Source organism: Lathyrus oleraceus, chromosome 4, assembly GCF_024323335.1.
Source record: "Lathyrus oleraceus cultivar Zhongwan6 chromosome 4, CAAS_Psat_ZW6_1.0, whole genome shotgun sequence".
Classification (NCBI taxonomy): Eukaryota; Viridiplantae; Streptophyta; class Magnoliopsida; order Fabales; family Fabaceae; genus Lathyrus; species Lathyrus oleraceus.
In genome coordinates, this window is record NC_066582.1 from 364976632 (window position 1) to 365048720 (window position 72089).

The 72089-nt window shown below is 39.0% G+C and overlaps 2 long non-coding RNA genes across 8 annotated transcripts; one reads left to right on the plus strand and one right to left on the minus strand.

Moving 5' to 3' along the window:
* Positions 1-27715: 27715 nt before the first annotated feature.
* LOC127075475 (uncharacterized) lies at positions 27716-42922 on the minus strand. Its single transcript, XR_007786461.1, has 2 exons — positions 42222-42922; positions 27716-27882 (listed from the first exon to the last, which is right to left on the minus strand). It is a non-coding gene; the product is annotated as an uncharacterized LOC127075475 (long non-coding RNA).
* Positions 27876-30498, plus strand: LOC127075474 (uncharacterized). Of its 7 annotated transcripts, none has more exons than XR_007786458.1 (5): positions 27876-28748; positions 28845-28968; positions 29056-29456; positions 29566-29654; positions 29740-30498. It is a non-coding gene; the product is annotated as an uncharacterized LOC127075474 (long non-coding RNA). The 7 variants fall into 7 exon arrangements; XR_007786459.1 differs by having other exon boundaries at positions 29056-29378; positions 29457-29654; XR_007786460.1 differs by having other exon boundaries at positions 27876-28339; positions 28413-28748; positions 29056-29654.
* Positions 42923-72089: the final 29167 nt, after the last annotated feature.

Consider the following 72089-nt stretch of genomic DNA (forward strand, 5'->3'; position numbering starts at 1 on the left):
TTCTTTATTACAGGGAAAATGACTTTTATTACAGCAAATCGAGTCAGTTGCATCAAATAAAAAGGTATAAACACAATTATATGATATTTATGCATAGAAAATGTTAATTCTTGATCTTATACTTCACCTAACTAATTTTATGATATTTTAGGTTCATGCTATTGATATTGAACAAAAAGAGGTTGTTGCTAAGAAGACTGCAGCTAGCAAAAAAAACATACATCTCAAAGATGCTTTTGCTACTTAGTTTTATTTCTTTTTAAGTTATGAATTGGTTGTATATTTAGAATCTTTAGAAGTTAAACGATTATATATCAGTGGATTGTTGTATATGTATGGATTGTTGTATATAAGGCTTGTTGAATGCAATGTGTGAAAAAGGGCTTCAAATTATACAGTTTTAGGTGTACTGCTTCAATATACAGGTTGTCTAAAATAAATAAATAAATATAGCGCTTTTTAAAAAAAAAATTAAATAACCACCCACTTTAGAGGGCGCTTTCCAAAATAAGCGCCCTCTAAACCCTTTAAATTTCCTCTTTAGAGGGCGCTTTCCAGTAAAAGCGCCCTCTAAACCCTTAAAAGTTTCCACTTTAGAGGGCGCTTTCTTTAAAAAGCGCCCTCTAAAGTGGCCCTTAAAGGGCTTAAAGAGCCATTTTAGAGAGCGCTTTCACCAGGAAAAAAAGCGTTGTCTTTACTTATGCCAGCGCCAGATTAGAGGGCGCTTTAAAGCGCTGTTATAGGCCAAAAAAAAGCGCCCTCTTTTCCCTTATTTGGCGTAGTGCCCTTCTCCTTCAGTGGTATCAGAGCCACTTACGAAACCATGCATCTGATAGTTATTTATTTTCTGTATTTTCTGTATTAATACGATTAAAAGACAGAATGAATCAAAGAATAAACGAGTAATTAAATTGAAATCGATCAAGTTATATATACGATATAACTAATCCTGATGCAAAATACGGTATATATGATATATTGTTTCTGTTTTGTTTATTCAAACACTTAATGGTTATTTTCCTATGAGCGATCAATGGTCGTTTGCTTCCTGATCCGACATTAGTATGGTGAAGCAATGATGTATTGATCAATCATACTAAATCAACAATCGAGATGTGTTTGACAGTCTGAAATTGGTGCATTAGGGTTAATGACGGCACAAGGGTTGTGTTGTCAAAGAGTTATGCATTAGGGTTAATAACGACACAAGGGTTTTGTTGTCAAAGAGTTATGCGATTAGGGTTGTGACTGCCCCTACAACCCCGCAAGGGGCGCTGCCCCCTTGACCCCCTTCCGCTGATCGGTCAGCGGAACCATCGTCCGCTGACCGGAGCGGAACACCCGTTCCCGCTGACCGGGCAGCGGACCCCCGGCTAACTCTGCGTAGTGTGATCGGTCGCCGAAATTTAATTTGGTTTTAATTAATTAAAAGAATTAAAATTAATAATAATAATGTGTTTATTATTATTGTCTTGTGGTGATCGGTTATGGCCTTAGTTTTCCTTTATTTTGTTTTGGGTTTTTAAAATACGACCTGCGTGTCGTGCCTCTCTTTTAATCTCATAATGTAACTTCTTTTCTCATCTCACTCCCTCGTATGTAAAACGAGTTTCTTTTATGTAATGTAATGTTATGAAGAAAGAGAAGAATTCAATATCAAATGAGGACAACCTTGAAGATCTTGCTTGGAGAAGCTTAGATCATTATTAGGTTAGCTTAGGTTCTCTCATTGGCTTGGGAGAACAATTGCGCTAGGGGCCATAACTGCTTCATTATGTATGTATGTTGATGCATGTGAATGTATGTTGATTCATGTGAGAGACGATTTATATGATAAATAAGCCGGTGAGATCAGAATAATTGCAAATTCCCTCAAATTAAATATTAAGTTTATGCTTTCCAAGTTTTAACACTCATCAAGACTAGTATCGGATAATGTAGGTTTCGCCTACGCGAGGTGCATGTTCTATATTACTAAGGTGCTATGGGATAACTGTAATATCCAATTGTTAAAATAATGGGTCAAACTTAACTAAACAAATTATAATAAGAATATATATGTTTAGAAGCAAGAGTTGGAAATGATCCATGTGATGGATTGGAATAAGGAGTTATTCACCCAACTAAAATATTCGAGAGTTGTATTAGATACAATTGGAAGGAGTTCCTACCTAAATAACTTAGTTTTGTGTAATCCGCCTACGCGGACTTAAAACAAAGTGAAATATGGAACTCGACCCACTAGAAAATCTTCCAACGGGATTTTCTGAATCAAATGGTGAGGGTCATTTGTTTTGAGTAAAATAGTGGGAGCATATTTAATTAAAGGCCTAATTAAATATGTTATTGATACTTATATTTTCATTATTTTCATGTAGATTACCATGACAACAAACACCTCTAACAACATTTTGCGATCAATCCTTGACAAGGAAAAATTGTCTGGGACAAGTTTTCTGGATTGGCACTGAAATCTGAGGATTGTCCTCAAACATGATAGAAAGTTGTATGTCTTGGAGAAACCTGTTCCTGAAAAGGATCCTCCTAGTTCTGCACCTAAGGCATAAAGAGATGCTTATAAGAAGCATGTTGATGATGCCAATGAAACTGCTTGTCTCATGCTAGCTACCATGAACTCAGAGTTGCAAAAGCAACATGAGAACATGGCAGCGTTCGATATGATCGAACATCTCAAGATGCTCTATAAAGAGCAAGCAAGGCATGAAAGGTTTGAAGTTTTCAAAAGCCCTTTTTCAAGGAAAGTTAGCTGAGGGAGCCCCTGTAGGTTCCCATGTGCTCAAGATGATTGGGTATGTGGAAAACCTTGAGAGGTTGGGTTTTCCCCTCGGAAAGGAACTTGCGACTGATTTAATCTTGCAATCGTTGCCAGATAGATTCAGTCAATTTGTCCTAAATTTCAATATGAATGATATGGACAAATCTCTTCCTGAACTGCTAGCCATGTTAAGAACTGTTGAGCAGAATCTGAAGTCAAAAGGGAAGTCCATTCTGATGATCGAAAATGGAAAGAGACAGAATAAAAGGCCCACCAAGCAGGGTGATAAAGGGAAAGGCGAGGAAGTTGCCAAACCTAAACCCACTATTGTTGCTTTGAAGCCTAGTGGAGGCATAGCAAAAGAAGGCACCTGCTTCCATTGCGGTAAGACCGGACACTGGAAGAGACACTGCCCAAAATACCTGGAAGATAAGAAGAATGGAGTAGAGACTTCAACTTCAGGTATTTTTGTTATTGATATTAATATATCTACTTCTGCATCATGGGTATTAGATACTGGATGCGGTTCTCACATTTGTACCAATGTACAGGGACTAAAAAGGAGTAGAGATTTGGCAAGAGGTGAAGTTGACCTACGAGTTAGCAATGGAGCAAAGGTTGATGCTTTAGCCATAGGAACTTATGTATTGACTTTACCTAGTGGCTTAATAATTCAGTTAGAGAACTGTTATTATGTACTTGCAATTAGCAGGAATATTATTTCCATTTCTTGTTTGGACAAATTTGGTTTTTCATTTATAATAAAGAACAATTGTTGCTCAATTTATTTGAATGATATATTCTATGTTACTGCACAAATGAACAATGGACTATATGTCCTTGATCTTGAAATGCCTATTTATAACACTAATACTAAAAGGATGAAACCTAATGAGTTAAATCCAACTTACCTTTGGCATTGACGATTAGGCCACATAAATGAGAAACACATTTCCAAACTCCATAAAGATGGACTATTGGACTCTTGTGATTTTGAATCATATGAGACATGCAGATCTTGTTTAATTGGAAAGATGACAAAGTCTCCATTCAAAGGAAAAGGTAAAAGAGCTAATGATCTTTTGGCCCTCATACATACTGATGTATGTGGACCACTGAACATACCAGCCAGAGGAGGTTTTCAGTACTTCATCATATTTACTGATGATTTCAGTAGATATGGGTATGTGTATTTAATGAAACACAAATCAGAGTCCTTTGAAAAGTTCAAGGAATTCAAGAATGAAGTACAAAACCAACTAGGTAAGAATATTAAAACTCTTCGATCAGATCGAGGTGGTGAGTATTTAAGCCTAGAGTTCGATGACCATCTGAAAGAGTATGGGATCATATCCCAACTTACTCCTCCTGGAACACCCCAATGGAATGGTGTATCTGAGAGAATAAATCGAACCCTGTTAGACATGGTCCGATCCATGATGAGTCACGCCGATCTTTCAAACTCCTTTTGGGGACATGCACTATTGACAGCAGCTTACACACTTAACCGTGTTCCATCCAAAAAGGTTGAGAAGACACCATATGAGATATGGAGTGGTAAGAAACCACATATGTCTTACATGAAGATTTGGGGTTGCGAATTTTATGTGAAACGACAAATTTCAACTAAGCTTGAGCCCAAATCTAACAAATGCTTATTTGTGGGGTATCCTAAAGAAACAAGAGGGTATTACTTCTACAATCCTTCTGAGGGCAAAGTGTTTGTTGCTCGAACTGGAGTTTTCCTAGAAAAGGATTTTATTTCCAAAGGAATCAGTGGGAGGAAAATAGATCTTGAAGAAATTAAAGAATCACAAAGCATTGATACACCTATGGAGGAATTAGAGCAGGAAACACAAGTAGTTGTGGAAGAGCAACCTGCTCAAGTAGAACAAAACCAACGTAGGTCAAGCAGGATACGTCACCAACCTGAGAGATATGGATATCTCATAACTGATCAAGGTGATGTATTACTCATGGATCAAGATGAGCCTGTGACCTACCAAGAGGCCATAACTGGTCCCGAGTCTGAGAAGTGGCTAGAAGCCATGAAATCTGAAATGGATTCCATGTACACAAACCAAGTTTGGACCTTGGTAGAGCCTCCTGTAGGAGTTCACCCTATAGGATGCAAGTGGGTCTTCTAAAAGAAGACTGACATGGATGGTAAGGTACATACCTATAAGGTAAGACTGGTTGCAAAAGGATATAAACAAATTCATGGGGTTGACTATGATGAAACCTTTTCACCAGTTGCAATGCTTAAATCTGTTCGGATTTTACTTGTTATCGCTCCATATCATGATTATGAAATATGGAAGATGGATGTCTGTCGCATTACGCGAAAAATCGGCGGGAAAACAAAACAGCAGAGCCGCCACCGTGCATTATTTATCCCAAAGGAGGGAAAGGAAACGCTCGAAGTAAACCTGGAAAAGACATGGTCTCGCGACCAGAGAGAGATGGGATCGGGAGTCGGTTATGCGAAGGGAAGGTATTAGCACCCCTACGCATCCGTCGTACTCGACGGGATCCACGCACAAAAGGAAGGATAAAGGTTGCTAGAAACTGCTCAAACAAACATCAAACAAGGCTGGAAAGAGACACAGAAAGACAAGAGAAACTAACTTAACTAACTCGGCAGGATATCGCATCCTGGGCCTACGTAGTCTGTCAGGCACAGACATCAGAGTCGACGTAGTTCGGGACAGGGGGAAACGTGCTCGCTAGGATGTCACATCCTATGCATACGTATCTTCTCGGACTAAAGAAGAATCACAACACTCGTAGCTCGGCTAACGCACGCCAAACAAGACCACACAGGAAACCGACTGCCAATCGCTGGACTTATGTCAGACTCCACACAAAACAGGCAAACATGGAAACCGAATGCCAATCGCTGGACTTACATCAGACTCCGGACCAACAAACACACACACAGGAAACCGACTGTCAATCGCTGGACTTACGTCAGACTCCAACCAGAAAAGGAGAAACAACTCACACAAAAAAAACAAAAGGGCGCCCGGAGAGATCAGCTCATCTCCTGCCTACGTACCTCATCTGGTATGAGGATCAGGGCGACGTAGTTCCCCTACGCAGGGAAAGAACTTCTAACCTAACCAGAGACTGGGAAATGACAAACTAGAAGGGAGACTAACTCGAGTCTAATAGTTATCATGTAAATTCACCATGGTCCTAGGTTGAAGTTTCTACCTAACTTGCACAGGGAGTAAGCTATCTTAAACAGCACAAACAGTCATACAGAAGCACAAATCAAGCACACACACTATATACAAACAGAGGGGCTCAAACAAGGCTAGGCTTTAGTCAAGGGGTCATGTCAACCTCGACAAACAAGCCACTGTGACAGGGTGATGTTAGCTCTTAACCCTAACATTGAGAGTTAGGGTGAAGCAGATGAAATGGGAAGTGAGGGTAAGACCTCACAGCTCTTATCCCCGGCCTGGGAGAGCTTGACTCAAATAGAAGGTGTGGGAGTTCAGAAAGTAGGAACTCTTCTATCCACATATGACTGACTCAACATAGATCTTGGGCTATTATCCACAATGCATCAACGCAAGGTGTGTGAGCAAAGAGATGACACACTGAATAGCAGAAGATGGGTTGCACATCTCTTTTATCTGCCAATTGCCTTATCAAAGGTCTTTTCCTGCTTGGCACAAAAATAAACAAACACAAGCATCGCCTCTTAAGGAGGGCTTCAGACATGTGCCTGCCCAAGTAACAGGACAGGTCTTCCAGACTACATGAAGTCAGTGAGTTATACCTCAAATGGTTAAGCAACCAAGCAAAGCAAAAGCAAGTTCACAATGAACTTAAGCAACTAAATGTACCTGAAAACAATCTAACTCAATCAGTATACAAGTCAAAAAGTCAAACAGACAGTCAATAGCCAACAGTCAACAGTACACAGTCAAACAAGCAATGCAACAATGTGCAAGGCACAAGCTCAACTCAAATGAGCTAACATCAACCTACAAAACAAGTCAAGATTATTCAACATCAACCAAATAATCCAACTCAAGCAAATGAATCAATCCTCCTATGGCCATGTGCTTCTTAACCTGAAAACAAAGCTCAAACATAAGCACAAACCACTAGGACAAGGCCTAGGGTCAAAGGGGGAGAAATAATTCAAAACAGAACATGAAAATTGACATGAACCAACTTAAGCCAACTGAGAACACAATCCAAAAGGTCTCATGTCAATAGCATCAACCAAATTCATTTCATAAACCAATCATGGCAAGGCATGCAAGTTGAAAGCACATTGAGGCAACAGAATGAACAAATGCACATTAATTCCAAAATGGTTCAATTAATCCCAAGAAAATTCATGGCTAAATAGAACACATAACATGATCAACACACAAAAGATTAGGGCAATTGGACAAGATTAAGCTTGGTAATCAAATTCCATAAAGCAAGGCAGGCACAAACAAGCTCAAATGAGGCACCAAATGTTACATCAACTTAGCACAAGTCTAAAACAGAATTGGTACATGATAAAGACCTCAAACCAAAGCCACAATAAACTTTAATATGTCTAGAATCAATGTGCAAAATTTCACATTCATAGGATACACAACCAGCATTTCACAAATCATGGAAGTTCAAGACTATTCAAAAGAGCACAAATGGCAATCCAGAAAGAAAAATCTCAAACAAATCAGAAATGAATCCAAAATCTCTAAGAAAATTCATGATCAGTCACAACATCCAGAAGAAGCATCATACAAAAAATCACATCATTTGGCATTTATTTGGCATGGCAAAGAAAATCATCAATTTTAGCAAGCAATGGTGTGACACACATTGTCACACCTACATTCGAAGGATCATAACTCAGCAAACACAAATGATAAAATTGCAAACTCAACACCAAAATATTCAGAAAGATGTCTAGTTTACGCATACCAAATTTCATAATCATTGGATTAAATCTCATCATTTCACAAAGCATATGGCAAGCAAGGTCCAAAAAGCACATGTATATACAAACCCTAAGCCAAAACATTTTTCAACCGTGCACAATTTCTGGAAAAATAGCCAAAAAATACTAGACATGATGAGGAACAAGATGCAAAAATCCACGCGTTAATTGGATAATTATTCATTGAGTTATGATTTTTGGAAGGGAAAGAAAAATTAAACATGAATGATGAAGCATGTTCATGAATGGATGGAATAAGGAAATAAAATGCAAAGCAATTTGGATTTGTGCTGAGCCAAGAATCGAACTGTGCGCCATTTTGAATTGAGGCACGTTTCCTAATGAAACGCACCGTTTCATTTAAGTCTATGTGGCAGTGCAAAGCGCTCCCAGCCAATCAATATGCCAAGCCAGCAACACGTGGTCCAGTACATGTCTACTAACATAAAAACGCATGCAAACACGCCAGGCACGGATCAAACAAACTTCTGGACAGAAAACCCTAACAAGTTCATACGTGTTCTTCATGATTTTTCCAGGTCAAGAACAAAAATGCCAGAAATGCAAAACGATTATATCATCATGTTCATCTTTCCACACATAACACGAATCCAGGCTTGGTTTAACATGAATCAACATATATCCAGCAAATCGAACACAAGAAGTTTCACATGTCAAACTTAGATCTAGCATAACTAACACAATACTTCATGAAAATCAATGATCTAAAGCTCAGCATGCTCAGCATTGCAGGATCTACAACATGCATATAACAATTTCATGGATTATGAGAATCGAATTCTGACCTTAATGAAGATGCAGAAGTGGAATCGCTCGAATCAGACCATGCTAAGTTCAAACAGATGCTCCTCAATGCTCATATGAATGAATGGAAGGAGAATGATAGCTTAATCGTTCTTGATTTGGCCAGAAACTCCAACTGCCATGGATGAGTTTGAACTTCAACAGCTTCGAATCTTGATGAAACTTGATGGATCTTGCTTCAATCTACCTCCACAATGCTTATGGATCATGAACCAATCGAGAACAAGGCAATGTATGTAGAGAAAATTGAAGAAAAAGTGAGAGAACAAAGTGAAGAAAATTTTCAGATCTGAGAATTATGATGTGTTCATCATGAATTCTGTTATGCTTTGCCTTTTATATGATGCCTTAATCATGTTGCTAATCACAATTAAGCCAAGGCAAGTGTTATTAGTGAGAAAGAGGTGTTGATTCAAATTTGCAAATGCACCTTATGCATGAGATTACAATGTAACAGTACACGTTTTTTGTTTCCAATTCACTTGAAATGCTATTTGGAGCCAAATGCAAGTGGAAAATGTATGGACAATGCATAATTTTTGAATTTGAAATTTTCCCTCCAAAATTCAAATGAAAAGTCAAATATTTTTGTGATGGAAATTCATGGCTTATGATGCATGATTTTGATAGTGCATGTCAAGAGAGAAATGTACAAAAAAGAACCACTTCAATTGGCCTTATGGTTTAAAAGTTATGCATCCTTGAAGTTCAAATTCACTTGGCCATGATTGATACATATCTTCTCAACCATACATGAGAAATTCATGTTCTTGGACTTTTTGGAAAGGGGAGAGCAAGATCTTTAACTTTCATGTTGGACAAAGTTTCATTTGTAGCTTGCTTGATGATGTAATCTTGAGGAGAAAACCTTTCCATTTTTGGCAATTTCAAATTACAAGTCACTTACTATTTTTGGAAACTTTTCATCTGACCTCAAATTCTTCATTGTTGATGTTTGAAATGTCAAATGAGACTTGTATGGACATGAATGAGGCCTCTCTAACCATCTCCCACCTCCAAATCCATGGTTGAGTTGACAGTTGACTTCTGGTTAACTTTCTAGGGTTTCAGAGGAATTGATCTTGACTGTTGAGCTTTGAACATCCAACCTTTGGCCAAACCCCTTCAAAATGATCCCTAGGTCATATGAACTCATTGAATCAACCCTAGGGCTTTGCTTCAATAGGAATTGCACTTTCTTGCTTGCACAATTGGATCTCTTGACCAGTCTGACTGATGTCATGCAATGAACTATGTAATGAACAATGCAATGTTAATGACCTAAAATGAAAATGTATGTACAAATGGGAGGTGCAAATTTGAGTTGCTACAACTGCCCCTATTCAATCAACTGGGAACCCGAATGGATGAGAGCAATGGCTGTCAGACTTTCAGGGTACACAGGGATTGAATACCAAAGAACCGTAGAAATTTCCAATCTGCGGGGATCCAAGAAAAATCACCAATGGCCACTTCCACCGGGATCTGATACTTACCACTGGGGGTTTTGATTTTTTTCAGAAAAAAGGAACCACATCCAGACGTCGAAGGACGATGAATGGGAATAGAAATCACAACTAGACGCCAACGGACGACTAGGAAAAACTCGACGTTTATCGAAACCAACGGAGAGGTAACCAGACATTAATGAATGACTAGGAAAGAAAGGGATACAACCAGACGTCAACGGACGACTAGGAAAAACTCGACGTTTATCGAAACCAACGGAGAGGTAACCAGACATCAACGGATGAATGGGAATAGAAATCCCAACTAGACGTCATCGGACAACTAGGAAAAACTCGACGTTTATCGAAACCAACGGAGAGGTAACCAGACATCAACGGACGAATGGAAAAGAAATACATCTAGATGTCATCGGACAACTAGGAAAAACTCGACGTTTATCGAAACCAACGGAGATGTACACCAGACATCAACGGATGAATGGGAAGACTCGACCAGACGTCAACGGACGAACGGGAGAAGCTCGACGTTTATCGACACCAACGGAGAAGGAGAAGCTCGACGTTTATCGACACCAACGGAGAAGGAGAAGCTCGACGTTTATCGACACCAACGGAGAAGGAGAAGCTCGACGTTTATCGACACCAACGGAGAAGGAGAAGCTCGACGTTTATCGACACCAACGGAGAAGGAGAATAGACATCAACGGATGACCTGTGGGAAAGATACAAATAGATATCAACGGATAACTAGGAAAAACACGACGTTTATCAAAACCAACGGAGAGGTAACCCTACTGGGGAAGATACAACTAAATGTCAACGGACAACTAGGAAAAACTCGACGTTTATCGAAACCAACGGAGAGGTAACCCTACTGGGGAAGATACAACTAGATGTCAACGGACAACTAGGAAAAACTCGACGTTTATCGAAACCAACGGAGAGGTGACCAGACATCAACAGATGAATGGGAAGACTCGACCAGACGTCAACGGACGCAAGGGAGAAACTCGACGTTTATCGACACCAACGGAGAAGGAGAAGCTCGACGTTTATCGACACCAACAGAGAAGGAGAAGCTCGACGTTTATCGACACCAACGGAGAAGGAGAAGCTCGACGTTTATCGACACCAACGGAGAAGGAGAAGCTCGACGTTTATCGACACCAACGGAGAAGGAGAACAAACATCAATGGATGACCTGTGGGGATAATACAACTAGATGTCAACGGACAACTAGGAAAAACTCGACGTTTATCGACACCAACGGAGAGGAGAAACTGGGGAAGGGCACAACTACACGTCAACGGACGCATAGGAAAAACTCAGCGTTTATCGAAACCAACGGAGAGGTGGCTCACTAGGGATCAAGGTCACGACAGAGAGCAGACAGGAAGGAACACCGAGGATACCGGGTTGTAGGCATAAAACAGGTGACCGACCAAAGTGTGAATTGGTTTGTGTTCCAAAACACTCATCATCCTGAAGAGGGCTAGAAAAGCAATCTTGTTAGAGGATGGACATTCGATTCCACAAGGAATACGAATCTTACTCAGTTGGGAAACAAACAAAGAGTTCAGCCAAAGAGTGCATGAGATATATTATCTATAGCCGTCAAAACATAGATAATACACTCGTATGGAAGATTATCCATAACCGGGTTGTAGGTTGTTAAAGGATAAATCAACCGAAAACGTGAATTGGTGTGTGTTCCAAAACACTCAACATCCTGAAGAGAGCGAAAGCAAACTTGTTAAAGGATGGACATTCGATTCCACAAGGAATACGAATCTTACTCAACTGGGAAGGACAACACTTCGACCAAAGAGTGCATGAGATATATTATCTATAGCCGTCAAAACATAGATAATACACTCACATGGAAGATTATCCATAACCGGGTTGTAGGTTGATAAATGGACAAATCGACCGAAAACGTGAATTGGTTTGTGTTCCAAAACACTCAACATCCTGAAGAGAGCGAAAGCAAACTTGTTAAAGGATGGACATTCGATTCCACAAGGAATACGAATCTTACTCGACTGGGAAGGACAAGACTTCGACCAAAGAGCGCATGAGATATATTATCTATAGCCGTCAAAACGTAGATAATACACTCGCATGGAAGATTATCCATAACCGGGTTGTAGGTTGTTAAATGGATAAATCAACCGAAAAGAAAGGTATCGGGATACCAGGACTAGGTATGTAAAGATGACCAATCAAAAGGGGAAACAACAAACATTACCGGCAAACGGTGAATGAAAGAGGACCCGCTGAGGATAAAATTGCTTACTCTGAGCAATTACCCACGAGGAAGGGGAAGACCCGCTGGGGATAAAGTTTCTTAATCAAAGAAAATATCCGAAAGGGGAAAGGAATATCAATACCGAAAACTGGATAATGATAACCACAAAGAGGGGATTACATCTACCAGTTAGTAGGTAGAAAACCACAGAAAAGTAACCGTCATCGACCAGGATGAGCACAAAGGGTTAACTCCACAAAAGGGAGAACATGGAGTTTACATCTACCGGTTAGTAGGTAGAAATCCACAAAGATAGGACTTACAACTACCGGTTAGTAGGTAGATGCCAACAAATTCCGCTGAGGATAAGATGAACGAGTGTCGGTTAGTGAGCAACTATTCATTTATACCACAGGGAGGCACAAGAGACAGCCACAAGGAAGCCAGTTTAGGATCGATCCAAAAAGGCATACTGAATCAAGACTCATCCTAATGAGGAAAGAACTCAATAGGGAAAACCCATCCTGTTATGTGTGCAGGGAGGGAACGGAAACAACCGTCATCCACGAGGATATAACTCAGTGGGGAGTGCAGAAGGAATTGACAGACACTTTCTACTTAAGGGGTCGACTCTATATGGAGAGATCAGACACACCCATATCTGCTAGGGGAGGATCTACTGGGGAGATCTGTATCACCAATTAGCAGGAGACAACCATCAACAGATACAGGGCAACAGATGCAACATGAGTACCTGAATGTTATGATTATGCATGTATGCATTATGCATGATGAATGTATGATGAATGCTGACGAACAGACATGTTCAACACACATAGGTCCAGGAATCAACCATCTGGTGCTACTCTTCCAGAGGGAAGTCCAAAATCACCAAAGAGCAAAGAAAACCTGCTGGAGACTGGGACATCAGGGGACAACATCATCCTGCAGGGGAGGAAGGCCACAAAGATTTCCGGAGGAATCATCAATCACAACCGGATGAAAGAGTTCAATAGCACAGGCAGATACGCCACAACAACAACTCATGCTGGAGATCAGAGATACCAAGAAGCAACCAGATCTCTGATGAGGATAGATAGGCATTGATAAAGATCATCATGCCAACAAATCCGCTGAGGGATCTATCCGAGGGAATGCCGGATTACTGGGATGTCGGTCCACCAAATACTGAATCTTCCGAAGACAAGCACCCATGCCGGGGAGAGGAGAAGACTGCTCTACTGGAGAGACGAAAGTTGAAGTCTTCAATAAACACTCAGCTTGGGAACTGGGCCACAAAAGTGTTCCAACAACAAACTTGCTGGGGATGCCCCACAATAGGGCTCAAACAGAACTCTACTGGGGATGCCCCACAATAGGGTTAACAGGGACTTGGAGGAAGAATGTTGCACTGCCGGGGACATGAAGATGAACAACTTCAACCAACACTGCACTGAGTAACCTCGCTGAGGAGAAACCATAAGAGGTTCTACAGGAAAAAGATACAGTTATGCTCGAGATACGAACAAATGTCTTACCTGTTGGTAATCATACCACCCTTGGGAGAGCACTGCGGATCTCCTAAGTATCCTTCCATCATTGTGAATGTTCACTTTGTTTAAGAACAATTTTGTGAAAAATTTGTTTATTTTGAAAACAATGATACTTTATCAATTAAAACATGCAAAACATTTGTTGAGTTGAAACAAATAAGAGTGCAAATAATTGGATAAAAGCTCAAATTGATGTGATGGAATGGTAGTCTGCAAATGCCGGACTCCATAGATCTGTACAAGTTTGAAATCGGTGATATATACTGGAGAAGGCTACATTGAACATAATGACCTTTTCTCTATCATTCCGAATTTCGATGTATTCGGAGCTTCAGTCGACGGCGAATCGAGAATTCCTGACAGATGACAGATGTAGAACACAGTCTTGTCAGGATGCAGTTACTTGCCAAATCCCTAATTTTTGCCTAGATTGCCCCAGTGTGAGGTGCTCAATCTAGCGGGATGCAAATTCTTTTTTCAATGTCTCTAACTTTTGCCTGGATCGCCCTTTCGGGTTTTCAATCCACCGAGACGCTCCTTTTTGCCTAAGTCGCCCTTTGGGGTGTTCGACTTAGCGAGCTATTCTGCTTTTTTTTTTAGGCGAAGTATTTCTTGACTGCATCGGAATTCACAAGACGAGTGAACTTCTTCATCCATTGTTGTAAGTGTCAAAGCACCGCCTGAAAAGGCTCTCTTGACAATCATATGGACATTCATAGCTTGGGGTTCACTTGCCCCTGGAATCGGGCGCGAAAGACAAGACTTTCTTGAGCACAAGGTCACCTTCTCGGAACAAACGAGGCTTGACCTTCTTATCGCATGCTTCCTTCACTCTCTACTGATATAACTGACCATGACACATGGCAGTTAATCTCTTCTTTTCGATCGGATTCACTTGGTCGTAACGACTCTGAATCCATTCAGCATCAGTCAACTTGAGACTTCGAGGGTGCCATTTCTCTTTTGTTTCTTTCTTTCTTTTTCTTTCTTTTGATTTTTTTTTTTTTGATTTTGCACCCTCCTCTCTTTCTTTTTTTCTCTTTTTTCTTTTTTTGTAATGCCCCAGTTGGCTGTCCTGCTGATTCTCGAGATGCAGCTGAGTGATCTTCTTTTCTTGCTCAAGAAGTCGGGAAATCTCGTCAGGAATCCCTTCAACATCATCTTCTTCCGCTTCGAATACAGGGAATTCAAAATTGGGAGATGACGTCGGATCATTATGTTCAATGGGTTTAAGAAACAACCTGCATAATAATTTGAATACAAAAGCTTTTTGGAAAGCAAACAAGAGAATCGTTATGCAGATGAAAAGATTGCTTTTATTCTTGTTTTTAGGGTTTTTTGTGATCACCAATTTCATGCAAAAAGCGAAAAGGGAAAACAAATGGAAAAACAAATGTTTAACATGCTTTTATTTGAATGAAAATATCATTGCACAAAATGTTGCCAACAATGTCATCACTTCTCCTTTTGGCATGGGAGAAGGGTTTTTAAACAAAGTGATTATTACTCTGACTTATGAACAACTGTAGGAACGCCCACAGTGACCCAAATGCGATAGATCCCACCAGGGATGACAAATGTCAGTATCCTTCGCATCAGCAGCTTCTGCTTTTGAACAACCCTTTTCGTTGAATGCCTCAGAAGAAAAGCCAACGCCAGCCCGGGGCTTGTTATCTTCAAGCTCGATTAACATTGGGACCTAAGTCCTCAAAGCTAAGAATCCCTGATCTCATAAGGTCCATCACCTTATTCTTCAACTGAAAGTAGCTTTCTACATCATGACCAGGAGCACCCGAATGATACACACAATGCTGATCAGGCTTATACCACCACCGAGGGTTGACAGGTATAGCCGGCGGGTCTCTGGGAGTAATCAAGTTCCGCTCTATCAAAGAGGGATACAACTCTGTGTACGACATAGGAATCGGATCAAAAATGATCTTCTTCCTCTCATTACTTGTACTGGCTTGATTACCATTGTGAGGCTGGTAAGCCTGCTGTTGAGGACGATGTTGTTGTTGCTGATATTGCTGAGTTGGCCTTCTCTGCTGTTGGGGTTGAGTTGCTAGAATAGTCACAGTAGCAACTTGGCGATATTGTCCTCTGTTCACATTCCTCCGACGGTGCACAGCATTTGTTTCACTCTCTCCCCTTTTGGGTGCCCCAGAGAATGTCTTTTTAGAATTTGAAGAACTTGAAGAGCCAGGATCTTGTATCTTTCCTGCTTTAATGAGACTCTCAGTCCTCTCCCCACTGACAACAACATCAGAAAAGCTACTGAACGGGCAACTCTCCATGCGATCCATGAACACACCCTGCAAGGTCCCGATGAACATGTCAGTCAGCTCTCTCTCCAACATCGGAAGTCGTACTCTTACGGCCAACCCACGCCACCTCTGGGCATACTCTTTGAAGTTTTCAGTTCTCACGACTTCATCATCATCACTGAGGAGAGTGAACATATCCTCCTGCCGGTCAACCAACGGAGCAGGATGGCGAATAGGAGCACGGGTTGCTCTGACATTAGCAGTCTCTGGAGCAAGAGGCTGTCCATTGATTCTAATACCCTTCAACTCATCACCCACATCGTAGTCATTAACAGGAGCAGCAGTAACATTCTCATGAACAGGTACACCCACTGGTGACGCTCGGTTGGACTGCGGAATCACGGTTTCCTTTCTCTGGGCTAAGGCACGCAGCTCCTCTTGCCCCTGAACAACCCCTTGCATCATTGTCATAAACTGGGCCATGTTTGCCCTCATCTCGGCCAATTCTGCCTGAACCTGGTCCATACTCCTCTGTTGATTCAGTCTGGTTGAGTAGCGATGCGGTGTCTGATCAGCTATCCTGTCTCAGTCAGGAACCAAAGTGAGAAGTCTCTCCCAAGCATGTCTGTAATGCAAGGATGATATGTGCATGATATGCATGATATGGGTACTATATTTTATCATGAATGATCCTGATAAAGGATATGCACATGCGAGTTAACTTTTTCTTTATTCATGCATTATTATTTTTGGAAAATAAACATGTTATGATGCAAATGATGCGAACATGACTGGCTGGCTGTGAATCTCAAGGCACAGGATCAGAGCTTCGGCCTGAACTCGGAACCACAAATCATCTGAAACCCAAAGTCATTTGAACCCATAGTCATCTGAGCAAGTACCCTCAAATTGAGCCCAGGGATCCGAAATAAACGGAACCCTCTGATCAATACCAGGGTCAAACCTCCGGCGTCCAGAAATAAAGATTCATAAATCCGGCTGAACCAAAGTCACCATCACCGAATCACTGGCCGAAACCTATACTTGCAAGAATCAAACCCTCCCCTCACAGGTGAATTCTAACAGGGTCATCCTAAGGCGGACGATGGTCTCGACAATCGGGAAAAGATACTCAACGGGTTTGCCCTTTCGGGTGTGCCGTTGTAGCTCTCTTAAGATCATCTAGATCAAAGATCCGGGAAAGAACGGTCACCGAAGTCAATAGCCCAATAGAGATAATCCGACCTAAGCGGAATAACTCCACCCGGAAGGACTCTCTCAAATGAACCTCGTCCGGCTGTGGTGACACGTCTCCTCATCATGTCGTACAACATGTGAAGAAACATGAGACCACGCTAATCTTAGGTGTATACTCGGGCCTGGGTTTTAGCCCCACTCAGAACACCCACCCCAAACTCAGAGGAACCAGCCTGTACAGAAGACAGCACAATGATAGTATGATGCATGCAAACATTTATGCAAATATATATACAACATAATAATCATAAATGCCATAAATGAAACAACAAAAGCAACCTAACCCTATCCTAGAGAACGCTAGGACTGACTCGCTTAGGGAAGATGGACCAGCAAGAGGTCAACTTCTCTGATCTCCCCAGCAGAGTCGCCAGCTGTCGCATTACGCGAAAAACCGGCGGGAAAACAAAACAACAGAGCCGCCACCGTGTGTTATTTATCCCAAAGGAGGGAAAGGAAACGCTCGAAGTAAACCTGGAAAAGACATCGTCTCGCGACCAGAGAGAGATGGGATCGGGAGTCGGTTATGCGAAGGGAAGGTATTAGCACCCCTACGCATCCGTCGTACTCGACGGGATCCACGCACAAAAGGAAGGATAAAGGTTGCTAGAAACTGCTCAAACAAACATTACACAAGGCTGGAAAGAGACACAGAAAGACAAGAGAAACTAACTCAACTAACTCGGCAGGATATCGCATCCTGGGCCTACGTAGTCTGTCAGGCACAAACATCAGAGTCGACGTAGTTTGGGACAGGGGGAAACGTGCTCGCTAGGATGTCGCATCCTATGCATACATATCTTCTCGGACTAAAGAAGAATCAGAGCACTCGTAGCTCGGCTAACGCACGCCAAACAAAACCACACAGGAAACCGACTGCCAATCGCTGGACTTATGTCAGACTCCACATAAAACAGGAAAACATGGAAACCGAATGCCAATCGCTGGACTTACATCAGACTCCGGACCAACAAACACACACACAGGAAACCGACTGCCAATCGCTGGACTTACGTCAGACTCCAACCAGAAAAGGAGAAACAACTCACACAAACAAAACAAAAGGGCGCCCGGAGAGATCAGCTCATCTCCTGCCTACGTACCTCATCTGGTATGAGGATCAGGGCGACGTAGTTCCCCTACGCAGGGAAAGAACTTCTAACCTAACTAGAGACTGGGAAATGACAAACTAGAAGGGAGACTAACTCGAGCCTAATAGTTATCATGTAAATTCACCATGGTCCTAGGTTGATGTTTCTACCTAACTTGCACAGGGAGCAAGCTATCTTAAACAGCACAAACAGTCATACAGAAGCACAAAGTAAGCACACACACGATATACAAACAGAGGGGCTCAAACAAGGCTAGGCTTTAGTCAAGGGGTCATGTCAACCTCGACAAACAAGCCACTGTAACAGGGTGATGTTAGCTCTTAACCCTAACATTGAGAGTTAGGGTGAAGCAGATGAAATGGGAAGTAAGGGTAAGACCTCACAGCTCTTATCCCCGGCCTGGGAGAGCTTGACTCAAATAGAAGGTGTGGGAGTTCAGAAAGTAGGAACTCTTCTATCCACATATGACTGACTCAACATAGATCTTAGGCTATTATCCACAATGCATCAACACAAGGTGTGTGAGCAAAGGGATGACACACTGAATAGCAGGAGATGGGTTGCACATCTCTTTTATCTGCCAATTGCCTTATCAAAGGTCTTTTCCTGCTTGGCACAAAAATAAACAAACACAAGCATTGCCTCTTAAGGAGGGCTTCAGACATGTGCCTGCCCAAGTAATAGGACAGGTCTTCCAGACTACATGAAGTCAGTGAGTTATACCTCAAATGGTTAAGCAACCAAGCAAAGCAAAAGCAAGTTCACAATAAACTTAAGCAACTAAATGTACCTGAAAACAATCTAACTCAATCAGTATACAAGTCAAAAAGTCAAACAGACAGTCAATAGCCAACAGTCAACAGTACACAGTCAAACAAGCAATGCAACAATGTGCAAGGCACAAGCTCAACTCAAATGAGCTAACATCAACCTAAAAAACAAGTCAAGATTATTCAACATCAACCAAATAATCCAACTCAAGCAAATGAATCAATCCTCCTATGGCCATGTGCTTCTTAACCTGAAAACAAAGCTCAAACATAAGCACAAACCACTAGGACAAGGCCTAGGGTCAAAGGGGGAGAAATAATTCAAAACAGAACATGAAAATTGACATGAACCAACTTAAGTCAACTGAGAACACAATCCAAAAGGTCTCATGTCAATAGCATCAACCAAATTCATTTCATAAACCAATCATGGCAAGGCATGCAAGTTGAAAGCACATTGAGGCAACAGAATGAACAAATGCACATTAATTCCAAAATGGTTCAATTAATCCCAAGAAAATGCATGGCTAAATAGAACACATAACATGATCAACACACAAAAGATTAGGGCAATTGGACAATATTAAGCATGGTAATCAAATTCCATAAAGCAAGGCAGGCACAAACAAGCTCAAATGAGGCACCAAATGTTACATCAACTTAGCACAAACCTAAAACAGAATTGGTACATGATAAAGACCTCAAACCAAAGCCACAATAAACTTCAATATGTCTAGAATCAATGTGCAAAGTTTCACATTCATAGGATACACAACCAGCATTTCACAAATCATGGAAGTTCAAGACTATTAAAAAGAGCACAAATGGAAATCCAGAAAGAAAAATCTCAAACAAATCAGAAATGAATCCAACAATTCCAACAAAATTCATGATCAATCACAACTTCCAGGATAAGCATCATTCAAAAAATCACATCATTTGGCATTTATTTGGCATGGCAAAGAAAATCATCAAGTTGAGCAAGGAATGGTGTGACACACATTGTCACACCTACATTCGAAGGATCATAACTCAGCAACCACAAATGATAAAATTGCAAACTCAACACCAAAATATCCATAAAGATGCCTAGTTTAAGCATACCAAAATTCATAATCATTGGATTAAATCTCATCATTTCACAAAGCATATGGCAAGAAAGGTCCAAAAAGCACATGCATACACAAACCCTAAGCCAAAACATTTTTCAACCGTGCACAATTTCTGGAAAAATAGCCAAAAAATACTAGACGTGTTGAGGAACAAGATGCAAAAATCTACCCATTAATTGGATAATTATTCATTGAGTTATGATTTTTTGAAGGGAAAGAAAAATTAAAAATGAATGATGAAGCATGTTCATGAATGGATGGAATAAGGAAATAAAATGCAAAGCAATTTGGATTTGTGCTGAGCCAAGAATCGAACTGTGCGCCATTTTGAATTGAGGCGCGTTTCCTAATGAAACGCACCGTTTCATTTAAGTCTATGTGGCAGTGCAAAGCGCTCCCAGCCAATCAATATGCCAAGCCAGCAACACGTGGTCCAGTACATGTCTACTAACATAAAAATGCATGCAAACACGCCAGGCACGGATCAAACAAGCTTCTGGACAGAAAATCCTAACAAGTTCATACGTGTTCTTCATGATTTTTCCAGGTCAAGAACAAAAATGCCAGAAATGCAAAACGATTATATCATCATGTTCATCTTTCCACACATAACACGAATCCAGGCTTGGTTTAACATGAATCAACATATATCCAGCAAATCGAACACAAGAAGTTTCACATGTCAAACTTAGATCTAGCATAACTAACACAATACTTCATGAAAATCAATGATCTAAAGCTCAGCATGCTCAGTATTGCAGGATCTACAACATGCATATAACAATTTCATGGATTATGAGAATCGAATTCTGACCTTAATGAAGATGCAGAAGTGGAATCGCTCGAATCAGACCATGCTAAGCTCAAACAGATGCTCCTCAATGCTCATATGAATGAATGGATGAAGAATGATAGCTTAATCGTGCTTGATTTGGCCAGAAACTCCAACTGCCATGGATGAGTTTGAACTTCAACAGCTTCGAATCTTGATGAAACTTGATGGATCTTGCTTCAATCTACCTCCACAATGCTTATGGATCATGAACCAATCGAGAACAAGGCAATGTATGTAGAGAAAATTGAAGAAAAAGTGAGAGAACAAAGTGAAGAAAATTTTCAGATCTGAGAATTATGATGTGTTCATCATGAATTCTGTTATGCTTTGCCTTTTATGTGATGCCTTAATCATGTTGCTAATCACAATTAAGCCAATGCAAGTGTTATTAGTGAGAAAGAGGTGTTGATGCAAATTTGCAAATGCACCTTATGCATGAGATTACAATGTAACAGTACGCGTTTTTTGTTTCCAATTCACTTGAAATGCTATTTGGAGCCAAATGCAAGTGGAAAAATGTATGGACAATGCATAATTCTTGAATTTGGAATTTTCCCTCCAAAATTCAAATGAAAAGTCAAATATTTTTGTGATGGAAATGCATGGCTTATGATGCATGATTTGGATAGTACATGTCAAGAGAGAAATGTACAAAAAAGAACCACTTCATTTGGCTTTATGGTTTAAAAGTTATGCATCCTTGAAGTTCAAATTCACTTGGCCATGATTGATCCATATCTTCTCAACCATACATGAGAAATTCATGTTCTTGGACTTTTTGGAAAGGGTAGAGCAAGATATTCAACTTTCATGTTGGACAAAATTTCATTTGAAGCTTTCTTGATGATGTAATCTTGAGGAGAAAATGTAACACCCCGAAAAAAAATAAGATAATTATTTAATTTAAGTTAATATTATATTTAATAATTTAATTAAATAATTGGAATTATTGGATTATTATTATTATAATTATTGGAATAATAATTATTGGAAAGTATATAAGTTGGAAATAAGAAAAGAGTTTCATTTTTGGTAAAGAAAGGGTTTTACGTGAAAAAGCAGAGAAGCGGCTGAAAAGAGGAGAAGGGCAAAGAGACGGAGCAAGAGGAAGAAGGTTGGAGAAGAGAAAAGCTTGAAGCTTAAAGATTCGCCGGATTAACTCAGGTAAGGGGGTTTATCGTCGTTTAATGGGTATTATGGGTTAACATGTAATGGGTAGTGATAAACCGTTGAATTGACCCTAATTGGGATGTTGAATCTGAAAAATTGTGTTGGACAAGTTGTGTTAAAGCTGTAATTGAATCTGTATTTGTGTGAGTTGTGATTTCCCGAACGTATAGCTTTTTACGGAATCGGAATCGGAGGTCCGGAAGTCCTCCGACGGCGGAAAATGCGGAGAATTCTGCATTCTGCTTCGTGTTAGCGCAGGAACAGCTTTCTGTCTTGCGTTAACCGGTTAACCCAGGGTGTTAACCGGTTAACACTGTTAGGAATTGTGAGGTATTGCTGTTTTGCTTGCGTTAACCGGTTAACCCAGGGCGTTAACCGGTTAACACTGTTGTGAGTTGTGAAAATATTGTTGTTCTGTCTGCGTTAACCGGTTAACCCAGGGCGTTAACCGGTTAACACTGTTGAGTTTTGCTAGAAAGCGTGTTCTGTGTTGCGTTAACCGGTTAACCCAGGGCGTTAACCGGTTAACACTGTTGTAAATTAGAAAAATTAATATTTGAATAATGTGTGCATAATTGGTGTTTGGCCTATATTGGCGTATGATGTAATAGGGATTAATTCCCGCAGTTTTGAGCAGTATAGGTATTAGTGGAGTGTGCTAATACTGTGATTAATTATTTGACATGATATGATGTTTTGATACGTGTGTTGATGAATGTATGATGGTATGCATAATGCTGTGAATGTATATGTTATGTATGCGACTGTGAATGGACTGTTTATGGCTTAGAGTGTGAGCATATGTCCATTGTGGATTATTGTTGATGAGTTTGCATTGCTAGGTGATTTAGCATGCATATTGTAGTCTTTATGGTGGTAGCTAATTCCCGTGGTGAGGAATTAGTGAGTTGGTGGTAGCTAATTCCCGTGGTGAGGAATTAGTGAGTTGGTGGTAGCTAATTCCCGTGGTGAGAAATTAGTGAGTTGGTGGTAGCTAATTCCCGTGGTGAGGAATTAGTGAGTTGGTGGTAGCTAATTCCCGTGGTGAGGAATTAGTGAGTTGGTGGTAGCTAATTCCCGTGGTGAGGAATTAGTGAGTGAGTCACTAGGTCTCGAATGAGTGGGACTAGTGGGCTTGGTAGCCGTATCTGGATTTGATCGGTGAGGTGAACTATATGTTCACGAATAGTCGGTACCGCATGCATGGAGTCTCATTGCATAATGTATGTATGGCGTATGATATGAATGGATGTATTCCAGTATTATATGTGTGTTGTGTGTTGTGTGTTGTGTTGATGTTGAGTATGATTGAGTTGATATTGTCGTTGCTGAATGTGTAATCTGATTTGGGTGATGAAATGTGTTAAATTACTTAACATTGCATGATATTTTATAATGCTTATTATATCGATTGAGGAACTCACCCTTACAATATTTTTCAGGTAACGAGCAGTGATTGAGTAGGAGCTAGTGCTTGGAGTCTAGTGTAGTTCCTTAGTGGGTCATGCTCTGATAGATGTAACATCGGGACGGGATGTTTTACCTTGTTGAATAATTTTACATGTAATGTGTTACATGTTTTGCATGATTGATTTGATTTCTATCCGCTGCATATTGTGCAAATGCTTTATGTTTTGAATAAATAAAAGAGCATGACAGTTATTATGGTGAATGGTGTGAAGTGATTGTGTGACACCCTTAATTGCATATTTACTCTGATTGATATATTGTTATTTTAATTAAATATTTGGGGTATTTTAGAAGGGTGTTACAGAAAACCTTTCCATTTTTGGCAATTTCAAATTACAGGTCACTTACTATTTTTGGAAACTTTTCATCTGACCTCAAATTCTTCATTGTTGATGTTTGAAATGTCAAATGAGACTTGTATGGACATGAATGAGGCCTCTCTAACCATCTCCCACCTCCAAATCCATGGTTGAGTTGACAGTTGACTTCTGGTTAACTTTCTAGGGTTTCAGATGAATTGATCTTGACTGTAGAGCTTTGAACATCCAACCTTTGGCCAAACCCCTTCAAAATGATCCCTAGGTCATATGAACTCATTGAATCAACCCTAGGGCTTTGCTTCAATAGGAATTGCACTTGCTTGCTTGCACAACTGGATCTCTTGACCAGTCTGACTGATGTCATGCAATGAACTATGTAATGAACAATGCAATGTTAATGACCTAAAATGAAAATGTATGTACAAATGGGAGGTGCAAATTTGAGGTGCTACAATGTCAAAACTGCTTTCCTTAATGGGAATCTTCGTGAGGATGTGTACATGACACAGCCTGAAGGATTTGACATACCATAAGAAGCCCAAAAGATATGTAAGTTACAAAGATCAATTTATGGATTGAAGCAAGCTTCCAGAAGCTGGAATCTTCGTTTTGATGAAACGGTAAAACAATATGGATTCATCAAGAATGAAGATGAGCCTTGTGTCTACAAGAAGGTTAGTGGGAGCATGATCGTTTTCCTGGTATTATATGTAGATGACATATTACTCATTGGAAACGATGTCCCTACCCTACAACAAGTAAAGTCTTGGTTTGGGAAATGCTTTTCTATGAAGGACCTAGGTGAAACAGCCTATATATTAGGAATCAGAATCTATAGAGATAGATCACAAAAACTGCTTGGCCTAAGTCAGAGTACGTACATAGACAAAGTGCTGAGACGCTTTAATATGCATGATTCCAAGAAAGGATTCATACATATGCAACATGGCCTGTGTCTATCAAAAACACAATCCCCTTCAACTAAGGAAAAAAGGGATCGCATGAATAAGATTCCATATGCATCTGCAATAGGATCTATCATGTATGCCATGTTATGTACTCTATCGCACCTCAAAAAATGATAATGTGATCCCTCGCGATGGAACGCGGAAAAAATGTTGTTCGAAACAGAGTCGCCATCGAACTTTATTTATCCCAATGAGGGAATAGGAAAATATCGAGAAAACCTTTAGGAAAATAGAATAATGGTCGTCGCAACCATATTCGGGTTCGGGAGTCGATTACGCAAGAGGAAGGTATTAGCACCCCTCACGTCCGTTGTACTCAACGGGAACCTTTTAGCCTGATTTTGCTATTTGACTGTTAATTGATTGTTATTCGCTTGCTTCGAGTGATTAGAATTGTTGATAGATATGGATGAAGACCTCAGAAGGGGGGAAATGGGAGGTTTTTTATTAGTGTGCTCGCGAAGATACAACAATCTCCTGCCTACGTGTCCTTATGGTGCAATAAGGAAATTAGAGCATTCGTAGTTCGGGCTAATACGAATATTTGGTGTGTTTTGTTTGATGAACGACTGTGTAGGTCGGCGTTCTAACGGCTAAACGCTGGCTTGTCTACTCTCGGGGGAGGCTCTAGCACTGGTTTGTTGTGTGCATTAGAAAGGATTGACAATATTCTTTTGAAAGGAGTTTTGGTCACGCAGGGGTGACAAGTTGAATTGATGTGTTTGGGTGTTTTGGTTTAGTTTCGATCGCGCGGGGGCGAGAAATTAGGTTTAGTATGTTAAGGTGTTTTGAAGAACGACGAAAGATTGAGCAATGTGGTGTACACCAATTATCCAATTCTTTCGAGGAATAATAAGGCGACCGCCTTCTATTCCTTTTTCGTTCGAATTATTTTGAAAGTTTGTTTGTGGATGTTGAATATGCACGGTAGTGAGGTGTACGCCCCCTACTTGCTTATTCAAGGAATAATAAGGCGTACACCACTTATTCCTTTATCCAAGTTTATTTAGCGTGTTTTAGTCAGAAGTCGATAATTTGTGCAATATGGCATACACCAATTATTCAAATAATCGAGAGATGGCGAGGGGAACGCCTCCCATCTTTTATCATCCGAGGTTTAAATTGTAAAAGATATGTTTTTTAGACGTCGTATTTGATTTGCGAAAATAGTTTGAATTTTTGGTAGGTTTGGATCGATAATTTGAGCAATGTGGCGTACGCCAATTATTCAAATAATCAAGGAATCATGAGGCGTACGCCTCCCATTCTCTATTGAAGTTTGAGTTATTTATTTTGCGAAATTGGGTTTGATATGAAAAGGTGATTTGAAATTATTCGATTGTGGTTTTAATTTGATGACGAAGATTTGAGCAATGTGGCGTACGCTAATTATTCGAATAATCGAAAGATAGTGAGGCGTACGCCTCCTATCCTTTTATTATCTGAAATTTAGAACTTAGGATTTAGGATTTGTAGTTGATTTAGAAGATGTGATTTAAATGTGTATAATCATGGCCTTAAAATAATTTGAATTTAGAACTTATATTTTATTTAAAAAAGTGATTTGAAAATGTATGATCATTAGAGTTTTAATTGAATGACGAAAACACGAGCAATATGGCGTACACCAATTATTCGAATAATCGAGAGATAACGAAGCGGAAGCTCACTATTCTCCTTTTCATTCAAAGATTAATTATTAAAAATAAAGCTTTTAGAATTAATTGGGGGAGTGCTTTTAATTTTATGGAGTTTTAGGGTTTTAAATGAATGACGAAAATCCGAGCAATATGGCGTACGCCAATTGTTCGAATAGTCGAGAGATAGTGAAGCGGAGGCTTACTATTCTCCTTTTCATTCAAAACTAATTTAGATAATGAAACTTTTAGGATTTATAATTAACTTGAGGAAGTGATTTTAATTTTATGGAGTTTTAGGGTTTTAATTGAATGACGAAAATCCGAGCAATATGGCGTACGCCAATTATTCGAATAGTCGAGAGATAGTGAAGCGGAGGCTTACTATTCTTCTTTTCATTCAAAATTTATTTAAATAGTTTTAAGAGAATATTATTTAAATACGGAGAATTTGAATTTATTTAGAATATACTTTGAGAAAGACTATTTGGTATTGGACCAACATCAAATTTATTTATTAGAAAATAAAGTAAATTATTTGTTGACATTAACCGTTAATCCACCATTTGATTAATTAATGAGATAAAATGAATTGAAAATAATAATCAAAACCAAGCTAATGAACATTTCTACTATCATTATTTAAAACTAGTCATCTTAATTTTAATTAAAAACATTCAAGAATAGCTCATAAACCAAATCGACCAAATTGGAATGTTTGGAAAATAAATAAAAAGTTAGGCCCTAAACATTGGATTAGGAAAGACCCAAGAGAGGTTTAAGGCAGTGTTAATTTCGGGATGGGCCATAAGGCCCAAACCCTCTCCTAATCAGCCATGTCGAGACGCCAGGAAGAAGAAAAGGTTGGCATTATTTCGGTCCTTAGGGCCACGTGTATGATTCAATAAGTGGCCACCATTATCGTAACATTGGTAACAGCATGAAAAATATTTAGGGAACATAACCTGGTAACATCCCAAGCAACAGTATTAAATTATATCTAATGACATTTATGAGACAGAAATACAATCAAAACGAACATCCATCTCTCTTCATTGCTATAATCCAACCATTCTCACTCTAATCCTTTTACAGGGAGTGAAAAAAAATAATAAACCCGCGGTAACCAACACCACCTTCTCCGAGCAAACCAACCCAAAACCAAACATGAACACCAAGCTTTGAAAACAACTTTACTAAAATTTCTACTGAGCAAAAATCTTACAACCGAAACCCTAAGTATTCCAGAACCAAAGATGAACATCCCACAATGTTCATCATCGGAATCCCAATGGATCTGAGAAAAAACGATCTCCAATTCCAACAAAATTAAACAAAAACCCATAACAAAGCAAGCAACAAAAAGAAATTTAAACCGAGATATAGCAAGAATCCTTATGGATCTACCATATTCCAGACTTAACTTAACAATGCATGAATAAGCAACAAATCAAAAAAATGCAAATGGTGACTACACGGCGCTACAATCGCCTTGGAAGGGTTGAATAAACAGTGAAAGACGTCGTCGGAGCTTCGCGACTCCGGCGAGACCCCGATGAGTAGTTACCCCAAATAAGTGTCTTTCGATCTGGGGTGCGAGCTTTCCTCCTGTTTCCGCTTAGTTTTCAGTCTATCCTTCTTCTTACTCCTGTGTTTGGTTCGTTAGGGTCAAGCTCGGTTTACTCAAAGTTTCGGTGATGAACTTTGAGCACCCATGTGGCGTTTTGAGCTTTGGTGTGCAGGTTGGGGTGTGATTTCAGCAGGGTGACGGTGCAAGAAGGGAGAGATCCTTTCAATGAATGAGCGCCCCCTTTTATAGAGCTCTGGGGATACGAGGTTTTTCATCCGTGATCTGGCCAAAAAATCCAAAAATCTGTTAGAACGAAATCTCTTTTGAGATCTGGTGTGGTCCCCAAATGAATGCAGGTGGCAAGGAGGATTTTTTTTTCGTTGGTAAGATCTTAAGCTTGTAACCATCCTCAACAACTCTTTTTTTACCGTGGTAAGACTGTTTTACTAAATTCACCAGCAACTATCGATTGACTCTTGGTTTCCACTTGTAAGTCATTTTTTCCGCTATTATTTTGTTGGTCTGCAGGTTCACGGTTAACATGAATTATGGCGATATGATTGGTTATGGACCAGGGGCATCACTTAACAGGCATGAATTGAGTTGTTCCGTTAAGTTGAATCCTACTGAGAACAGCGACATTGCTTTAATGGTTGATGATGGCGCTTGTTGTGTTTGAATTTAACTTATGGCTTGAGTGATAAGTAAACTGAACTTCTCCTGTTTTTTAATGTTTCAGGATGTTTGGATAATTAAGTATTTTCTCGGCCAATTTGCAGCGATTGCATCATCGGACTCATGTCATGTACATCATTATGTTGGTATGTACTTGGATTGAAACTGCAGCAGGTCTGTTACAATGATTTCAAGCAATGTCCTCCATGTTGCATGCCTCCGGTGGCTAATTCCTAACAGGTATCCCATTCATCCAAAGTTGCCAGCTAATCTCAGCAGCATTGTATCCTTTTCCTGCTGAAAATGCATCCAAATAGAAAGCACTCCTCTTCATTCTCACTCTTGCCTACTGCATCTTTACAACAATTTTTGAAATTTTGCTGCTCAGTGAGTATCTGTCTACCGAAAAGAAGAAAAAGTTGATGTTCTTTATAACCTTGTTAACACCTGTGATAGTGAATGCAGGTACATGAAAATTTTGATGGTAAATGCACTTGATTTTCGAGTCTTGGCTTTGTTTCAATGAGGTTATATGTATTATCCCAACAACAATGTAATCGCCTTATGATTGTAGTGTGACGGTGCGTCTGATTTTGGCTTTGTTTTGTCAACCATTGTAAAATTCACTATAAGGTTCCTCAATACCAATTCTTGTTTGATTAGGTAAAGGAGTACGGATAACACACCTCTGCACTGGTTCTAACATTTCTCACTATGGTTTGTGTGATGTGATCTTTTGATTGTGCAGGTTTGTGTTTGCTGGACAAAGCAGGGTACATAGTGAGTGAATCTTTGTGGCTTCATGTTGCGATTGTAGGATATGCGATTCCAACATTTTATCGCTCTTATGCACTACAGACTCCCTGCTGTAAATTGAGTTCATGTTATGTCCATTGGTTCCATGAGCATTTCAGTCCTGTTGTCTTGCAGAAGGCAGCGTTCAACTATCTGTTTATATTTCAAGGCATTGCAACACGATTGACAGTGGTTTGTATCCTTGGTATATTGCAATTTATGATCCAAATTCACCATGTTCTACCTTGCTGGGTGAACTTATGTCGCGCCGCTCATTCTATGGTCATGACTTAGAATCGTAAGTTGCGGTAAATGTAGGCTAGTTTGTGATGAGGAACTTGGACTGATATAAGTTCTCTGATTGTGTAGGTTTTATGTGCTCAAATCTGTTTGAATCATTTGTAGAAATTATGAACATGTTCATTTGTATGTAAAAATGCCTTGGTTGGCTCTGTAGGCGTGTCGACACGAATATATCTTGTTTTTTTTGGAAGAAATCACGATAGAAGCAAGTAGACATGGAATTAGATGATAATCCAGGATGAGATGGATTAGGTTAAATCTTATGGTAGTTAATGTAGGTCCATTGACTTGGGCAAATGAGTTGACCGAAAGTCAACTGTAAGAGTAGTCAAACTTGTGACTCTTTGTATTTATGCATAAACGAATTTTGGCTTATGAATGAATGGATTCGGAAGATATTGTATGGAAATGACTCGAACTGACTTTTGAAGTGCAATATATTGAAAATGAGAATATGAACATGATTATGACTTAAACCAAAATCCATACATAAATAATGAAAGAGCCATGACCAAATCATTGCATACGTGTGGATGGTACAAGACCTAGATGAAACATTATGCCTAAGCAAGGACCAATTGGAAATGAACCTGCATCATTTAAAGGACATAAAATAAACAAACCAAGAACAAACTGTGTACTTGAAGTAGCTCAAATAAAATAAACATAGCCAATGCATGTACAAGTCATGGACTATTAATAAGGAAATAATTAGGTGCATGTACAAGTCATGGACTATTAATAAGGAAATAATTAGGTGAAACGTCATAATTTAAGGAAAGCAGATGAAATTTTACGGGACCAATGACTTTGACTAGAACCAATAGTCATGAATAAGTGAATACTGCATGAACCTATGCAAATGAAATCAAACTATGAATGATTAAGAGTTTAGAAGAACTCAAAATCGGGAAGCCATATAAAGAAAGGTAGACATGATTAGGGCTTATGAAGCTTTGACCAGGTGGAGATCCTCGAGTCTCGAGTATATGCGTCGTGCTTCATGATTGTGAATGCTTGATCAAAACTTTTTAAATATCCATACAAAATAGGGGTATGACAGATGCCCCTATTTAATTAACTTGAACTAGAAGGTAAGAATGACAATGGTCTTCATACGTTCATGGTGGAAGGTAATTAAATACGAAAAGACCCAAATTTTGTCCTTTGAAATGCAATGGGGATATGCAGAAAGAAAATGCAATGGATTCTAACAGCACCAAGGTGATAGGGGTAGAATGCCAAATCACTGCCAACCCTCGAGTCGACACTCGATCTTGCATAAGTCGTATTGATGTAAAGACAAATGTGGGACTAAAACTGAACAGACTCTCTGGCACCAAAAGGATGACAATAGAGTTAATCGTTATCACCAAAAGAATGACAGGAATTTTCCATGATTTCTAGGATTGTCATCACCAAAAGGATGATGGAAAGATCCAAGCTTCAAAAGTAGTTATCACCAAAAGGATGATGGTTACAGTGGCTACAACAAATATCGCCATCACCCAAAAGGATGATGGTAAGATCAACAACAAATCTCGCTATCACCCAAAAGGATGAAAGGTAGACACAATCCAAAGATTTCCATCACCAAAAGGATGATGTCCGTCATCAAAAGGATGATGATTATTCTTATAAAGTTTCCCATTACCGAGAGTATAATATCAAGGTTATCACCAAAAGGATGATAGTTGATTCATTAACTTCAAAGATCACCGTCACCAAAAGGATGAAGGTAAGATCCAACCACAATACTTGTTATCACCAAAAGGATGACAATAGGTCAACGACCACCAATGATCACCGTCACCAAAAGGATGAAGGTAAAGTCACACAATAAACTTGTTATCACCAAAAGGATGATAATAAGTCAAAACTCAATGATCACCATCACCAAAAGGATGAAGGTAAGTTACAAGACAAAACTTGTTACCACCAAAAGGATGATAATAAGTCAAAACAATCACCATCACCAAAAGGATGAAGGTATAATTAAAAACAAAACTTGTTACCACCAAAAGGATGATAATAAGTCACACAACAAACTTGTTATCACCAAAAGGATGATAATAAGTCAAAACTCAATGATCACCATCACCAAAAGGATGAAGGTAAGTTACAAGACAAAACTTGTTACCACCAAAAGGATGATAATAAGTCAAAACAATCACCATCACCAAAAGGATGAAGGTATAATTAAAAACAAAACTTGTTACCACCAAAAGGATGATAATAAGTCACACAGCTCAAAGGATCCCCAACACCAAAAGGATGAAAGTAAGATCAAAACAAAACCTTGTTATCACCAAAAGGATGATAATAATGTGGCAGTCAACATCACCAAAAGGATAAAGATACTACAAACAACATAACTCGTTATCACCAAAAGGATGATAATAAGTTACAACAATTTAAATGATCACCGTCACCAAAAGGATGAAGGTAAGGTTAAACAACAAAACTTGTTATCACCAAAAGGATGACAATAAGCACACAACACAATTGATCACCATCACCAAAAGGATGAAGGTGAGATTAAGACAAAAACTTGTTATCACCAAAAGGATGACAATAAGTCAACAATCACCATCACCAAAAGGATGAAGGTAATGTCAAATGACAAAACTTGTTACCACAAAAAGGATGATAATAAGCACACAACGCAATTGATCACCATCACCAAAAGGATGAAGGTAAGATCAAGACAAAAAAACTTGTTATCACCAAAAGGCTGATAAAAAGTCGGCAGTCATCATCACCAAAAGGATGAAGATACTACAAACAACATAACTCGTTATCACCAAAAGGACGATAATAAGTTACAACAATGTAAATGACCACCGTCACCAAAAGGATGAAGGTAAGGTTTAAACAACAAAACTTGTTATCACCAAAAGGATGATAATAAGTCAACAATCACCATCACCAAAAGGATGAAGGTATAATTAAAAGACAAAACTTGTTATCGCCAAAAGGACATTAATAAGTCGACAATCACCATCACCAAAAGGATGAAGGTAAGGTCAAACGAAAAAACTTGTTACGACCAAAAGGATGATAATAAGCACACAACGCAATTGATCACCATCATCAAAAGGATGAAGGTAAGATCAGGACAAAAACTTGTTATCACCAAAAGGATGATAATAAGTCAACAATCACCGTCACCAAAAGGATGAAGGTATAATAAAATGACAAAACTTGTTACCACCAAAAGGATGATAATAAGTCAAAATAGACTCAAATGATCACCATCACCAAAAGGATGAAGGTAAGATCGACAACAGAACTTGCTACCACCAAAAGGATGATAATAAGTCAATAACCTTAAATATCACTGACACCAAAAGGATGACAGTAAGATCACACAAACCGAACTTGTTATCACCAAAAGGATGATAATAAGGACAAAACTTCAAAACTTGTTATCACCAAAAGGATGATAATAAGCTGAAACAGACTCAATGATCGCCATCACCAAAAGGATGAGGGTAAGATCAAAACAAAACTCGTTATCACCAAAAGGATGAGAATGAGCCCATAACTCAAATGGTCACCGTCACCAAAAGGATGAAGGTAAGACCAATCAACAAAACTCGTTACCATCAAAAGGATGATAATAAGTCGATAACCTTTACGGATCACCGTCACCAAAAGGATGAAGGTAGGATCGAAACATAAAACTTGTTATCACCAAAAGGATGATAATAAGTCGATAGTCACCATCACCAAAAGGATGAAGGTAAGGTCAAACGATAAAACTTGTTATCACCAAAAGGATGATAATAAGTCGACAGTCACCATCACCAAAAGGATGAAGGTACTACAAGAAACAGGACTCGTTATCACCAAAAGGATGATAATGAATCAACAATCACCATCACCAAAAGGACGAAGGTGAGATCATAACTTTGAAACTTGTTACCACAAAAAGGATGGTAATAAGTTATAATAACTTCAAATATTGCTGACACCAAAAGGATGACAGTGGGATTAGACTTTCCAAATGTCACCATCACCAAAAGGATGATAGCTTAAACCAAACTCCATAATCTCTATCACCAAAAGGATGATATTTTAGATTGAACTGGACGTCATCACCAAAAGGATGATGATTGAACCAGAATGACAAGGATCCTTAATACCACAAGGATCGCCGACACCAAAAGGATGACGGTAGGCTGTAATAATTGTAGAGGTCACCATTCACCAAAAGGATGAAGGTTATGCCATAATTTCAAGGATCACCGACACCAAAAGGATGGCGGTAGGATCATACATGACCAAACTCCCCATTACCAAAAGGATAATGGTTATCGTAAGCAGGGTGATGATTAATATTATTCCTCAATGGACTTTCACCAAAAGGATGATAGTGAGAAAAATATTGGAAAAAAATAAGGCTACTGTCAAAGTTCAGTAAACCTGATTTGTTGGGTAGTATTGGAGCATTGTTGGGTAATACTTGCTTGGTGTATCCATCAACAAAAGGTTGCAGAACAAATACTCTCTGGGGAGGTGTAGTTTCTGTCAACAAAAGGTTACAGGAAATGACTTGTTGAGGGACGCTCAACGTGAAACAAGGTAAGTGTTTGGAGAAACATTGTTTGACTAAGCTGAGGATAACATATTATCAACAAACGGTTGAAAGATGTAACTCAATGGAGAACGCCCAATAGCAGGGTAGGAACTTACTCAGAGAAAAACAATGACTCAACTGAGGGTTGGCCTGGATGCCTACGACTAAACCTTGGATTTTAATTTGTGATATATGCGTAAATGTTATGTATGTGTTATGTATGAGGTGATGCATATGATGCATGTTTGAATGCAAAGAATGATTGTTTTGTTAGGGATTGGCCCCCCTTTCAAAGGCGATGTATTTTGTGGAAACCAGTGCTGGTTGTATCTGTTTTTGTGTGGGTGCCAGCAATGTGGACTTTGAGTTTTCTGGGTAATTGTCGATGTGGGTTGAACTTTTGATTGGTGAACGGATCTGACTTCCCGACACTCGGTCGTTGACGATGCGATGAACACGCAATAGGTGTGGGTACTCATGGTGCCCCAAGTTTGATCTCTTGCTGATACGTTGTGTACTTGCCCCTGAGGCGATCTCGACTTCTTCTTCTATGTGTTTGGTCAGCCTGTGACTGAGCATAGCGACGTGATCAACGCATGATGATTATGCTTTTGATGTGCCCTAAGGATTCTTGTTGTACTGGTATGGGCTTTCGACATTTCTGTCGTGAATTCAAGCAGTTACTAGTGTCTAACGCAATCTGCTTGATTGTCTTGAAGATATGAAGGGAATTTGCCCCTTGCAACTTGTCTTGCCCCATTCTGTAGAGTATTAAATGGAGTTCTCCTTGAAAGGAAACCTTGGGAGTGGTTATCCGATGACATGGTCTGAGTCTGTTTCCTCAAAGGTCTGACTCTTGCAATGGTCTGCCCCTGATTAGCCTTTGGGGGACTTGCCCCAGATGGACTGAGTATTGAAGTGTTTTTCCTCCCTGATCAACCAATGCTTGGAGATTTTGTCTTATATTGACTACTTCTCAAGTCAATACCATCAAAAGATGTCATTCCCCTGATTTATGAGATGGTCTTGATTCGTGTCAGCACCAACGATCAAGTACCTCTTGAATTGCCCCTTGTTGGAATTTACTCGTTGTCAAGTACTGACTGACAATTAAGAATTGCTATTCAAGAAATGGTGATTTTAATGCAATAGTTATGCAATTTTTGAAAACACAATCATTCATTTGGAGTGTCGTGGTAATGTGTGACGAGTGGACCATGTGTCCAAACGCGGTGCTGATTTAGCTAGTGTGTGAATGATATAGTGAGAATAGAATATTAGCAAATCTTTGGGAGTCAGTTTACTCAACCTTGCTGTAGTATGCTTTCAGAATAAACCTTACTTCAATTAGGTCTTTTGAAGTTTGTAACGTGGCTTGGTTCATGGTTATTGAAACAAAAGGATATAAGGCTCAAAGTTTATTTTAACCCACCCCTTCTTCATGATGATCTCCAATCCTACGTTCAGTTATTTCACACACATTCGTCTTTTGCAGGTGTAAGGATAAAGATGGTGATTCAAGGTCTCTTGGAATGGCAGCCACCTTATTTCATTTTTGGATGTCGGTGACCCTTTGATTTTGGTATGGTGGTCACTGAATCTTTTTTTTGTTTTGTTGGAGACTTTCATTGTCTCTTTCGATTTTTGTTTTGATCCCTAACTTTTGCATGGACCGCTTTGTTTGAAGCTTTAATCCATCGGGATCGCCCAAGTTTTGGCCTAAGTCTCATTTTAAGGTGTTTGACTTAGCGGGCTCTTTCTTTGATTTTTTTATGTGGCTGCCAAGTCATTGGTCATTGAAGAACAACAGACATAAAATTTGGATTTGTATGGTTTCTTCGACAATTCAAGATGTGTGTGAAGAATATCATGTGATTGATCCTTGTATGGGATATTTCATCTTGTAATTCGAAAGTGTAGTTAAATCAACTGAACACTACCCTGCCCCAAGTTAAGCGTAAGGGTTTGTAGATCCGAAAGAAACTCCTACTTCTAGGCTTGAAGTGGTTGACTAGGGATTAACTCCTTATCTCTCCAGTGTTTTAGGGATTTGAAATAATGCATGTACATCATCAGCAGGGTTTTATCCGACAACATACAATCAGCAATTATGAGTATTTTATTTTCGTCATCCTCCTTCCAACATTTACTAATAATAGTGCGATAAAGGAGGTGAAGTGGAAAAGTATGTGTTTGTGATTTGCAAATGTGATAGATGAGTGAAGATTGATTCAAAGTATGCATAATCATCTCATTAATAAGACCAAATACAAATAACAATGTTTAAAGCATACAATACTTAGACAAACAAGATCAAATTACAAGAATGCAAAATGGTAAAACTGGCATAATGATCGCCTTCATTCAAATGAACAGGCCTTCATCTTTGGATTCTTCGGCGGAATTGCTCTGCTTGTTCAGGCCGGTGAAGAAAGCTTTATCTTCGAGCTTCACTCGACTCTGCATGTGCTGGCATGGGATTTGTTGCAACGTTTGGCCTGACTGGCGTGAATGTAACTGCCTTGCTGTCAATCAAGTCTTGAACCTTGTGCTTGAAGGCCTTACAGTTCTCTATTGTGTGTCCTGGAGCACCCATGTGATACTCACAGTGAGCATTGGCGTCGTAGCCTGGAGGATATGATGGAGTTACAGGTGTTATCTCCTTCAGCACAATTGATCCATCCTTTAGCAGGTAGGGGAGGATCTTGCTATATGATACTGGCAAAGGATCGAAATGTCTTTCTGGCCTCCTTGCCCTCTGCTGGTTAGGTGGACGTGGTTGTGGAGTATGTTCATGTTGATTCTGATGTTGTTGTTGGTAAGTTGGCTGTTGATAAGGCTGTTGATACTGTTGTTGATATGGTTGCTGATGTGGAGGCTTATATGGCGTTGGGATGACAGCAGCAACCTGAGGGTAAGGCGTATGAGCATACGGAGGTGCCCTATATCCCTCTCCTCTCATTACGGCATTGGTCTGCCCTTCTGGCTTCTTTGGGAGATTAGGATACGGTTTCTTCATCCCACTTGAAGCATTAGCAGCACAAGGTAGCTTCCCCTTCTTGATCTGGCTCTCGATTCGTTCTCCCACGGAGACGACTTCAACAAAAGTTGGGAAGCTGGACCCTACCATTTTCTCCATGTACTTGATGTGCAGAGTTCCCATAAACATGTCAATTAGCTCTTTGTCAAGGAGAGGAGGTTGGACACGAGCTGCTAGCTCTCTCCACCGCTGAGCGTATTCCTTAAATGACTCGTTGTTGCGTTGAGTCATGTCTTGTAGTTGTGTGCGATTGGGTGTTAGATCAGTGTTGTACTGATAATGCCTGAGGAATGCTTCAGCAAGGTCTCTCCATGACTGGACCTGAACTTTCTCCAGTTGCATGTACCACTCCAAGGATGCCCCACCGAGACTATCTTGGAAGTAATGAATCAGGAGTTGATCATTACTGATGTGGGCAGCCATTTTATGACAGTAGGCTCTGAGGTGTGTTCTTGGGCAGCTGATCCCTTTGTATTTGTCAAAGTCTGGGACTTTGAATTTTTGTGGAATCACGAGTCCTGGCACCAGGCACATGTCAACAGCGTCCAAACCTGGAGTAGTGTGAACCTCCAAGGACTTAAACTTTTCCTCCAAAGCATGGAGTCTATCAACAGCTAGGTCTGGGAGACCTCCAACAGCAGGTTTGGCAGGTTATGGCATGAAGAAGGCGTCATATGGATCTTCATCACCCACAATTGATCCATGCCGAGCAGATGTAGTAGAATGCCCATGGGGGTTCATGTTGACCATGGGGATCGGAATAGGGATTAGTCCTCCTCTAGGCTGGTTAGGGTTACCATCAAGGCAGTCACTCCAGGGATACTGAGTGATGGTGATCCAAACTAGGTAGCAACTTTCCTGGCTTCGGCATTAGTCTCAGCATCCTTTTCCTTTTGGGTTAAGAGTAACATGGTTTCCAGCAAGCGATCCATCTTTGCCTGCATGGAGTCAATGTCGGCCCTCATTGAAACTTGGTTTGCCTCAAGTGGTTCGAGTGTCACCCTGTAGTTGCGGCGTGTCTCGTACCGGTGTCGAGTAGTCAGCGTTACTGGACAAAGGGTAGAATATGGTGTAAGTCTTTTGTTTCTGGGAGATGATATGCAAATCATGTTGATGTTATGCAAATGCATGAAATTTTGCCATGTTTTCCATAAAGGAATACAAATACCCAAGATTATTCACACGTCGGGTACATCGGGATAACAGGAAGAAGCAAAGGTTTCTCTGATTAGAAATTCCCCAAAGGTAGGTTCTAAAGTTATGTTTTCAAGGAAGGAACTTAGACTCACGGATCAAGTTCAAAACTTCCTCGCAATGGTGGGCTAGCCACGTCGTGATGGGAGTTCTGAACTGATCTAATCTAAGTGGGATTCTCGTATTGTTCGAACAGGGTGTAGACCCTTCGATTCAATACTACACAATCACCAATCATGAAAACAAAACTCAGTTTTAAGGCGAGGTCCCTAGAGTCACGGATCGTGTTTAGAACCTCCTCCACAATTATGGGCTGGCCATATTATGATGGAAACTCCAAACAGATCTACTCTAGGTGGAGTCTTCGTATTGTCCCAATGAGGTGTACACCCCTCGGTTCAATACTAACTCCGGGTTCTAAGTTTTTCTCGAAGCTCGGGTATGGAGCTTATCTCACAGCATACACCAAGTCCCATATCAAAGTATCAACACATTACATACAACACAAGTAATCAGAATAAAATACAGAGAGATAAACATGGAAAGAAAGAATATCTTCCAACAGTCATAGCAAAATCAGACTAAGTTAGGCTAGACTCTCTCTTGCTTGGAGCAGGGTCCCCAGCAGAGTCACCAGTCTGTCGCACCTCAAAAAATGATAATGCGATCCCTCGCGATGGAACGCAGAAAAAGTGTTGTTAGAAACAGAGTCGCCACCGAACTTTATTTATCCCAATTAGGGAATAGGAAAATTTCGAGAAAACCTTTAGGAAAATAGAATAATGGTCGTCGCAACCATATTCGGGTTCGGGAGTCGATTACGCAAGGGGAAGGTATTAACACCCCTCACGTCCGTTGTACTCAACGGGAACCTTTTAGCCTAATTTTGCTTTTTGACTGTTAATTGATTGTTATTCGCTTGCTTCGAGTGATTATAATTTTTGATATATATGGATGAAGACCTCAGAAGGGGGGAAATGGGAGGTTTTTTATTAGTGTGCTCGTGAAGATACAACAATCTCCTGCCTACGTATCCTTATGGTGCAATAAGGAAATCAGAGCATTCGTAGTTCGGGCTACTACGAATATTTGGTGTGTTTTGTTTGATGAACGACTGTGTAGGTCGGCGTTCTAACGGCTAAACGCTGGCTTGTCTACTCTCGGGGGAGGCTCTAGCACTGATTTGTTGTGCGCATTAGAAAGGATTGACAGTGTTCTTTTGAAAGGAGTTCTGGTCACGCGGGGGTGACAAGCTGAATTGATGTGTTTGGGTGTTTTGGTTTGGTTTCGATCGTGCGGGGGCGAGAAATTAGGTTTAGTATGTTAAGGTGTTTTGAAGAACGACGAAAGATTGAGCAATGTGGTGTACACCAATTATCCAATTCTTTCGAGAAATAATAAGGCGACCGCATTCTATTCCTTTTTCGTTCGAATTATTTTGAAAGTTTATTTGTGGATGTTGAATATGCACGGTAGTGAGGCGTACGCCCCCTACTTGCTTATTCAAGGAATAATAAGGCGTACACCACTTATTCCTTTATCCAAGTTTATTTAGCGTGTTTTAGTCGGAAGTCGATAATTTGTGCAATATGGCGTACGCCAATTATTCAAATAATCGAGAGATGGCGAGGTGAACGCCTCCCATCTTTTATCATCCGAGGTTTAAATTGTAAAAGATATGTTTTTTAGACGTGGTATTTGATTTGCGAAAATAGTTTGAATTTTGGTAGGTTTGGATCGATAATTTGAGCAATGTGGCGTACGCCAATTATTCAAATAATCAAGGAATGATGAGGCGTACGCCTCCCATTATCTATTGAAGTTTGACTTATTTATTTTGCGAAATTGGGTTTGATATAAAAAGGTGATTTGAAATTATTCGATTGTGGTTTTAATTTGATGACGAAGATTCGAGCAATGTGGCGTACGCCAATTATTCGAATAATCGAAAGATAGTGAGGCGTACGCCTCCTATCCTTTTATTATCTGAAATTTAGAACTTAGGATTTAGGATTTGTAGTTGATTTAGAAGATGTGATTTGAATGTGTATAATCATGGTCTTAAAATAATTTGAATTTAGAACTTATATTTGATTTGAAAAAGTGATTTGAAATTGTATGATCATTAGAGTTTTAATTGAATGACGAAAATCCGAGCAATATGGCGTACACCAACTATTCGAATAATCGAGAGATAATGAAGCGGATGCTCACTATTCTCCTTTTCATTCAAAGATTAATTATTAAAAATAAATCTTTTAGAATTAATTGGGGGAGTGATTTTAATTTTATGGAGTTTTAGGGTTTTAAATGAATGACGAAAATCCGAGCAATATGGCGTACGCCAATTGTTCGAATAGTCGAGAGATAGTGAAGCGGAGGCTTACTATTCTCCTTTTCATTCAAAACTAATTTAGATAATGAAACTTTTAGGATTTATAATTAACTTGAGGAAGTGATTTTAATTTTATGGAGTTTTAGGGTTTTAATTGAATGACGAAAATCCGAGCAATATGGCGTACGCCAATTATTCGAATAGTCGAGAGATAGTGAAGCGGAGGCTTACTATTCTCCTTTTCATTCAAAATTAATTTAAATAATTTTAAGACAATATTATTTAAATAGGCGAATTTGAATTTATTTAGAATATACTTTGAGAAAGACTATTTGGTATTGGACCAACATCAAATTTATTTATTAGAAAATAAAGTAAATTATTTGTTGACATTAATCGTTAATCCACAATTTGATTAATTAATGAGATAAAATGAATTGAAAATAATAATCAAAACCAAGCTAATGAACATTTCTACTATCATTATTTAAAACTAGTCATCTTAATTTTAATTAAAAACATTCAAGAATAGCTCATAAACCAAATAGACCAAATTGGAATGTTTGGGAAATAAATAAAAAGTTAGGCCCTAAACATTGGATTAGGAAAGACCCAAGAGAGGTTTAAGGCAGTGTTAATTTCGGGATGGGCCATAAGGCCCAAACCCTCTCCTAATCAGCCATGTCGACACGCCAGGAAGAAGAAAAGGTTGGCATTATTTCGGTCCTTAGGGCCACGTGTATAATTCAATAAGTGGCCACCATTTTCGTAACATTGGTAACAACATGAAAAATGATTAGGGAACATAACCTGGCAACATCCCAAGCAACAATATTAAATCATCTCTAATGACATTTATGTGACAGAAATACAATCAAAATGAACATCCCTCTCTCTTCATTGCTATAATCCAACCATTCTCACTCTAATCCTTTTGCAGGGAGAGAAAAAAAAAGATAAACCAGCGGTAACCAACACCACCTTCTCCGAGCAAACCAACCCAAAACCAAACATGAACACCAAGCTTTGAAAACAACTTTCCTAAAATTTCTATTGAGCAAAAATCTTACAACCGAAACCCTAAGTATTCCAGAACCAAAGATGAACATCCCACAATGTTCATCATCGGAATCCCAATCGATCTGAGCAAAAACGATCTCCAATTCCAACAAAAATTAAACAAAAACCCACAACAAAGAAAGCAACAAAAACAAATTTAAACCGAGATATAGCAAGAATCCTTATGGATCTACCATATTCCAGACTTAACTCAGTATTGCATGAATAAGCAACAAATCAAAAAACGCAAATGGTGACTACATGGCGCTACAATCGCCTAGGAAGGGTTGAATAAACAGTGAAAGACGTCGTCGGAGCTTCGCGACTCCGGCGAGACCCCGATGAGTAGTTACCTCAAATAAGTGTGTTTCGATTTGGGGTGCGAGCTTTCCTCCTGTTTCCGCTTAGTTTTCAGCCTATCCTTCTTCTTACTCCTGTGTTTGGTTCGTTAGGGTCAAGCTCGGTTTACTCAAAGTTTCGGTGATGAACTTTGAGCACCCCTGTGGCATTTTGAGCTTTGGTGTGCAGGTTGGGGTGTGATTTCAGCAGGGTGACGGTGCAAGAAGGGAGAGATCCTTTCAATGAATGAGCGCCCCCTTTTATATAGCTCTGGGGGTACGAGGTTTTTCATTCGTGAGTTGGCAAAAAAATCCAAAAATCTGTTAGAATGAAATCTCTTTTGAGATCTGGTGTGGTCCCCAAATGAATGCAGGTGGCAAGGAGGATTTTTTTCGTTGGTAAGATCTTAAGCGTGTAACCATCCTCAACAACTCTTTTTTTACCGTGGTAAGACTGTTTTACTAAATTCACCAGCAACTATCGATTGACTCTTGGTTTCCACTTGTAGGTCATTTTTACCACTATTATTTTGTTGGTCTGCAGGTTCACGGTTAACATGAATTATGGCGATATGATTGGTTATGGACCAGGGGCATCACTTAACAGGCATAAATTGAGTTGTTCCGTTAAGTTGAATCCTACTGAGAACATCGACATTGCTTTAATGGTTGATGATGGCGCTTGTTATGTTTGAATTTAGCTTATGGCTTGAGTGATAAGTAAACTGAACTTCTCCTGTTTTTTAATGTTTCAGGATGTTTGGATAATTGAGTATTTTCTCGGCCAATCTGCAGCGATTGCATCATCGGACTCATGTCCTGTACATCATTATGTTGGTATGTACTTGGATTGAAACTGCAGCGGGTTTGTTACAATGATTTCAAGCAATGTCCTCCATGCTGCATGCCTCCGGTGGCTAATTCCTAACATGTATCCCATTCATCCAAAGTTGCCAGCCAATCTCAGCAGCATTGTATCCTTTTCCTGCTGAAAATGCATCCAAATAGAAAGCACTCCTCTTCATTCTCACTCTCGCCTACTGCGTCTTTACAACAATTTTTGAAATTTTGCTGCTCAATGAGTATATGTCTACCGAAAAGAAGAAAAAGTTGATGTTCTTTATAACCTTGTAAACACTTGTGATAGTGAATGCAGGTACATGAAAATTTTGATGGTAAATGCACTTGATTTTTGAGTCTTGGCTTTGTTTCAATGAGGTTATATGTGCAGAAATTATGAACATGTTCATTTGTATGTAAAAATGCCTTGGTTGGCTCTGTAGGCGTGTCGACACGAATATATCTTGTTTTTTTTGGAAGAAATCACGGTAGAAGCAAGTAGACATGGAATTGGATGATGATCCAGGATGAGATGGATTAGGTTAAATCTTATGGTAGTTAATGTAGGTCCATTGACTTGGGCAAATGAGTTGACCGAAAGTCAACTGTAAGAGTAGTCAAACTTGTGATTCTTTGTATTTATGCATAAACGAATTTTGGCTTATGAATGAATGGATTCGGAAGATATTGTGTGGAAATGACTCGAACTAACTTTTGAAGTTCAATATATTGAAAATGAGTATATGAATATGATTATGACTTAAACCAAAATCCATACATAAATCATGTAAGAGCCATGACCAAATCATTGCATACGTGTGGATGGTACATGACCTAGATGAAACATTACGCCTAAGCAAGGACCAATTGGAAATGAGCCTGCATCATTTAAAGGACATAAAATGAACAAACCAAGAACAAATTGTGTACTTGAAGTAGCTCAAATAAAATGAACATAGCCAATATATGTACAAGTCATGGACTATGAATAAGGAAATAATTAGGTGAAACGTCATAAGTTAAGGAAAGCAGATGAAATTTTACGGGACCAATGACTTTGACTAGAACCAATAGTCATGAATAAGTGAATACTGCATGAACCTATGCAAATGAAATCAAGCTATGAATGATTAAGAGTTTAGAAGAACTCAATATCGGGAAGCCATATAAAGAAAGGTAGACATGATTAGGGCTTATGAAGCTTTGACCAGGTGGAGATCCCCGAGTCTCGAGTATATGCGTCGTGCTTCATGATTGTGAATGCTTGATAAAAACTTTTTAAATATCCGGACAAAATAGGGGTATGACATACTCGACCAGATGTCTCGTATGCTTTAAGTGTAAAAAGCAGGTACCAATCTGATCCTGGTGAAGCTCATTGGGTAGCTGTCAAGAATATCCTTAAGTATTTGAGAAGGACTAAGGACTCATTCTTGATATATGGAGGTCAGGAAGAGTTGGTTGTAATTGGATACACTGATGCTAGCTTCCAGACAGATAAGGATGACTTTAGATCGCAATCTGGTTATGTGTTTTGCTTAAACGGTGGCGCTGTAAGCTGGAAAAGTTCAAAGCAAGATATAGTTGCTGATTCTACAACCGAGGCCGAGTATATTATTGCCTCAAGTGCAGCAAAGGAAGTTGTTTGGATCAAAAAGTTCATTAGTGAACATGGCATAGTTCCTAGCATTGTGGATCCCATTTGGTCTCTATTGTGATAACAATGGTGCTATCGCACAAGCTAAGGAGCCTAGATCTCACCAACGATCCAAACACATACTTAGGCGTTATCACCTCATTCGAGAGATAATAGATATATGAGATGTCAAAATATGCAGAGTACCTACACTTGACAATATTCCTGACCCACTGACAACGCCTCTTGCGCAGCAGAAGCATGATGGACACACTAGATCTATGGGCATTAGGGGTATGCCTGATTGGCTCTAGTGCTAATGGGAGATTGTTGGTGTAATCCCTAGAGGCCAATACTTTTGGTACTTGTTTCGAATTATTTATTAATAATAAAAGGCTTTTTCTTTATTATCTTTGTTTAATAAAGTCCCTAGAATAGATAGTCCGTTTAATGTATCAAGTGTGACTTAATCATGAGATCACATTAAACATAAGGACACTATTCTTAAAGTATCCGTAGTCGAGCTTTATTGTGAAGTGGGATAACATTAAAGCATTAAGACTATTATGTATATAGACTGATGATCACATCTCATGGATCATGGATAAGGAGTTATCAAGTCTTAAACATAGGTATGAATATTAAGAGTAATATTTATACTGGATTGACCCGCTATGAGAATACGATATAGAATGTTATGCAAAGTGTCATAAGTTATTCTCATAGTGATAATGGTGTATACCACCCTTCGACCTGAAACCACTATGGACCCTAGATGTAGAGTCGAGTGCCTTATTGCTGATCAAACATTGTCCGTAACTGGATGACCATAAAGACAGTTGATGGGTACTCCACGAAGCATGCTAAGGGACATGAGTGACCTAGATGGAATTTTCCCATCCTGCGTAACAAGATAAATGTCTATGGGCCCAATATTGAACTGGACAAGGATGACACGGTCTATGCCTTGTGTTCAATATAGACATAAGGGCAAAATGGTAATTATACACATAATTATTATCACAGAAGGATTTGTCAGATCACATGACATTTTCGTGTCTTGGGTAGCAGTGATATGTTGCTAGATACCGCTCACAATGATGTGTTGCTAGATACCGCTCATTGTTTATTATGTTAAATACGTGATTTAATATAATTGCCAATGCCGCGAAAACCTACAGGGTCACATACAAAGGACGGATTGATGTGGGAAATGAATCTGGAAAAATAATTCAAGCGGTCGAGAAAACCTCTGACTTGCTTCTCAGTTTTGGGCGCAGGCATCTCTTGTATTTCTTTGACCTTGGCAGGATCAACTTCAATACCCTTCTCGCTGACAATAAAGCCCAACAACTTACCAGAATGAACACCAAAAGTACACTTATTGGGATTCAAGCGGAGTTTATATTTCCTCAAATGCTGGAATAGCTTCAAGAAATGCTCAACATGTTCCTCTTCATCAATTGACTTAGCAATCATGTCATCGGCATATACTTCAATCTCTTTATGCATCATATCATGGAAAAGAGTAGTCATTGCTCTCTGGTCAGTTGCACCAGCATTCTTTAAACCGAAAGACATCACTCTATAACAGAATGTTCCCAAAGGTGTAATGAATATGTTCTTCTTCATATCTTCGGGTGCCATCTTGATCTGATTATATCCATAAAATTCATCCATAAACGAAAAGACTTTGAATTTAGAAGTATTGTCTACCAACATATCAATGTGTGGTAGAGGGAAATCATCTTTCGGACTGACTTTATTCAAATCTCTATAGTCAACACACATGCGGACTTTTCCATCTTTCTTTGGCACAGGCACAATATTAGCCACCCATTACGGATACTCAGCAGTTACAAGGAAACCATCATCAATCTGCTTCTGTACTTCCTCTGTGATCTTCACAGCCATATCAAGATGCGTTCTTCTCAACTTCTGCTTGATTGGCGGGCATTTTGGCTTCAACGGCAATCTATGCTCCACTATCTCAGAATCCAAACTAGGCATGTCTTGATAGGACCAAGCAAACACATCTGAATACTCTCTAAGAAGATTAATCAACCCCTTCTTGACATCTAAACACAGGTGAGACCCAATCTTGACTTCCTTCACATCATCCTCAGAACCCAAGTTGACTAGCTCAATTTGTTCTTCGAATGGCTGAATGGTCTTTTTTCATCTTGCTCAAGACGACAAGATAATTCATCACTCACTTCTACGTCACTTTCCTCCTCGGCCTCAAACACAGGGAATTCAAAATTTAGAGAAGGAGAAGGATCATTGTATTCAATGGGGTTAGGAACCAACCTGCATAATGATTTGATATTTTGATTTTAGAGAAGTGAATTTGTGGCCAAATATTATGCAGATGGACAATTATATTGTTTATTTATGTTTTTTTATGACTATAATTTTCAGGATAAAGCAAAAAGTAAAAACAAAACATCATAGATGTGGATGAATAGAATTAATTTCATTAATGATCAATTTGGAAATGCCCAAACAATGTTCACTTCTCCCTTAGGCATAGGAGAAGGATTTTAAAAACATATAAAAGCAATTACTTAGATCGATGCAAAATAACAGGAATATCAACAACAATCCAATTGTTGCAAGCCTTTCCATGCGTCATAAAATTGGTGCAGTCTTCCTCTTGTTCATCCTCTAGCGCAACAGCTAAGTGTTGTTCATTGCCATGAATGAATCCTCCGCTATGGAAGCTATGTTGCATATCTTCAGACCTTGCCGTTGATGAACCTTTCTGGAACCCCAAACCAGTTTTGCCTTTGTTATCGGATACCTCTACCATGCACCCCCACTGATCAACATTGCCTTCTTCCACAATCTTCTTGGCATCTTTCAATGAGGACATAGGTGCCCCAACTCTCTTTTCATCAGCAATAGATAAGGCTTGGAACGGAGTTCCAACCTCATCCTCAACTTCAACGTAAGAGAAAGATGACAAATGGCTAACCAACAACACTTTCTCTCCATCGACAATCACAAGATTCCCATTCTTCACAAATTTGAGCTTCTGGTGCAAAGTGGAGGTAACAGCTCCTGCCTCATGGATCCATGGCCTTCCCAACAAGAAACTGTAGTTCAGGTGGATATCCATTACTTGAAAAGTAATTTGAAAATCACTCGGACCTATCTTAACTGGAAGGTCCACTTCACCAATAACTGTCTTGCGTGAACCATCAAAAGCTTTGACGATTACACCGATATACCTCATATGCGCTCCTTGGTATGATAGCTTTAACAGAGTTGACTTCGAAAGCACATTCAGTGACGACCCGATGTCAACAAGCACATTTGACAAAGCATCCTCTTTGCAATTCATAGAAATGTGCAAAGCCAGATTATGACTATAGAGATTTGAATAAAGCCAGTCTAATGCTCTGAAACCCATGAAACCCTAATTTCTAATTAAATGCAGATGCACACTCTAAGAGCTCTGAATCTTCCACTGGTGAACTAAGAACCATAATAAGACACTTAGACCCCCTTGAGACTCTTGAGACTTGTATTTTTGGAGAATGGAGTCCAATGCTCAATCTTGCTTTGTGTGGGCTCCTTCTGTCAAGGAGTGATCAATCAAATCTTGATTTCCCTGTCACTAATGCAGTATGCAATGAGTATGACCTAGTATGATGCTAATGCAGTGTGAAACATAATCCCATGCTTCCAGAAAATATGAAGGGTAAATTTTGGGGTATTACAACCCCTACAAAGCTGGTTCGAGCGTTGGATTCTTCAATCCCCAGCAGGCTCTCACTGCTATACTTCCCCAAGCATTTGTTTCAGATTATACATTCACTAGTAGAGTCGACAGTGTCTGACTGTATATCCCCATCGTAGTTGACAGTGTCTGACTGTATATCCCCAGCAGAGTTGACAGTGCCAGACTATATCTTCCCAGCAGAAGCGGCTGCTCCTCAGAGTTCGATGCCAGATCGATGATCTCGACACTAGACCCGTGGTCTCTTTCCTTGAAGCAGAATCTTGGTACCGTATCGGTGTTTGCTTCCCCCTACTGAGTTGTCTCTCTCGCAGATTATGGTTGCCATAACCACTGTCGCTTTCCTCAGCAGCAAGTTTTTAGTGCCATTCTCTCCCCAGGACATCATCATCCCCCAAAAAGATTTTAAAAATAATGAGAATTAGTGTATGAATTAATTGAAATAAAACAGAAGTCAAATGAAAAGTCAACCAAACAAACTAGGTCAAAAATAAATCCAAAATAAATTGAAAATGAGAAATAGAATCCCAAGAAAAGGTCAGGTTGACCATGAGACATTGGTCAACCCTCATCCCAAAAATCATAAGTTAAAAATAAATTTAAGCTATGAAAATAAAATTAATAAAAACGAGTGTGTCAAAATGAACCATTTAGAATAAACAATTAAAATGAAATATTAACATTAAATAAATATGAAAATAAAAATTAAAATAAATTAAATAAGACAATAAGGAAAGTAAAAAATATTTTTTGACATTTTTATGAATAAATAAAGTATTTTTTATTAATTAAAACAAGACAGAAAATTAAAATAAGAATTAAAACAAAAAAAAAGAAAGTAAATATGAATTGGCAATGGGCCAGGCGGGTGGTGGAAGAAGCAATTGGCGCTAAGGCCCAATCCAGCATGAATAAGGAGCATGACATTGAATTAAATGTAACGTTTTATTTTTTTAAAATGCATGTGACCTCCATCAACGGTCACGTTTTCACTAATGCACTAAATGACAAAACATGAACCAGCGGTCAGGATTATGAAACAGATGCGCGATCTAGCGGCTACGATGACGCCACGTTTTGTCTCTTCCAGGCAACGTGAAAAAACCTAACAACATGCAGCTAAAACGCGTGAAATGCAGCGTGTTCTTCCATTTTTCCACACAACAATGCTCACTCTATGGTTCACCAAATGGCATGGTATAAAAAGCAAAGTTCTAGTACAAAATGAGTAGAACACAATGGTATTTTATTTCATTAAAAATGATGGCCTTAGCATGGTGAAAAGTGGACAGCAAGATGATAATATGCACACAGATATACCATAAAATAACAGCACAAACTTCAAGCTCAATAACAATGCCTCATGGTGAGGGTTTTATAGACAAGCATGGCACAATAACAACATGATGAACAAACATGGTATAATGGCAAACAAGCATGGTAGTGGCATGAAGAAAAAAACAGTAGCAAGCATAAGCATGGTAAGTATTGATGGTGAGCATGAATATATGGCCATGGAAATGGAGAAGTAAAGGTTTACCTAGTGGATGAAAGGTCCACTGCCCCTTGAAGATGGAGGAAATGGAAAGAGAAAGATGCTACTTTGTGCTTCAATGCTTGTGAAATGGAAGAGGAAAGAAATGGATCTTGAATGTACTCCCTTGCCTCTTGCTCGAAAATACAGCCACACACACTTCAGGTTAGGGTTTAGAAGCTTATATATGTAGGGTTTAAAGTGTCCTTAATGGGCTTGCACATGTTTGGTTTGGTTCATGAACAAAAGGTGCAAAAGTGAGGTGTGAAAGGAAATTCTAATTGTGGCAAAACTTAAGTGAGTTGACAACAAAAGTACATGGCCAAATGAGGAAATGCAAGGGCTGGTCGATTTTGTGGTCTGACTGGTTTGGCTTGTGCAGCACAAAAACAGTCCAACAGGGTGACTTTGAGGATATATATCTTGATGATTATGTAACCAAATGGCAAGGCAATGCAAACAGTAGGAAGAGTGCATGGAGCTTAACATCTTTAATGTTGAACACAAGTTGAAATGATGAGTGGAAAGAGGTGAAAAATGGCCTTAAAGTTCTGGTTCCATAACTGCAAAATGGCTGGGCCAGTTTGGCCTAAATGCTGCCTAAAAATTCAGTTCATGATGCCAACTTTAGATGAGTGCATCTCCCAAACCAATGATCCAAATGGGATGATTCTAAAAAGGTGTGAAATAGGACATGGAAAGGTACAATTGTCATGAAGAAAGTATTTTCAAAATATGCCTTGAAGTGCAAGAAAACTGGCCCATAAGTCTTGACAAATCTTGAAGATTTTGGACTTAGAAAATTTTCTAAGTGTCCTAAAATAATGTCTAACTTTGACCAAGCATAACTTTCTCAATGTTAATCCAAATGAAACAAACTTTATATCTTTAGAAAGCTTGGAACAAGAGGAACAACTTTCATGTTGGAGAAATTTTCAAATGGAGCTTTCATATTGATGGAAAATGGGCTTAAAGTGGGTGCAAAAATCATAAAAACTTGCCCTAAATGGAAAGTCAACTATTTCCAAATTTAGTAACTTTTCAAACTCCTGATTAAATGATGAATCCATGATCCAACCTTGATAAAATTTCACATGTAGGCTCCCTTAGGCATGAATTTTGAGATTCCACTTTCAAAATGTCAGGAGTTGACTTTTCTGTCCCCATAGTTGACTTTTCTCAAACTGTCTGATTCCCGATTCCATTGATCAATTGAAGCACCTCTGGCTCAAATAAAGAGCTGATTTTTTGTATGTAGACCCTTGTGGACATATGGAGGGCCATGGAAAAGAGTTTCACCCAAGGAATTAGAAATAAACCAATTTTATACCAAACCCTTGTTTTAGGGCAAAATGATCAGGAACTGATTGCACTGATTGCCAATGGATCTTCCTGAGATAAATGTGAGTCTTCCTAGACCAAGATGCCTCTCCAATCATGACATGAATGAGCCCCCTTTACTTCCAACCAAACATTGCCTGTTACAGAAAACCATGAAACCCTAATTTCTAATTAAATGCAGATGCACACTCTGAGAGCTCTGAATCTTCCACTGGTGAACTAAGAACCATAATAAGACACTTAGACCCCCTTGAGACTCTTGAGACTTGTATTTTTGGAGAATGAAGTCCAATGCTCAATCTTGCTTTATGTGGGCTCCTTTTGTCAAGGAGTGATCAATCAAACCCTGATTTCCCTATCACTAATGCAGTATGCAATGAGTATGACCTAGTATGATGCTAATGCAGTGTGAAACATAATCCCATGCTTCCAGAAAATATGAAGGGTAAATTTTGGGGTATTACAATCCCTGCAGAGCTGGTTCGAGCGTTGGATTCTTCAATCCCCAGTAGGCTTTCACTGTTGTACTTCCCCAAGCATTTGTTTCAGATTATACATTCACCAGTAGAGTCGACAATGTCTGACTGTATATCCCCATCGTAGTTGACAGTGTCTGACTGTATATCCCCAGTAGAATTGACAGTGTCAGACTGTATCTTCCCAGCAGAAGCGGCTGCTCCTCAGAGTTCGATGCCAGATCGATGATCTCGACGATAGACCCGTGGTCTCTTTCCTTGAAGCAGAATCTCGGTACCGTATCGGTGTTTGCTTCCCCCTACTGAGTCGTCTCTCTCGCAGATTATGGTTGCCAGAACCACTGTCGCTTTCCTCAGCAGCAAGTTTTCAGTGCCATTCTCTCCCCAGTCAGAGCCTCGGTATTTTGTTAATTGCCAGAACACCGTGTGGCGGGTCATTTCCCCACAGAGTTCTTTGTGTTGTGCATCTCCAACAGCCTTGTCAGGGTCCAGAAGATTGTGATCATTTTCCCAGCAGAATTCCTTGCCTCAGCTTGGCGTTCTCTCTAATCAAGCATTTCGCATCCCTGCATGTAGAATCATATTGCATTGCATCCTCCCAAATTGCGTAGCATTTCAATTTTCATGGAGCATTACGCCATTGAAAAATTCAAACATACACATGTAAAGTATAATGCATTCTCGGTATCCCAAGTGATAAGCCAGAAGTTGTTTCCAGTACTCAGACTAAAGATTGTTCATGACTTATCTTTATTACTCCCAGTAGGGGTCGTTGGCCCACGCGCCGCCTCAATTATCATTTTCCCTATTTCTGTCGATGCTGACAGGCATGAAAGTTTCCGGTATTTAGACCGAAGTGGCATTTAGGCCAGTTTTCTGATGTTCAGAGCGAAGAAGTTTCCGACATTCAGGTCGACGCAACTTGTGGCATTCAGGCCAAGTTACCGGTATTCAAACCGAAGTGGCATTCAGGCCAGTTTTCTGATGTTCAGATCGAAGAAGTTTCCGACATTCAGGTCGATGCAACTTGTAGCATTTAGGCCAGTTTTCCGGTATTCAGACCGAAGTGGCACTCAGGCCAGTTTCCCGGTGTTCAGACTGATGTTTGATAATCTAATATCTTCCGATGTTCAGATCGAAGAAGTTTCCGACATTCAGGTCGATGCAACTTGTGGCATTCAGACCAGTTTCCGGTATTCAGCCGAAATGGCATTCAGCCCAGTTTCCCGGTGTTCAGACCGATGTTTGATAATCAAGTTTCGTCTGATGCTTAGATTGAAGTCATTTCCAGTATTTAGATTGATGAGCGACATTCAGGACATGGTTATTTCTGTGTTACCATTTATTTTGGTATTCAGGCTAACATTCTTTTTTCGGTGTTCAGACCGACTCTCACCGTACCAGACGGATTCTTTTTCAAGACCACCTCTTGGCCGATTCTGACAGGCATTGTTACTTCATTTTTTCACTTCAGTGTAAATTTTTGGGCTTTTATCGTATTCAATCACTTGATACCTCGAAAGTGCGAAAGTCGTTGCTATCTTCCTTTCGGGTTTCCAGTTGATTGAATAGGGGCAGCTGTAATACCCCAAAATTTACCCTTCATTTTTCCTGGAAGCATGGGATTATGTTTTACACTTCATTAGCATCATATTAGGTCATACTCATTGCATATTGCATTAGTGACATGGAGATCAGGTTATGATTGATCACTCCTTAGCAGAAGGAGCCCACACAAAGCAAGATTGAGAATTGGACTTCATTTTCTAAGTATATAAGTCTCAAGGGTCTCAGGGGGGTCCAAGTATCTTATTATGATCCTCAGTTCATCAGTGAAGGATTCAAAGCTATCAGAGTATTCATCTGGATTTAATCAGAAATTAGGGTTTCATGGCTACCTGCAACAGGCAATGTTTGGTTGGAAGTAGAGGAGCTCATCCATGTCATGATTAGAGAGGCATCTTGGCCTAGGAAGATTCACAATTATCTTAGAAAGATCCATTGGCAATCAGTGCAATCAGTTCTTGATCATTTTGCCCTAAAACTAGGGTTTGGTATAAAATCAGTTTATTTCTGATTCTTTGGGTGAAACTCTTTTCCATCGCCCTCCATATGTCCACAAGGGTCTACATACAAAAAATCAGCTGTTTATTTGAGCTAGAAGTGTTTAATTGATCAATGGAATCGGGAATCAGACAGTTTGGGAAAAGTCAACTGTGGGGCCAGAAAAGTCAACTCCTGACATTTTGAGAGTGGAATCTCAAAATCCATGCCTAGGGGATCCTACATGTCAAATTTGATCAAGGTTGGATCATGGATTCATCATTTAATCAGGAATTGGAAAAGTTACTTAATTTGGAAATGGTTGACTTTTCATTTAGGGCAAGTTTTCATGATCGTTGCACTCACTTTAAGCCCATTTTTCATCAAGATAAAAGCTCCATTTGAACATTTCTCCAACATGAAAGTTGTTCCTCTTGTTCCAAGCTTTCTATAGATATAAAGTTTTCTCCATTTGGATTAGAATTGAGAAAGTTATGCTCAGTCAAAGTGAGACTTTTTTTTAGGACACTTAGAAAATTTTCTAAGTCCAAAATCTTCAAAATTTGTCAAGACTTCTTGGCCAGTTTTCTTGCACTTCAAGGCATTATTTGAAAATACTTTCTTCACAACAATTGTACCTTTCCATGTCCTCTTTCACATCCTTTTGTAATCATCTCATTTGGATCCATGGTTTGAGAGATACATTCATTTAAAGTAGGCACCATGACTTGATTTCTAGGCATATTTTGGGCCTGGCTGGCCCAATCAGATTTTCTAAGCATGCTGCACAAACCAGTCACATTTTTTACCTCTTTTGGCCATGCATTGGACATCCATTCTCTTAAGTTTGGCCTAAAATAATAACATTTTACACTTCACTTCACACTTTTATTCTTATGGATAAATCACTTATTAAAAAGCCCATGAGAACACCTAATTCACCCTATTTAAGAAGCTGAAACCCTAACCCTAAAGGAGCATTAGAATTTCGTGGCAAGGAGGCAAAGCTTCATCACATATCAGATTCCATTTCACTTCTATTTTCCATTAGGTAATCATCTCTTCCATGGCCATGTTTTGATATATCTATGCTTGCTTACCATGCTCATCACCATTAATCCTTCCATCTTCATATTTCTTTTTCTTATTTAAAATATTTACTTTGTCCATAAAATTACCCAAAAATATTTTTCACTTTTCTTAATGTTTTACTTAATTTTATATCATTTTTATTTTCATATTTTTTAATATTAATATTTTATTTTAATTATTTATTCTAAATGGTCCATTTTAACACACTTTTTTTATTGATTTTATTTTTATGACTTAAAATTATTGTTAGCATTTGATATTTGGGATGAAGGCTGACCACTGTCTCATGGTCAACCTGACCTTTTCTTGGAATTTTATTTCACATTTTCAATTTATTTTGGATTTATTTTTGACCTAGTTTGGTTGGTTGACTTTTAATTTGACTTCTGTTTTATTTTAATTAATTCACGTACCAATTTTCATTATTTTTAAAATATTTTTGGGGGATGATGATGTCCTAACCCCACGTTATTTAGTTTAATCTTTAATAATTTTATTGATTAATTTACTATTTATTCTTGATTTATTTCTAACCTAGTCTTATTAATTGACTTTTGGTTTGACCTATGTTTTGTTTTAATTAATTCACGAGCCAATTTTCATTATTTTAAAAATATTTTTGGGGGATGATGATGTCTTGACCCCACCTTTTTTAGTTTAATTTTTCATAATTTTCTTGATTAATTTACTATTTATTCTTAATTTATTTCTAACCTAGTCTTATTAATTAACTTTTGGTTTGACCTATGTTTTGTTTTAATTAATTCACGTGCCAATTTTCATTATTTTAAAAATATTTTTGGGGGATGATGATTTCCTAACCCCACCTTATTTAGTTTAATTTTTCATAATTTTCTTGATTAATTTGCTATTTATTTGTTATTTTTTAAGTTGACTTGAATTTTCAGTTGACTTCTTTTTGATCGATGTTTGACTTAGGGATTGCTTATGGCAATTGAATAGATCTTTTGATCATCCCTTGTTCATCTCATATGCCATGTATTAGAGGCCTTTTACCTTGATTTTATTTGGTCCTTACCTCATGTCCTGATTAAATTATTCAGTGGACCCTTCGTGTGCATATTTTCATCTGTTTGATTCATCTGTTATCTTTTATACTTGTTTCTCTCATTCATGCTTTTTATTGCTTGATTATTTAACATATTCATACTCCCATGCATTATTTAAATACTCCATTATTTGATTCTTTGGTTTGATTATATATTGTTTATTTATCCGATCTGATTGATAATTGTTGCCTACTTGTATGATGTATGAGGCATATATTCTTATTGTTTGTTTGCCATGAACAATCCCCATTCATAACAAATGTACCCCTCTCCCATAAAGTGTATAATATTTATTTCTTTATTTCTTTAGTCACCTGTTAATACAAGAATTAAAATGAACATCCGATAACCATTTCAAAATAAGATCAAAAGCTCGATCCAACGTCGAGTAATCATTTTCAAAACACTAACAGAACCAGCACGCATTCATCCATCCTCTTGTAAGTCGATTGCCTCAGGCATCGCCATCTACCTGTAAGTCGATTGCCTCCGGCATTGCCATCTACCCTTATCCGTAACTCCTCTCCCCGCTCCATCCGTCGACTCTTGTTCCGTTTAGGTGGCACCCATTAGGTAGAACCCTTTGTATGATAACATAGGTAGAATTCCCTTATTCTTTGCATGCTAACATTAGGTAAATGTTCCCCTTTGTAAATCCTAACACATAGGTCCATATTGCATGACAACTCTAGAGCAGAGCTTCCCCACTTTTAGACCTTCCGTGCGTCTCCGATCTTGTGGCATGTCAGTCCGTTCTATTGCAAAGAGGTAACTGCCTAAGACTCGATTCAACGAGCTGCGGCACCTACTGCTAGGACGTTGAACACACTGCCCACCCTCCTTTGACACAGTCGGTGTCCTCTTTTGTAAGTCCATGTTCAGATGGCAATCCTTAACCCCTAGTTAGTTGAACTACGTTTTGCTCTGATTCTCATTCCAGATGAGATACGTAGGCATAAGACGCGACGTCTTACCGAGCATGCTTCTCTTTAACCCATAGGTAGCCGAGCTACAAAGACTCTGATTCACATACTCAGATGAGATACGTAGGGAGTGGATGCGACATCCTTGCGAGTCATTTTCTTTTAACCTTCCTTTTAGTAAATAGTACTTTAGATATACCTACACCCTTTAGACTAGAACGACACTTATGAAAAGGGATCCCTAGGAGTACCAAGGATGTTTTGGGTGCTTAAAACCTTCCCATTGCATAACCAACCCCCTTACCCAGATCTCTGACATTTTTACTAGTTTTTGATTCGATAAAACTTTTTAGGTTTTTGTTCGCTTTCTAACCATTCCTTTGGATAAATAGAAGTGCGGTGGCGACTCGACTTGTATCGTTTACCTTGGATTTAGTCAATATCTCTAATGGTAACGAATACCCCGCTACAAAGGGTTATATTGAATACAAATGATCATTAATCCTTCTACCAATCCTTGATATCCACTGTGCTCTTGACCGCTAATGGGATGATGAATTGATGTCAACCCTTGTGCTCAAAGTCTTTCCAAAATATAAAGATCAGCAGAATGCAGTTACTTGCCATAACCCCTAATTTTTTGCATAAGTTCCCCCAACGTGGGGTACTTAACTTATCGGGAAATTCTTCTGTTTTTATGTCTCTAATTTTTTCCTGGATCGCCCTTTCGGGTTTTCAATCCACCGAGACACTCTTTTTTTCCCTAAGCCGCCCTTTTGGGTTTTCAACTTAGTGAGTCGTTCTTTTCTTTTTTAGGCGAAGTATTTCTTGACTGCATCTGCGTTCACAAGACGAGTGAACTCTTCACCATCCATAGTTGTAAGAATCAAAGCACCACCTGAAAAGGGTCTCTTAACAACATATGAGCCTTCATAATTGGGAGTCCATTTTCCCCTAGAATCTGGTTTGAACGATAGAATCTTCTTGAGCACAAGGTCACCTTCTCTGAACACACGAGGTTTGACCTTCTTATCAAAAGCTTTCTTCATTCTCTATTGATATAAATGACAATAACACATGGCAATTAATCTCTTCTCTTCAATCAAATTCAATTGGTCAAACCTGGTCTGACACCATTCAACCTCAGTTAACTTTGCTTCCATGAGCACACACAATGAAGGAATCTCAACCTCTACGGAGAGTACTGCTTCCATACCATACACAAGAGAGAAAGGGGTTTCCCCTGTTGAAGTGCGGACGGATGTACGATGCCCATGCAAAGCAAACGGGAGCATCTCATGCCAATCCTTATACGTGACAACCATCTTCTGAATGATCTTCTTAATGTTCTTGTTTGCAGCTTCAACAACCCCATTCATCTTAGGTCTGTATGGAGAAGAATTATGGTGTGCAATCTTGAAGTCTTTACAAAGAGCTTCCACCATATTATTATTCAAGTTCGATCCATTATCAGTAATGATCTTACTTGGCACACCATAATGGAATATGATCTGATTCTTGATAAACCTCACAACAACTTGCTTGGTTACATTTGTAAACGATGCCGCTTCAACCCATTTTATGAAGTAGTCAATTGCCACTAAAATGAAACAATGTCCATTCCAAGCTTTGGGTTCAATCATCCCAATCATATCAATTCCCCACATGGAGAAGGTTCATGGGGAAGAAATAACATTCAAAAGTGTCGGAGGAACATGAATCCTATCAATATAAATTTGACACTTGTGGCACTTCTTCATAAATTTGCAACAGTCAAATTCCATTGTCAGCCAATACTAACCTGCTCGCAACATCTTCTTTGCCATTGCATGTCCATTGGAATGAGTACCAAAGGAACCTTCATGCACTTCAGTCATCAACAAGTATGCTTTGTGTCTATCCACGCATCTGAGTAAAACCATGTCGAAGTTTCTCTTGTACAGTATATCACCATTAATGTAGAAATTACTGGCTAATCTTCTCAAAGTCTTCTTATCTTTCAAAGATTCCCCAGGCGGGTAAATCTGACTTTGGAGGAAACACTTAATGTCATAATACCACGGCTTCTCGTCTTTGATCTCTTCAACAACAAACACATGATCTGGCCTATCAAGACGCATCACAAACAAATTGGGAACTTCATTCCAATACTTTACCATAATCATTGATGCCAAGGTTGCAAGAGCATCTTCCATCCGGTTTTCATCTCGAGGGAAATGATAAAATTCAACCTTTGTAAAGAAAGTTGAAATCCTCCTCGCATAATCTCTATAAGGTATTAAACCAGGTTGGTTTGTCTCCAATTCACCTTTGATCTGATTCACAACCAAAGCTGAATCTCTAAAGACATCCAAATACTTGATTCTGAGATTCATGGCCTCTTCAAGCCCCATAATGCAAGCTTCATATTCTGCCATGTTGTTTGTACACTTAAAAGTCAACCTAGCTGTAAATGGTAGATGCGTTCCTTGAGGAGTAATGATCACTGCCCCAATGCCATTACCATATTGATTAACAGCTCCATCAAATACCATGCCCCAACGGGAACCAGGTACTGGCCCTTTTTCAAGCAATGGTTCATCACAATCTTTCATTTTCAAGTACAGAATCTCTTCATCAGGAAAGGCATACTGTACTGACTGATAACTTTCAATTGGTTGGTGAGCCAAATGGTCAGCCAAGATACTACCTTTGATTGCTTTCTGTGATTGGTATTCGATATCATACTCTGATAACAACATCTGCCAATGGGCAATCCTCCCATTTAAAGCAGGCTTCTCAAATATATACTTGATCGGATCCATTTTGGATATCAACCAAGTGGTATGATTCAACATATACTAGCGTAGACGCTTAGCAGCCCAAGCTAATGCGCAACAAGTTTTCTCAAGCATAGAATACCGAGTCTCATAGTCGATGAATTTCTTACTGAGTTAGTAGATTGCAAATTCTTTCTTTCTAGTCTCATCTTGCTGACCAAGAACACAACCCATACTATCTTCAAGCACAATCAAATACATGATCAACGGTCTTTCTTTAACAGGTGGAGACAAAATCGGAGGTTCAAGGAAATATTCTTTGATACTGTCAAAATCTTTATGGTAGTCTTCGGTCCACTCACAAGACTGATCTTTCCTAAGAAGCTTGAATATAGCCGCACATGTGGCAGTTATGTGGGAAATGAATTTGGAAATATAATTCAAGCGGTCGAGAAAACCTCTGACTTGCTTCTCAGTTTTGGACGCAGGCATCTCTTGTATTTCTTTGACCTTGGTAGGATCAACTTCAATACCCTTCTCGCTGACAATAAAGCCAAACAACTTACCAAAATGAACACCAAAAGTACACTTATTGGGATTCAAGCGGAGTTTATATTTCCTCAAACGCTGGAATAACTTCAAGAAATGCTCAACATGTTCCTCTTCATCAATTGACTTAGCAATCATGTGATCGGCATACACTTCAATCTCTTTATGCATCATATCATGGAAAAGAGTAGTCATTGCTCTCTGGTAAGTTGCACCAGCATTCTTTAGACCGAAAGACATCACTCTATAACAGAATGTTCCCTAAGGTGTAATGAATGTGGTCTTCTCCATATCTTCGGGTGCCATCTTGATCTGATTATATCCATAAACGAAAAGACTTTGAATTTAGAAGTATTGTATACCAACATATCAATGTGTGGTAGAGGGAAATCATCTTTCGGACTGGCTTTATTCAAATCTCTATAGTCAACACACATGCGGACTCTTCCATCTTTCTTTGGCACAGGCACAATATTAGCCACCCATTGCGGATACTCAGGAGTTACAAGGAAACCAACATCAATCTGCTTCTGCACTTCCTCTATGATCTTCACAGTCATATCAAGATGCGTTCTTCTCAACTTCTGCTTGATTGGTGGGCATTTTGGCTTCAACGGCAATCTATGCTCCACAATCTCAGAATCCAAACTAGGCATGTCTTGATAGGACCAAGCAAACACATATGAATACTCTCGAAGAAGATTAATCAACCCCTTCTTGACATCTGAACATAGGTGAGACCCAATCTTGACTTCCTTCACATCATCCTCAAATCCCAAGTTGACTAGCTCAATCTGTTCTTCGAATGGCTGAATGGTCTTTTTTCATCTTGCTCAAGACGACAAGATAATTCATCACTCACTTCTACGTCACTTTCCTCCTCGGCCTCAAACACAGGGAATTCAAAATTTAGAGAAGGAGAAGGATCATTGTATTCAATGGGGTTAGGAACCAACCTGCATAATGATTTGATATTTTGATTTTAGAGAAGTGAATTTGTGGCCAAATATTATGCAGATGGACAATTATATTGTTTATTTATGTTTTTTTATGATTATCATTTTCAGGCTAAAGCAAAAAGTAAAAACAAAACATCATAGATGTGGATGAATAGAATTAATTTCATTAATGATCAATTTGGAAATGCCCAAACAATGTTCACTTCTCCCTTAGGCATAGGAGAAGGATTTTAAAAACATGTAAAAGCAATTACTTAGATCGATGCAAAATAACAGGAATATCAACAGCAATCCAATTGTTGCAAGCCTTTCCATGCGTCACAAAATTGGTGCAGTCTTCCTCTTCTTCATCCTCTAGCACAACAGCTAAGTGTTGTTCATTGCCATGAATGAAACCTCCGCTATGGAAGCTAAGTTGCATATCTTCAGACCTTGTCGTTGATGAACCTTTCTGGAACCCCAAACCAGTTTTGCCTTTGTTATCGGATACCTCTACCATGCGCCCCCACTGATCAACATTGCCTTCTTCCACAATCTTCTTGGCATCTTCCAATGAGGACATAGGTGCCCCAACTCTCTTTTCATCAGCAATAGATAAGGCTTGGAACGGAGTTCCAACCTCATCCTCAACTTCAACGTAAGAGAAAGATGACAAATGGCTAACCAACAACACTTTCTCTCCATCGACAATCACAAGCTTCCCATTCTTCACAAATTTGAGCTTCTGGTGCAAAGTGGAGGTAACAGCTCCTGCCTCATGGATCCATGGCCTTCCCAACAAGCAACTGTAGGTCGGGTGGATATCCATTACTTGAAAAGTAATTTGAAAATCACTCGGACCTATCTTAACTGGAAGGTCCACTTCACCAATAACTGTCTTGCGTGAACCATCAAAAGCTTTGACGATTACACCGATATACCTCATAGGCGCTCCTTGGTATGATAGCTTTAACAGAGTTGACTTCGAAAGCACATTCAGTGACGACCCGATATCAACAAGCTCATTTGACAAAGCATCCTCTTTGCAATTCATAGAAATGTGCAAAGCCAGATTATGATTTCTTCCCTCCTCAGGGAGTTCTTCATCACAGAAGCTAAGATTATTGCAAGAAGTGATGTTATCCATGATATGATCGAATTGATCCACTGTAACATCATGTTCTACAAAAGCTTGTTCCAAAACTCTCTGCAGTGCTTCTCTGTGCGCTTCAGAATTCATGAGCAGAGACAACACTAAGATCTTTGAGGGGTTTTGGAGCAGTTGATCCACCACATTAAACTCACTTCTTTTAATTAACCGAAGTACCTCATCATCATTGTTGGCCTTGGCATCGCTGGATTCACCAGACTTACCCTTTGAAGCACCAACTGGATCTACAACAGGCACTTCCACCTTCTTACTCATAACTAATTCCTCCTTATCCTTTGGGAACACTGACCCAAACAGTCGACCACTACGGGTCACCTTGGTAACATCAACAATGCTAACCACTGAACTAATCGTAGGTAACGGGACCTCTTGACCACCTTCTATCATTGTAGCATTATATTGATACAGTACAACTTTATCAGATGAATACGGGACTGGGCTCGCTAACCGTATAACCAACGGTGATACTGATCTATTGTTGACATTGTTACTATTGATGCTGTCGTACTAAATTACCAACCTCTCTGGCTGCTTGAAAATGAGCACTATGAAATTTACATCGTCATCTACATGACGGGATTGAACAATTTGAATCATGCCTTCATTCATCAATCGTTGGATGTCCCTTTTCAGAACTTCACAACCCCTCGAGTTAACACTACAAACAACACAACCATCATGGTCGTGCTCACAATCACTTACCAAACAAACATCCTTATGCATCTGCACCAAGGATCTTCGGATAAACTACACATCAAAAACTTTAAACTCTCCAGGACAACCATCCACCATATTCACAGAAGAGTTCCCATGAGCGGGCAATGGATTTGCTATTACATTCGGCGCACGGTCCTCGAAGGACACCATTCCACTCTTCATCGACTTCTGAACCTCATACTTGAGCGTATAATAATTCTCAGTATCATGTCCGGGTGCTCCTTGATTAAAATCACAACGGAGCTCAAGCTTGTACCACCATGGAAGTGGTTCTGGAATCTGTGGCGGGTTCCTTGGTTGGATGAGGTTCTTGAGAACCAAGGACGGATATAATTCTGCATAAGACATAAGAATCGGGTCGAAAGAGACCTTTTTCCTCTCAAAGTTTTGTTGATGATGATTGTTGTTGGTATTGTTGTTGTTGTAGGTGTTCGTTCGTTGTTGCGGTTGTTGTTGTTGACGTTGTGGTTGTTGAACTGGTGCTGATTGTTGATTAGAAAATACCGGGATAACGGAAGATACTTGATGATGATGTCGGGATGATTGATTCCCTCTGTCTCCCACTACTTATTGTATTCACTTCATTGTCTTTCTTCTTGCTGAAACTACTGCCATATCTCTTGCTCGTCGATGCCTCATCCTTCGACAAACGTCCCTCTCAGACTCCTTCCTCAAGCCTCGTCCCCATTAGGCATGGCAATATAACCCGTACCCGCGGGTACCAACCCGAACCCGCCCCGAAGTTGACGGGGAAAACCCGCTTTGACTGGGTTTGGGTTTGGGTTTGGGTTTTCCCCGATTTTAAAATATGGGGACGGGTCGGGTAATGGGGACACTAGTACCCACCCCGAACCCGTCCCCGAAACCGCCCCGTTTATTTTACTACGTACATTATTATTTATTTTTGATAATTTAAAATATTAAATATGTGGTCAATGTTTTGATATTTTAATTTGAATTTATTATTTAAAAAATTTGAAATGTATGTATGGGATTTTTTTAGATTGTTTTATTTTATTATTTGTAATGTAATTTTATTTTGGAAAAATAAATATTTCTATTAAAAAATTGATTTTACTAAATGAATGGTGGCGGGGCGGGGATACCCGAACCCAACCCGAACCCGTTTGGGACGGGTTTGGGTTTTAATTCCTCATCCCCGTTTGGGGCGGGGAACGGGGATTGTTTGGGGATTCGGGTTTGGGTTTGGGAGAGGTAAAAACCGTCCCCGACCCGCCCCGTTGCCATGCCTAGTCCCCATGTTTACCATTTCGTTAAAGTCACTGGGGGCACTAGCAATCATTCGTTCATAATAAAATGAACTCAGGGTTTTCAAAAAGATTTTTGTCATCTCTTTTTCCTCCAAAAGAGGAGTGATCTGGGCAACCAATTCCCTCCATCTCTGTGCAAACTCTTTAAATGTCTCCTTATCTTTCTGAGACATAGACCTCAACTGGTCTCTATCAGGCGCCATATCCATGTTGTACTTATACTGTTTGACAAAAGCCTTTCCCAGGTCATTGAAAGTACGAATGCTGGCACTATCCAACCCCATATACCAACGGAGCACAACACCAGTCAGACTGTCCTGGAAATAATGAATCAACAGTTGATCATTATCGGTCTGAGTAGACATCTTGCGAGCGTACATCACTAGATGACTGAGTGGACAAGTGTTCCCTTTATACTTTTCAAAGTCATGCACTTTGAACTTCACCTGGATCTTGACGTTGGGCACTAAACACAACTCAGCAACACTCTTTCCAAAAAAATATTTACCTCTTAGTGTCTTCAATTCCTTGCACAACTCAAGAAACTAATCCTTGATTTCATCCATTTTCTTGTAAACATTCGGACCCTCACACGGCTCAGAATGATAAAGGGTTCCCTCTACACGAGGTAAGGTGTGTACAACGGGAGGTGGCACAGACATGACCGGGCTAGATGCCGACATGGAAGCAAAGGTAGGCGCAAAGCCTTCAGGCATAAAGTTGGACGAAATTCCCCACGGGAATCCGGAAGACACTGTAGGCGCAAAATGAGCGGTAGTAGCAGGCATGGTAGAGGTAGCCACCTCTAAAATAATCGTCCTCACAGAAGGAGTTGCAGGCGTTGGAGAAGATTGACTCTGAGGAGCAAGAATTGACTCCATCATGGCAGTCAGACGGGCGATCTCGTCCTTCGGCTCTCTATTCTCTTGCTCTAGATGCTCCATAATTCTGAGATGATTAGCGTGGGTGTTGTACCGATGAGTCAGCTTGGCTAAAGCACAGAAGAAACACCAATGAGACATCTGGCAAAAGAGAAACCTGCTTATGCAAATGATGCATGAAATGCAATGCTTGTTTATTTATTTTTGTTTTCAAGGAACTTACTATATCATTTGCAAACATATATATATATATATATATATATATATATATATATATATATATATATATATATATATATCAATAATTGCAATAGTTTTTATATGACCAAAAATCTCTTTTCATTTATATAATTGGAAGACTAGTCATCCTAAGGATCCCTAACAACGTTAGAAGATATGGCTGAAGGCGCGTACTTCCTTCGAATGCTATCACCCAACAAAGTAGGCATAGGAATCCCAATCAAGAAAAGTATAATGGTGTTAACATCAACAAAACCATCAATGTTAGGGAACAAAGCTAATCCATAGATGAGCAACACAAAGATAGCTTCAAAAGCATCCACACTACCGGCTTGAGCAAAAGCAGTAGCTTCCTTGATGAGGAAATCAGATGGAAACCCAAACAATCCTCCTTTCTTTATCCAATGAGCCTTTATCTCAGACTTCTTCAAGTGAAGAGCTTCAACAATAATACTAGACTGAGGAATCTCCTTCAATCCACTAAAAGGTACTCTACTAGAAACAGGTATCCCCAAAAGATGAGAATACTCCTCCAAGGTAGACACAAGCTGAAAATCTGGGAAAGTGAAATAACGGTAGAGAGGATGATAGAACTGCACCAATACACTCAAGAGTCCTTCAACCACATCAGCAGATAAGATACATAAAAGCTTCCCATGGGATTGTTTAAAGTCAAATGGATCTAATACAAAAGATGCTAGCTTTCTTATCTCTTTCAAGTCGGGACATCCAAAATTGTACTTCTTAGTGTTCCTTCGTCCATAATCCATGGTCTGAAAATATTTGCAAATAATACCTCAGTTCCTTGAAATTTTCGTGTGATGAATGTTATGATGCGCATGAATGCATGAATGCAACAATCATAAATAAGGGATCACACACAAGGCAAGCAAAGGTCAAGGGATGAATGAAGTCATTGTTAAGATCAATCATCCATTTTGGTGGATTATGGTTTACACCTTGTTGCAACTCACGAGCATGGAGTATGAGTAAGAACCATCCCAAAGGAGTGAACTAAGGATAAAAACCTGTAGATCATGTTTTAAAAAGTTCCCAGAGTCTTAATTCCATCTATCGGATATTACAGGTTAAGATGACTGACTCATCGACCCATAATATTCTCAAGAGAAACTCGTCTGAGTGTAATATTGCGTAACAACTGTTATCAAGTCTACACTTAAACAGTTTCCGCACTACGTCCTAAATAGGCCAAGAGGGGGTAAATGTTCTACGGTCCTCAGCTTCTCAGACCCAAATTAGAGATAGTAATGCCTAACCACAAATACTTGTGTGACATTTCCAAATCTAAAAGAGTCTCCACTTAGCAGATGGATCTCAAGCCAACTTGTTAAGGACTACTCCACACAAGTGGAACATGACTATACCATCCTCCTATCTTAGTTGCACTCAAGTTCGGGTTAGAACTTATCTCACCACTCAGAGATCACCAAGCACAACAAGCGGATTATATCACACATACATATATACAAACATCACATATATACAAATATATACACACAAAAAGTAGGCTAAACCCACTGGAGCCTACTCCCCAACAGAGTCGCCATTTAATTTCTGTAGCGGTAAATTCATGATCATCAAGCTATGGATAAGCTAGAGATCAAATAACAAGAGTTGCCACCGTGCTTTTATTGTTTCCAAGGGAAATGGAAAAAAGTATGAACAAAACCCAAAAGTAATAAGTTTTCAAATCAAAACTAATAAAATGTCAGAGATTACAGGTAAGGGAGTTGGTTACACAGAGGGAAGGTGTTAACACCCAAAGTGTCCTAGATACTCTTAGGGAGCCCTTTTTGTATGCATATGTATTTTGTACAAAAATGATGTTTACAAACAAATAGAATGGGGGGATGAGAAAAGAATTCATTAACTATATTTTTGTGTTTGGCAAGACCTTCGGTCTTGCGCCTACGTACCAACATAAAAATGAGGGATCAAAACCTCGTAGTTCGTGATACAAATTTCAAAGTGGATGCATTACTTTTAACAAAAATTAAGTTTGAAAGGCACAAAGGCCTAAAAATGGTTTGAATGAGTTAGTTCTTTTTTTCTTTTTGAAAGCGTAAGTCAAGTATAGTTAAGTTTGTTTACTAGTTTGATTTAAGAAAAGAGATTTGAAAATGCAATGGCATAAGGCAAAGGTTTCTATCTTTTTGCAAAGTGGTCAAAGTTTAGAACAAAATAAGTTCAAACAAAGAAGATTTTGAAAAAAGGAGGGAGAGATTTTGAAATTAAAGAAATGGGGAGAAGATGAAGGGACTAATCCTATGCACAAAATTAAAAGTTAAGAGTTGAAAAGATCTGACCAAATGGGTAGCAATCCAATACACAAGAATGTCAACAGTAAACCCAGAATTCCCTTGGACATATCAAGCAACACCCAAATGCACAATTATATTATCTTGAAGAGCAAAGACATCAAATAAAGATAGCCACATCCAAGCTTTAGCCATTCCATGATCTTCTTCAAGATTTGCCCATGTAGAAAATGAATTCCAAAAGTCACAGGTTAAAAATAATAGCTTCACAAAGATCATGTTGCAGATGAACTCAGAGGGATCTTGAATGATGTATCAGGTGATGTTTCAATTGCAAGCACTTGGTTTCTCAATAAGTTGGCATTGGCCAAGTCCTTTAGCATATGAATGTTGCCTAAGTTCTAAGTCCATTTGTCCAAGATCAAGCCAACAGTCCAGACAAAACTTTTTTAGGGTTTTTTGTTTCTATTATGTACATTAATGGTCAAAGACCATACAAACAAGCAAAGTATACACAAACAAGATAAATCACACAATATGGTCCAAGTGGACAAAGTGAAAATTGCATTAACATAAACAATTAGAATGATATGAACAATGGAAAATGAATAAGACTAAGATTAAATGACATTAAAGTAAATGGCTTAAAATTAAAAGTTAGTTGTTAGTGAATTAGAAGTTAGTATTGTTTTACTTTTGCTTTTAATTTTAAGACATTCTTTGGAAAACACTCAACCCATTTATCACAAGCATGGATCCGTGAGCCAAGATATCTTCCAAAGGAAGGAAAAAAGGCCAAGTTTCCGCACAATACCATGAAAGAGGGGAGACTTACAATCTCACTAACTAGAATGCTATGCCTTTTGTGTCCCAAATTTAGCGCTATGTTAAGCAATCGTAATTGGACTTATGTAGAAGTCACAACTATTTGAGATCGGGCAATAGAGTTTTGGTGTTAATGCATGTTAGATACATAGTATAATGGACTATGCTCATGAAACATACCACACACAAAAAGAAATATGCAAAAGAAGTGGTCTAATCTCATCCATACTCATGTTAATTTTTCAATCAACTAGCTAGGACTTTGAGATATCATAGGCCAAATGATATGAATGCATAAATAAGGGGAATGAGATGAAGAGGGAGGGGAATGGATCAAAACTCAAATTGATCAAAGGAGGACTTTTACCAAATTAATATCATCCATTAATTTTGGGAGATGGAATGTACATTCCATCAATCCCCTAAATCCAATGATATTAACTTGACAAAGTCAAATCAACCTTGACCAAGGCCTAACAACAAGAGTCAAACTCAAACAAGTCATCACAATTGGTCAACAAAATTATTTGGCATTTATTCAAATTAAAAATATTAAAATAAGGCATTTAAATTAAATATGGTTTGTCAAATTCCTAAAACCTCATCCAAACACCAAAGAAATGGCCATGAGATTTATCATAGGTCAAACAAGGTCAAAGGACCTTGGAGAAAAAATTCCAGAATTTTTAAAGACTTAAAAGTATTTTTAAACAATTAAAAACAAATGAAAAATCACTTAAATCATGAAAAATATTAATAATGATCCAAAAAATAATTTTAATTCAGAATCTGAAAGAGGAAATTATTTGAAATTTTTTGGTGAAACTCTCATCTTTTTTGGATCAATATTAAAATTAATATGAATTAATGAAAAGAAAAGGAATAAAAGAAAATCAGAAAATAACAAAAAATGGGGACCACTTGATCTGCCTCATTAATTGAGGTGGCAGATCAAGTGGTCCTCAGCGCGCTTTCCACCGTGGACTTAAGTCAATGCGCCACATGAATGGTAATCAGATCCAACGCGTGAGATTAAAACAATTTGAACCAGATCAATGACTCTGAACACTTCCAGCACATCGCCGACATCCAAAGGCCAATCATCTTCTCCGGTGATCCTGGCCAGACTGGTTCACTCATCACCATCAAGAAAATGAAAAAGGAGGACATGATCTGAAAGAAAAAATGGCGTAGAGCACGAATCTGACCTCAATTTTAACTAACTCCACATATATAGAAAGATATGAGGAGTTGAATTTTGAGGTGTGTCAACTGAGTTGCTTCGATTTGACCTCTAAGCAACTCAATCTTCTTGCCTACATTGGTAGGACTTCAGACAACCAAAGATCCAAGAGAATTGAGTGGAATTGAGAGAGAATCGAAGAGATGAAATTTTCTGGAAAATACCTTCAATGCAGGTCTGGATTCAACTGTTCTTGCTTTGGCTCAGTATGCTTACAGAAGTAGATTAGAATGCACAAAAGGTCTTGGATCCCTGGAGTTTTGAATCTCAAAACAGTGAGATTCCAACTCAATTTCCAAAGGAAATTCTCAGGATTCTCCTCTCAAAAGGAAGGGTTTGGTGTTTGGGATCAAAGCTGGTGCGAAGGGGTCCTTAATTCTGAGCATATGGAGCTCTATTTATAGCTGAATCACATGATATTTGCACATTCCAAATGAGTTTCCAAAATTGGAAATGAGTGATGCACGTGTGCATGGGCGTGTACATGCCCATGAGATAATTCCATTTGGTCCAAAATTGAGTGTGAACAAGTCTGAAATCAAATTGGAGTGCTAGGCAATTGTACATGGGAGCTTGAAGTTTGATTTTTGCCAAATGATGATGCAATGTTCAAGTCATGCGCAACCCACTCAAAACTTGTCCAAAATGGATGAAATTGGACTTTTTAGAAAGTTTAGATCAAGAGGAAAAACTTTTATGTTCAATACTTTTCCATTTGAAGCTTGTTTCATGATGAATTTTGAGGTGGATGTTTGGAAATTTCAACATATCAAAAAAAATTCTAAGTGTCAAGCCATATATCTCAATATTCCACCTTGCTTAACTTTTTATGTGAGCTTCAAATGAGAAAAGTGTCTTTATCAAACTTGTAGCTATTTCAAAGACCTTCAAAATAGTCACTAATTTCATGTCATTTGGATTTGGGATGATAGAGTTATGCATTTTTGAAGTTTGGAAAAATCACTTGTTCAATGGTATAGGTCAAAAGTGACCTATAATGTAACCTCATATCACATGCTCATAAAAGTTGAATTAGATCTCACTCCAAACATCAAAGTTGAAGTAGACATCTTGAATTTGATTGTACAGCTTGGAAATATTTCATCTCATAAAAATTGAGCAAGTTATGGCCTTCGGAAGTTGACTTTCAAATTAGGGTTTAGACAAAATGAGCTATAATGTTTCAACATAGAAAATGATTTTACAAGAAAACCTAGCTCTAGGTCTCAACATGAAAGTTGTTTGGAATGTCATTTAGAGTAACTTTTCTCTTGTAATAATTTTCATATGGTGAAAATTGTAGGAGATAGGGTCTAGGGAGACCCGGTTTTGATCAGATGAATTCATCTGGCCAACCACCATCGACCAACTTGCTAACCTTCAATTCTTTGGACTTTATTGGCTCATGGTAGATCATATATGCATAAGATGATGAATTTTGAAGTGTCCTCTGATAAATATGATCAATTGGTAAGATAGCTTGTTGGAGAAGTTACTCAAGATACCCAGTCAAACTAGGGTTTCCAAGGCAAATCACCCTCAAACTCTTGAAGAAAACTTTATCAATATAACATGTAGGAATAAATGGAACTCATATATGATGCTGATAACCATACTTGGATCAATTCATGGTTGTGCTCTTTGTCATGAGGGTCCTAAACCCTAGATATGAACTTGATAGATCAATAGTGATCATGCCCTACCTACAAAAGAGTTAGGCAAATGCAAAGACATATTTTTGTATTTTGGTTAGAAAAATGATAATATACAAGTATTATACAATCACATAGTGCTTGGTGATCTCTCCCAAAACAAACCCAATGAAAGAAGGGTAAGGAGGATGCCAAGGTATGATCCCAATGCTAATGCTTATGATGAA